This window comes from Onychomys torridus, chromosome 20, assembly GCF_903995425.1.
Source record: "Onychomys torridus chromosome 20, mOncTor1.1, whole genome shotgun sequence".
Taxonomy (NCBI): Eukaryota; Metazoa; Chordata; class Mammalia; order Rodentia; family Cricetidae; genus Onychomys; species Onychomys torridus.
In genome coordinates, this window is record NC_050462.1 from 13012550 (window position 1) to 13084638 (window position 72089).

Consider the following 72089-nt stretch of genomic DNA (forward strand, 5'->3'; position numbering starts at 1 on the left):
TATGTGTATTGATGTGAGAATATACTTCTGGACTTTATGGTACCATATTGATTTTATTATATTTATACTTAACTGTTATCTTGGGTAGTTGTGCCTTTTAACAAGAAATTATTAAATGTAAACACTAATGTGCTATTTTCCCAAGGTTATTTGGTTACCCAAATATTTTGTACTTCAAAATTTTGAAGGTAGTTTCACAAATGCTATCTAAAAAAACTGTTAACATTCTCATTGTCATTCTGTTGAATACAAGTCAATGTGAAAACTGACATTTCACAGTACTGAGGTTTTCAACCCCTGATGTGCATACCACACTACTAAAGTTTACCTTTTCACTGGAGAATGCAGTGTACAAGTCTTTTATCAAATCTATCCCTCACAAGCTCACATTTTTATGCTGTTCTAAGTGGCATGTAATTTCCTCATTAATTGCTGCTTACATAGAAATGAGTTTTTGTATATTCATTTGCATCTGAGTTTTAAATCAGGAGTTTTGAATACTGGCTTTGTTAAACATTCCTGCATCTACCAAAAGAATGTTTGCTTTGTGATAGACTGTTAGATTTCCTCATTATCCCAAGTTTGCACTCCTGACAATCTCCTTTGGCCATATCATTTTTTCCTTTTTTTTTTTAACAGACTGCTGGATTTGAACTACTAAACTGTGATGTGGGATTGCCTGTATTTATGTCAGAATGCTACCATCTTTGACTAGCAGAGTGATGCTGGCCTTTGTGAGTTGGGTACCACACCCTGGTCTCAACACTTCGAGCACGTGTTCAGCATGGATGTTTTCTGTAAATGCATGAAAGGATTCATCAGTTTTCAAACTTGGCTTTTTTTGGCATGGAATACTTGTAAAATGGGTGATTTCTTTCGCTTCTGAAATTGATTATTTATGTCTACTTTTCTCAGTAGTATGGCTATTGGCTTATCTGCGAAGAACTAGCTCTTAAATTCACTATTTTCTCCCTAATTGATCTTGTTTCCACTGCATTCTCTCCTTTCTTGTTACTTTGGGGCTCACCTATTTTTCTACTTGCACGTGGAAGCTGAGGTCACTGAATACAGGAGTCTTCCCTTTCCTAAAATAATCTTTTGATGCTATGCATTCCTCTACAAATACTACAGTGTGGTTTCCACAGTTTTTAAGGACTTATCTTTAATTATTTAAAAGGAAGAGGGAGATGAAAATGAGGGAGACAGAGGGGGAGAGAGAGAGGAAGAGGGAGAGAGAATGGTTGCAGAGGCCAAAGGAAGTTATCAAATTGTCTGGAGCTGGAGTTACAGGAAGTTGTGAATCACCAAAGGTGTGTGCAGAGAACCAAATCTGGGTCCTCTGGAAGAGCAGCAGTATGTTCTCTTAACAACTGAGCCTTCTCTCCTGAATCTTATTTTCCTTTGCATTCAACTCAATACACTACTCATTTTATTTTTCACATTTAAACAGTTTATATATTCATGTTTAAACTAAGTTTCTTATGTTCAGTAAAGTTGGGTTGTCTTTAAAAGATTCAATCTGATAATAAAAGTAACTTTGACAATCTATAGGCAATGTAATTCTAGAGGTGTTGAAATCTACCATCTTGCTGTTTTCTATTTGTCCCATAACTTGTTTACCTTTTCAGCTACCTTCTTTTGGATTTGTGTGAGTGTGCAATAGTGTCTATTAGTGCAGGCATGCGTGTGCCACAGTCCACACCCAGAGGTCAGAAGCCCATCAGTAGTGTCAATCTTCCCCTTCCAGAGTGGGTGAGGCCGAGCCTCCTGTTCGTTATGTAGATGTCAGTCCGTCTGGCCGGCCCACAGTCTTCTAGACACCTCACAGTACGCTCAACAGCAGTCCAGATGTGCTGTGGATCCTAGGTCTTCAAACTGCTTCTCTCATGTGTTCTCACCCACTTAGCCATCCCCAGGCCGTCTGGACTTTTGTTGTTGCTGTTTTATGGCGGGAACTGATCACGTTTGCTAGCTTATTACAATTTTTTTCGTTACAGCTGACGTTCTTCCTTATGGCAGTCTACTTCCAAATACTGTCATCCTGCTTCAGAAGTGTGAACAACTCAGGACAGGCTACTTCACTGCATCCTCCCAACCATGATCACAGCCCATATGTCAGCGTTATCTTGGTTAAGAACATAACATCTTACATTTATCTTTGAAACAATGGGAAGTATCTTTAGTATTTAACATTTTGGGTCCTGGTTGTTTTGTGTAGCTATAACTTTCATGGTATCCTTTACCTTCTTGAACATTTCCTGTAGCTCCTTTCTAGGTCTAAAGAAAAAGTTTCATTATTTTCATTTTTGAAAACCACTTCCACTGAGTATAAATCTAAACTGCAGAGCCACCTTCAGAACTCTGAAGACATTCTGCCAAGACATCCGCTTCCCTCTTTTCTTCAGCTTCTATTTTCAATCTCCCTTGCTGGCTTTAAGAAATGTGCTGTCACGTTACCCTGAGAATTCAGAGTGTCTCTCAGAGACAACTGTGTGGTGCCTCATGCTAACATACAGAAACTACTTTGTACACCTTGTCTTTTGTTTTCAAATTTCCAATGGAAGGGTGAGGTAATCCTATTCCATGTCAGCCAGAGACAAAAAGTTCAAGTTCAGATTGTCTGTTCTGAATGCAAAACATTTATTGACTGTACTCAGTGTTTAAGTCATGACAAATGTTTCACCTAGACACAAACAATTACTGACCTGCTTTATCAGACCCCTTCTCATACACAGTATATACACCTATAGAAAAAGGAAAATAGTAATATATTAAAATATAATGTTTAGACAAAGTACTTCTGCATTCTAACCTTGTTTGAGTGACATATAAGGAAACTTGCTACAAGTCATAATGCCGCCATATCCGCCAAAAAAAGACTACAGCATCTGAGTCGCCTGGGAAAAGTCATTCCTGTTTTGTTTTTGGAAATAATTATTCATTGGTTTCTATTTATTAAATATATCCTTACACCTTCCAACACTTTAGAAAACCATAAAGTTGGCAAACTAAGCTGCATTTTGGTAAATATTTTGATCCTAGAAAGCAAAACTGGGCAACAGACCTATATATAAACAAAGTATACAGCTGAAATCTTTGGGCAAGAGGCAACAAGAATGTAAATGGATGAGTAGCTCCTCTCATCGAATTCTATCAAACAGTGGATCACAGCAGGCAGATGAGCATGTGCAGCTGCTGCCAATGTGTAAATTCCTTTCATGATGAACCTATATAAATAATACTATAGTAAGGCTAACAATAGAAAAATACTATTTGTAGCATACTATAAGTATAGAAAGTTAATGGTACAAAACACAGAAAAAAATCTATGCTTTTTATTTGTGAGGAAAAAGTGGCAACAATATTGTGATATTTAGTATCTTACAATAAATTTTCATTGATTATAAGCTGAGCCATAGTGATTCAAACCTTATAGTATGATTTTGCACACTGTTAATTCATTAGACAATCAGATGTGTAGCCCTTGAATTTCCAACCCTTAGGAGTTTTTCCTGTGTAAAGTTAGAGCCCTCAGAACACAGCGACAGAAATGCCAAAGATACCATGTATGTATCTGTACAACCCAAAGCTTCAAGATGTACCATACACACAAGCAATAAATAAGTCATACTTGATGTTATCATGCTAACAAAATAATGACTAATCGATAGCATGAAAAAATCCAATTGCCACTTTAAAGTTATTTCTTCATGAAACAGAAGGTAGACCAATGTTTTAAAAGTTGGCTTCCTAAAAAAAAAAAAAAATACAATCTGTCCATCAAAAATATATCTGTTTTAAAAAGTCACTTACAAAACATAAACCTATCCTTCTACGCACATTTTCTTCTCTTAGGAGAAGGGCACTTAGTGTACAGCTAAGGCGTTCAGAACATAAAGATCCGGCTGACTTCCCTCTCAGGAAGACAGTACTCCGTGCAGTTGTGATATAAAAATATCAATATGTCTGACAGATGGAATCGGGCCTGCGGCAGCATCCATTGTCAAGGCCATGAAAACAATACTGAATGTGTGTCACTCCTAGGTGCCAGAAACTTCCCAACTCATAAAAAATGAGGGTAGTCCGAGTCCTCAGAAGTGGGCCCGGAGTCTTCTGTTCTCTTCTCGAAGCCTTTCGATTTCAGCCACCAAGCCTTCATTCACTGAGTATCTTTCCAGCAAAGAGTGCATTTCATCCTGCAAAAGGGGGGAATGGTTTTTAAATTACTGGCTCTGCACACTACTCCGCAAGCTGTGTTCTACACACACTGAGCTCTCACTTCTTTTATGCTCAATTAACTAGCTACGTGGTAGTTTTTGGACTTCACCACAAAGATTACTAGAGAAATTAAATATCTGGAAGACTTAGAGTCTCACTTTTGGGAATCTTTTTGCTTAGTCATCACAAAAATGTGTGTGTGTGGGGGGGGGAAGCCTTTACTATCACAAATTCAAAAGTAGGTGAGCAGCTAAGTTCTAATTCACTTAGTTAAAATGTCTGAAACTATTTACTTATCTTGGCAATTAGCTCTGACACCTAAGTAAAAATGTATTGGTTCTTCATGGATTGTTTTTCTCAGATCCACCCACTCTACATTCTTAACATACTCTTTGCTATACGTACCAGTTGTATATGAAACTGTTTAATCATCTCCACTTGCAAATTCACAATATCCCTATGGCAAGCTTCCCTGTGAAGAAGAATATAAATATAAATATATTTCCAGTTCAAAATAGCCATTTCTGGGTCAAAACATCTCGAGTGACTAGGACTCCATGGCTTTGCATGGTTGTGTAAAGCGTGCGCAGCCATGTAATCTACACACATGGGTGGAGTAGCCACATGAGTTCCTGTGCGGCCCACCCGTTATAAAGCTGGCGCCATTTTGCACAGGATTCTCTCACCCTTTCTCTTGACCACGTGTGTTTTCCACAGGCCTGTTCACATCTGTCTCTTCCTATCCTATCTCAATAAAAACTCTTCTGTGGATTTGTTGTGTTTCGGGACATTTCCTCGCAGGGTAAGAGCGCCAAATAGCTAACACTAACCATCTGTCAAATACATCACTGATAGAGGATTTCTGATTCTTTAGGCTGCTTTGTTATTCAAATGATATCTTTTGTAGTACAAAAGCTTTTTAGTTTTAACCGTCCCAATTTGTCAATTGTTGGTCTTAATGCCTGTGCTACTGGGTTCCTGTTAAGAAAGTCCTTTCCTATGGCGATGAGTTCAAGCTTATTCCCCACTGTTCCCTGCTATCTACTAGAATATCAGATCTAATATCAAGGTCCCTGGTCCACTTGGAGTACAGCTCTGTGCTAGACAAAACAATGACCTAGTTTCACTCTTCTCCATGCAGCTATCCAAACTGACCAGCACAAAGATGCTGTCTTTTCTCCTATGTATTTGTGGCTCCTCCATCACAAACTCACGTGGTTGTTAAGTGTGTGAAAAGTCTGTGTACTGACCAGCATGAGGATGCTGCCTTTCCTCCTATGTATTTGTGGCTCCTGTCACAAATTCTCGTGGAGTACGTGTGTGAAAAGTCTGCATCCTCAATTCTATGCTATGGAGCAGTGTGTCTGTTCCTGTGTCAGCACGGTGCTACTTTCATTACTCTAATTCTGTAGTATAACACAGTCAGGGACTGTAAGGCCACAGCAGTTCTTTTATTGCTCAAAACTGTTTTGGCTATCCTGGGTATTTTGTGTTTCAAAATGAAATTTACAATTAATTTTCAATTTCTGTAAAGAATCGTGTCTTAATTTTGATGGGACTGCCCTGAACCTGTAAATAATTCTGGTTGGGCAGCCATTTTTAAATTACTAATCCCACTCATTCATGAGCATCAGAAGTCTTTCTTAACCTCTTTGATTCCTTTCTCGGACGGACGGAGGGCAGAGACAGGCACAAACCTACTATCTGAGGAGCCACTAGCACTTGATAGCTGCTGGGAGACAGTCATCTTTCATTAGGAGGTGAGCTTGGGGCATCGGTCACACTCCAGGGCAGGGCCCACTCCAAAAGCAGTTGGGCAACACAAACTGAATCCAATGGGGTGTGCAGTAAAGAAGAAAACTCTCTCTGTAGACCAGGCTGGTCTTGAACTCACGGAGATCTGTTTGCCTCTGCCTCCCAAGTGCTGGAATTAGAGGCATGCACCACCACCAAATTCTCAACAGAAGAATCTTAAAAAGCCAAGAAACATTTAAGGAGATGTTCAACACCCATAGCCATCAAGGAAATGCAAATCAAAACAACTCAGATTCCATCTTACACCTGTCAGAATGGCCAAGATCAAAACCGCAAGCAACAGCTCATGCTGGAGAGGATGTGGAGCAAGGGAGAAACCCCTGCATGGCTGGTGGGAGTGCAGACTTGTACAGCCACTGTGGAAATCAGTGTGGTAGTTTCTCAGAAAACTGGAAACCAATCAATCAATCTACTATAAGACCCAGCTATACCATTCCTGGGCACATACCCAAGGGATACTCAATCATACAAGGACACTTGCTCAACTATGCTCATAGCAGTGTTATTTGTAATGGCCAGAACCTGGAAACAACCTAGATGCCCCTCGACCAAGAACTGGATAAACAAAAGGTGGTACATTTACACAATGGAGTATTACTCAGCTGTTCAAAACATGGACACCAGGAAATCTGAAAGCAACTGGATGGAACTAGAAGAAACCATCCTGAATGAGGTAACCCAGACCAAAAAAGACAAACATGGTATGTACTCACTTATAAGTGGAGTACTCATAGCTGTAAAATAAAGGGTAACTATGCTACCTACAATCCAGAGATGCAGAGAGACTAGGTAACAGGAGGGTTCATGGGGGTTGGGGGGAAGGAATGCCCAGATCTCTCTGGGAAGGGGAAACAAGAGACTTAAGAGGTCTGAGGGTAGATGGGGATGGGAACATAAGCAGTGGGGGTTGGGCGGGGACAGAGGAAGAGAGTACTGAAAGAGAAGATGAGGGTGGGCACATTTCGGGGTAAGGTAAAAACCTGGTGCAAGAAAATCTCCCAGGAATCTAGTACTCCTAGCAGGGGGCCTGCATGGTACGGACCTAGGCACTCTGCATACACACACACACACACACACACACACACACACACACACACACACACAGCAGTTGTGTAGCTTGGTCTTCTTGTGAGTCCTACCAGTGGGAGCAGGGGTTATCTCTGACTCTTTGGGGACCCTACTCCTCATACTGGATTGCCTTAATTTAAGGGGAGGTTCTTAGTCTTACTGCAACTTGATATGCCGTGTGTTTTGATGATACCTATGGGAGGCCTGCCCTTGTCTGAACAGAAATGGAGGAGGAGTGGATGGGGTGGGGACAGAGGTGAGGCAGGGAGACACTAAGAGGGGAGGACGGAGGGGAAATGGTGAATGAGATGTGAAATAAATAAGTAAAATTTTTTTTAAAAGAAAACTCAAATTTGTGGGGGTAGGCAGGGTGGATATGGGAGGAAAATACACTGTATGAAATTCTCCAGAATTAATCAAAATATTATTTTAAGAAGACAACTTCTGGGGCTGGAGAGATGGCTCAGCGGTTAAGAGCACTGCCTACTCTTCCACAGGTTCTGAGTTCAATTCCCAGCAACCAAATGATTGCTCACAGCCACCTGTAATGAGATCTGGTGCCCTCTTCTGGCCTGCAAGGACACATGCAGACAGAATACTGTATATATAATAAATAAATAAACCTTTAAAAAAAAAAAAAAGATAACTTCTTCCTATAAAGACCATCATCTTTGGTTAGACACATTCCCAAGCAACTTAATTTTCTGGTTGTAACTATAACAGATTTAATTTTTTTCTCTTTTATTTTCGGTATGACAAAAGTTGTATTAAAAACAGAAAGTGTTAGGGACATAGCTCAGTGGTACAGCATGTGCCTAAGGTTGTGTCTGTTCTCCAGTACAACAACGGAAAAGAATTTAGAGGTACATATTGAAATAAAGAAGGTACTGGGAAGGTTGGAGGCAGAACCAGCAGAGTGCTTGCCTATCAGGCGCTAGGCCCTTGGTGCAGTTCCCAGGAATAGACAATAAAAAGGGGATCTGACAATCATCAACACAGCCAAGGTCTCAAAACTTACTGTCTTGCACAAAAGGAAAATCAGATCCATACTTATCTCTACTTTTCCATCCTGCTGTGTATTTATTTCAGCATGGCAAACCAGGCTGGGATACGACCGGGGACTGGCACTTGAGATACCCTTTCCCAGTAGGAGAAGACACCTTCCCTGTTAAGGCCACGTGACTACCAGGAAAGTCAAGGTTAGAGGCTAGATATGCTACAGAAGACAGCATGAAGAGAGGTGAGGCTGGTGTATGTGATGTCCCTAGGAGACACCTGTGAGCTCCTCACTAGTGCCTGTACTGGATTGGATGGCAGCACAGCAAAAATAAAGTAGCAGCTGGGGAGCAGAGAGCACCTGGACATTCCTGAGGTGTGGGTAAAACAAGACCAAGATGAAAAGATGGAGTGAATACTCCAGACTTCACCTGCTGTCCCAGAAGGGCAAAGACTGAGCCATGGGAATGAAGGCAAACTAGGGTAAACTGACTTTAAGAAAACCTAAACCAGCCGGGCGGTGGTGCACACGCCTTTGATCCCAGCACTCGGAGGAAGAGCCAGGCGGATCTCTGTGAGTTCCAGGCCAGCCTGGTCTATAGAGCGAGATCCAGGACAGGCACCAAAGCTACACAGGGAAACCCTGTCTTGAAAACAAACAAACAAACAAAGAGAGAACTTCAACCCAATATCTACAGAGTCAAAGAACCTGTCTGATAAATGAAAATCTTGAAAGATAACGTATGATACCACCTCTCAACGCTAATACCAAGAACAAGCGTGGTGACCTATAAAAATGTAACTGTTAAAATTATCCAGAGTTGAAAATACAAAGAAATTTAAACTAGAATCAAAGACAAGACAAGTTCTTGGAAAAAAAAAAAAAAAAAAAAAAAGAGGTTCAGACTCTAGATTGAACATGCGCAGAAGAAACTCACCATGAGAAGAGGAAGAACTAGCTAAATTTCTATAGATTGTCAAGGTCAGCTGCAGACTGGCCACTGCAGAACCTCTGCTGTCAAGTCTGCACTGGCCACTTTTTCCCCTGGACCTTCACTAAATGCTTGTATTAAAAATAAGGGAGAAGCAAAGCCACAGAGTTGAAAGAGAGTCCCTAAGGCTCTACAGAGCATGTGACATCTCGTGGCGGGAACTGCGCATCGGAAGCTGTGTGGCCTCCACTGAGAGGGGCTACCATGAGAGCTAAAGGAATGGCTGAGTCCTCACACTGGCCCCTCTGTGCCCACAACGACAGGGCAGCTGTATATAACCTATTGGGAGCACAGACAGAGCAACCACCCGAGACCCTCGGGCCCAGGAAGCCAGGGGCAGACTCAGTAAAGAAACAAGCCCTGGCAATGCAGAGGTGGCAGCAGCTACAAAGCAGAGAAGGACTCAGATCCTCGTCAGGCTGAAGGGCAGGCTGAGCCCATCCCTTGAGAATCAGCAGACCCCAGTGTGGGCTGACACTCCAATGCCTGTGTAACGCACCTCACTGCTCCTGTTCTTAACCCTCCCAAACACTACTTTCTGCTCTCCTTTCGGCCCGTTCCCTCCCGCTGCAGATAGGCTTAGAATTTACAACCACATCTTTGCTCATGCTGTTCCCACACACTTCAGTGGGAAACAAAAATCTCTTCAGCAATACCTTTCTAAATTCGCCCAAGAAAATTGCTCGCTTTCTGTGTTTCCAACATCATTTTATTTGTGCTAGACTCAGCTGTTATCTAGACAGTTTTGCTATTAGGCCGTAAATATTTATGCAGTGCTCAAAAACCCGTATATATTTTAAAACCATGCCCTGAAAATAGGAGGACTCAGAGAGAAAGGACGAAGGCAGACCACTTATCACCTATACAACTGTCTAAGGAGAGAACCAACAAAAACAAGTCCTAATAAAAATACCAGGACAATCGAAAAGCATGATAAAAGTCTGATACATTAAATATTGAACATGAGCTTACTGAGCAAAACTTCATGGAAGGGAAAGGGGAACAGACTGAGGATGTGAAGTTGAGAGAGCAAAGGAAAACACGCCCAGAGACAGGGAAAAATCACAGAACAAAGGCTTTCAGGACAGACCCACAGCCACAACGAGCTGAGAAAGCAGGAGATGGACAGGGTGCTGCATTTGCTGCATTCATATATCTACTTCAGGCCAGTTGTCACATGACAAAATTTCCTTGTCATACTGTTAGCAGTGCCCTATTTGCCAATCTGTAATGAATTAATTCACATTAAACACGCACTTATCATATTGGGATGCAATATATGTATTCTAAAGAAACTATGGCCACTGTGGGAAGATTCCCACTTTTGTATTCTTTTTTTTTTTTTTTTTTTTTTTTTTTTTTTTTTTTTTTTTTTTTTTTTTTGGTTTTTGGAGACAGGTTTCTCTGTGTAGCTTTGCGCCTTTCTTGGAACTCACTTGGTAGGCCAGGCTGGCCTCGAACTCACAGAGACCTGCTTGGCTCTGCCTCCCGAGTGCTGGGATTAAGGGAGTGCGCCACCACCGCCCGGCTCCCACTTCTGTATTCTTAATATCTGACACATAAACTAAGCACACACATTATCAAAAAGACAATTTTTCAGAAAGAAAATTTCTAATATTTAAAAATGTATTTTAAAAATATTTTAAACATTAAAAAGAATGTGCACCAATTAAAAACTATACAACTCTGATTTTCTTCTCATTTTAATCCAAGCAATTAAAGGTCAGAAAGGAAAACATCACACACACACACACACACACACACACACAAACTCAGTAACTAAAAATAACTTCCAAACTCTGAAATAACAAAGAAAAGGAGGCAGAAACACTCTAGAACATGGAACTTAAAAAAGATTGTTTGATCCCGCAAATTTCAGAGAATATATAGATAATCCCAATATCTTAACATTCTCTGAGTGAAAAAAAAATCAATTTTAATTTATGATGACCTAAAATCCTAGAGCCATACCTAAATGCAGTAGGAGGAACAGTCATCAAAACCTAACTTCATAATGAAAATTCAAATGATGGGAAGAACAGTTAAGTTACAGAGAGATTTCCTATTTCCTTGTAACATTCTGATGTACTCTATCCCAAAACACTCAGAAGTACATTTAAGAGGTATCTGTCAGACCTGGGCGATGGCTCAGTGGCTGCAGACACTTGCTGTCAAGCCTGCAGACTTGGAGTTCCACAGAGCAGAAAGCTGGCCTCTTGACTGCCACATGCGTACAGTGACACATGCCCGCATCCCAGCCCCCCAAACAAGATAAAACAGCGCAGACGTCTACGTCGCACACATCACTTCCCGCAGTGCATCTAAAGGTGGTCCCTGAGTATGGCATGTAAGAACTACATCTGAGTATACGAAAATGTGCCCACATTCTGAGAGGAAGACCGAATCTGCAAGGGCATCCTGCACACTGGACTTCCCATCACCTTATCTTTCTGCTGCTCTGGACAAATGTCCCTTTTTCCATAGCGCGGCACAGAAAGGTAAAGCTTCCTGTTTTCTATGGTTTTGTGGTCATCAGAACCTGGACACAATCACCAATGGCTCTGGTTTCACACAAACAAAAACAAGCGCAGTGACTCCTCGCTACCTGAAGTCATCCAGAGTTTCTTGTATCATGTTCTGAATGAAGCGGATTTGAACCGAGGTCAGTGGTGCATTTGGCCGACTGTTCCCGATGGTATCGACTATTTTTTCTGAGAGGGAACTGGCTACTCCAGCAATGACAGAGGGAGCGACCTTCGGAACTAAACAAATGGAGAAAACAGTAATAGTTTAGCTGGACTAAGAGACATCAAACATTTCTAAGTAAGATTTGGTAAAGGAAGACTTGGGGAACTGCAAAAGAACAACGTTCCTGTGTCATTTAGAAAAACCCAGTGTCTGGAATACAAATTTTAGCAACTTTCTATGTCATTATTTCTAATAATCATTTATCTGTATATATAAACCGCCAACTGTCTAATGTAATAACACATGACAGAGGGATTCATCCTGAAGAGTCCCTGAATCATTCCTCTTATAAAAGATGTATGTGACAAGCTGCACCATAAACCAGATAAGCCAGGACTATTATAAACAAACAGAAGGACCACGGGAGTGGAGCAGTGCCCCAGGCAAAGCCCTAGAGTTTAACAAATGCAGTGGACTTGCTGGCCTCTCTGGAAAGAGATTCTCTCAGGCAGTTCTTACAGAACCCTTAAATGCAACTGGGTCTTAGGAGCCTACGGCATAAATTCTAAGGATAAAACTTGAATACAAATATTTTACAGAATTCAGGTGATTAACCACTTCATTCTATGTACAGTGAATTAAATCAAACCCTTCCATGTTAGAGTGAGGAAGAAGCTCAAACCAGCGTCTCTGGATCTAACGACTCACTCATGCTAGGACCAACTGCACATTTTCAAACACAAGGACCTTCGACGTGCTTACTTGGAGCTGAGGACCCGTTGACGGAGGGCTCATGTATCAACTGGGCTTCAATCTCTTTTTCGGGCTTTTCATATTTTTCAAGATTTCTTGTTTGGTTAGATGATGGAGAGGTATTTAGAATTCCAGGTTCAGCACCAGAGATCAACTTTGTAAACTTTGTATTGAAAACAAACAGACACTTTAATATGCCGTTGCTTAGTTGACCCCATTCCCCATAAATTTTTTTCTAGTTCTCACTTTTTCCCCCCAGAAGGTAGGGGTCGGAGAAATGAGGAACAGAGAAAGACTGAGAAGCTAATACTAGCAGCAAACCAATTTAATAATTAATGAAGATGTGACTATTTACAAAAAGCTAATTTACTAAGCACTTGTTGATTACACTCAAATGCAAACTCTGGGAAGAGGTGGGGAGGGAGGCCATCTCTAGATGCCACCACATCAACTAGACAGAAATATCTGAAAATAAAAGGCATTTTCATATTTCTGACTTGATTATCTTTTAAGTTCTAGTTTTAAATACAAATTAGAAAACACAGACATTTGCATACCTACAGTCTCGACCTTCCTACGACCTTTGACCTCAAGGTGCTAACACTAGCGTTCTTAGCCACCTCAGATTTGCTTTAACACTAAGAACAACTTGACCACCAGCGTGCTCGAGGCTGCAGTGGAAATACTTCTTAAAAGAAGTTTTCCCCTTTTCTACATATCTCTTTCCTTTTATCTCAACTTAAGAAATTAAGCTTTTCATTAAGTATGGGCACTACTCAAGCAGGCACAGTGAACTGAAAACATAAAGACACGTCACCACTATTTCAGCTTTACTTCTTAGAAGTGAGTTAGCTGGAACTTTCTTTTCCTCAATGAGAATGAAGACTGTACACAGATATAGGGTAACAACATACATATTTTAACTTGATTTTCTCTTTTAAACCTGAAGTTGATTCTTTCCCTGGCCTTTATGATAATAAAAATCATTTCTCCCCGAAAAAGGAGAGTTATGAGGTATTTTCTTACCGATGAGTAGTTATCTTCAACACAGACAAGGTTAATTAATAATTAAGACACCCACCGGCGGTCCCTGTTTTGAGTGACAAACACTGAATTCCGGTGGATACCTGCTTCAGGGACTCCTTAGGCTCCTGCTTCCCCGAGTAAGTTTTCTTTGCCTCAGCTGTCAGCTCATGACTTTCATTCTCTTCTTTCGCTGGGGATCCCGTAAAGACACTAAGAGGACTGGAGTGCAGGACCAGAGTGCCGGAAGTGACTGCATTCTTTCTCGGGGGGAACACAGAGTTCAGCTGTGACAGAAAGTCCAGGCCTGACAAAGGGTAAAGAAATGCCATATGTACACAGTGTTCCCAACCTCAAACACTTGGTATAAGCCTTACTTAAAATGACGGCAAATAATTCAGCAAAAAATGGGATTTGGTTTTAGAGGACTGGCGTATTTCTTAGCTACTTCCCAGAGCTGGTATGGATTTGGGAGTATATTCTTCCACAGCCTGAAACTCTACTTCCTATGTGGAAGTGTGGTGAGCCTTTAAAAACACACGTGCCCGGGCACATCGATGCACTTCGGAGGCTTAGGCAGAAGACTAGCGTGTACAAGCCAGCCTGGACTACATGGCAAGAATGTCTTAAAAAGTTTCTTTTCTTGTGACAAGACTTTGAAAACTACAAAGCACAATCAATGTTTTAACAACATTAGCTCTTGATAACTGTTTTAATTTGTATGTGTCTGTGGCAGCCTGTGAGGCGACCCTGATGATTTGTGCCTTTGACCTCCATGCTGTGTACATTCTTCAGTCCGCCTGTGAGCTAGACAAAGGAAAGGAATGTGGGGAAAGTGGTGTGACGTCACTCCCAAGGTCAGGGTACAGCGTGCTTCTCTCTGTCTAGTCTAAAGAAAGCAGCTGCTCTGTTGGCAGCTTGACCAAGGGCATGCCCCAGGGGCAGGAAATGGTCTCTCCAGTCAGAAACCACACAAATGAGCTTGGAAGCAGTGTTGAACGCAGCTCTGGCTGACTCCTCAATGGAAGCATCGAGGAAGGAAGGACCTGTAGCCCAGGCAGCTGGCCAAGTGACACTCAGGCCACAGGAACAGTGAGAGGCCAGCGTCTGCTAGCTAAAGCTAAAGCAGTGGGGAAGTTGGGATGCAGCAGCAGCAGCAGCAGCAGCAGCAGCAGCAGCAGCGTCAGTGTTGCCTCAGATTTTCATGAAAATATGTCCTTAGATTTCTTACCATCGCCTTTGCCTATAGATTCATCACCTCCTTTGTTAACTACACCATCTAGAATAAATTAACAAAATCAAATTATTTATTTATTTATTTATTTGCAACATTTTTAGATAATAAACTTTCAAGTTTTTTAAAATTGCAAAACAAAGAAGCTGCAGCAGCCTAGGTTTCCTATTGGCTCTCCCTAGAGTGCAGAGGCTGACACTCTGGAGTGTGACTGAAGTCAAACATCATCAGGAGACTAACGCATGCATGTTCCCTCTGATTGTTTTAGCTTCCTGCAGAAAAGCAAATCTAAAGGTCCATCCCATGGTCATGGAAGGGGACAGCAGAACATGAACAATCCCTGAAGTAGGTACTAGTGCCCGACAACCCAGTTTTGCTTATTCTACCTGGTGCCTTTCTGATTGGGGCAAGCTTCTAATACAGTAAAACTACAATGTTTGCATATTTACACTAGAGATAATGCCTTGATTACCTGGCAAAATTGTTTGGGTAATTAATTTAAATAAGAATATTTTACAAGTATTACAATGTCATAAAAACATATGGTTTTACTGATATTAACGTCAATCACAGACTATTGCAATATTGTAATTATTCATTTACTAATATATAACAAAAACTGTGAACTCAATGTTAACATACTAACAGAATAATGGGCAAAAGTCACACACGAATTCATCAGAAATACAAATGGTTAGCCAATAGCAAATGATTACCTGATCAGAAATCTTGCTATCTGCGTATGTATGTTTACTTTGAAGCTACATATCACATGCCAACACTCTCACCTCTTACTCTCTCCTCTCCCCCACCACACACATGCATGTGCGTATGCATGCAGACTTTTTAAAGTAAGTTCTTAGATTCTTCCTAATATAAAAATTGTTTTTATTTAACAGATGAAGAAACCGAGGCACAAAGATTAAGCCCTTTTCTTGGAGAACTGCACCCTTGAGATCGACCAATTTCTAGTCAACAAAAGCAAGCATTGCATCTAACCATGTTTTCCTTACCACGAAGATGAAGCCTCAATAAATAGAGACACACACCTCACATTTTACATTTGAAAAACAGTGCAGCAACTGAAAGAATTCATGAACTTAGACATCTGCAAAAAAGCTCTTCAGTCTTAAATAAAAAGTTGCTCTACCCCCCCTCCCCTTTTCCCCTCTGTGTGTGTATTTAAATCCTCTACTATGGGCACTTAGATTTTTTTTTCTGGTTTTTCAATATTATAAATAAAACAGTAAACACACAAATCTTACAGATGTCTCTGAATATTTTCTGAGGTAATTGGTAGAAATGGAATTAACAGAAAGTATGAATAATTAACTATCCAATAACCCTCTAGATATTTGCCTGGATCACTGACACCTGCTATTAGCACTGAACTCATCCCACAAAGGCGTGTGAGCCTCAGGAGAGCTGAGAAGCACAGCCGGACAATGGCATACACTGTGTCTAGGCATCAAGGCAGCAGAGGTGTCTTTTCAATGTGACATCTGCAGGGTGGTGGCAGAGATGATGCGGTATACACACGAAACTATCATGTAGAAGTGAAAAAGAAGAGGCACTCTATTCCCTAGCCAGGAAACACTGACTAAATAGCAGATAAATACCAATAATCTTGACTTTTACATACCAAGCATCCTAGGTTTGAGGGCAGTTTATCTGAAGCAGATATAAGTCAAAGATTGCTGATAACATAGAAACTCCTTTAAGAATTCTGTTGGCCCCTAAGTACAGAGATGGAGCCACTTGCCTAACATACAGAAGACCTAGGGTGATCCCCAGGACAGGGGTGGGGGGAGGATCAACCTTTATGGAAATTAAAATGCTAGCTTAGGAGCCATGTTCAATGGCTAGCATTTGCTTTAGACTGTTAACTTCTCACATAGAGGGTACAGGAAAGATCCCATCAGGAACTGAGAAAGTGAACAAACCATTATATGACTTAGACCCCCATCAAACAGCATCAAGAGTCTACGCCCACTGACCTGAACACTTACCATCTCTGACTGGTGAGAACATGTCCCCTAAACTGCTTTTCCCAGTATCATCAAAGCTGGAGAAATCTTGGCTTTTTCCACCATCTGTTTCCTTAGATAAAATATCTGTATTTATGCTTCGAGGCAGGCCTTGGGAGAATCGGATACAAAAATCAGAGTTATAACATACATCTAAATAGCTGTTACCACCAGAAGCTAGATTGTAAAAATGAATGTTACCCATATTGTGGCAATCTTGTAATTGAGCATCAAGGAAAGCAGAATATGTCAGTGAAGGACTTTTCAAAACAACAAACAGCTCATTTGTTCATAGGGTTCACTTCAGTAGAAAGAAAGTTTCTAATATCATCAATATGCCTTTGCTGCCCTGTCCACCGAACACAATGTATGTCTGTTATGCTTCTGACTACCTATAAATGACTGAGACAAGTCTACTAGGCATAAGCACGAGGCCTGAGGGACAACAGGAGTCAGGTAGCATTTGTTCTCCACCTTGCAGAAAGCAGGCCTCTGATCCCCATCCAAAGCCCTCCTTCACTAATAGTGGGAGCTTAACCTGACTCGGCGGTGGCGGCGGCAGCGGCGTTCTCAAACTGCAGGACTCAGTGACTCCCTTTGTTACTGGCAATAAGGAAAGCAGTAGCAGACTCATAAAGGACAGTGCAGTAGGCAACAGCTAAGGGGTTGCTAGCGCATGGCCTTGGAGCTAAGACTCTGGGAGAAACCACAGATCAAGGACCGTCTTGCTTGTGTTAGGGGTGTGAGTTCTCGGGAGATGCAGCAACTAGGTGAACTCCAGCCCCTGGACTGGCAGCTACTGCTGCATATTTCAGAAGGAGCTTGATTTGGCACCTTGATCTCAAGCTGAAAAGCCTGAGATGGAACAGATGACTGAATTTCCAAAGCTGACCAAGCCTGGCTAAAGAAATGAACTTAAAAAACCAACTGCTAGAAAACCAAAGCTCCTGTCCATCCCAACACTGACAGGTGTCCACAGTAGTGGTTTCAGCTGAGACAGTGATGCACAGCTATAAACCAGCACTGGGAGGCTAAGGAATTCAGGGCTAGCTTGGGCTACATAGTGAGTGGGATGAAAGGGAAGAATGAGGGCAGGGAGGAGTTTGCTTCCTTTTTTCTAGGTTTTTAACATATCTGAATGGATGGATGTCCTGGCCTTTGAAACAGACAGAGGGTTAGTAGAGAAATAGTACTAAAGTCTTAATTTTCATTTCTTAAAAACTGCTACTTCCTACTTAAACTGAGGACCAGCAACAAGTCTACAGAGGTTCTTCACAATAAGTCAGCTGGATAACTCCAGTAAAAACAGGAATTGTTAAAACTTTAGTCTAACTGTCATTGTCATGGTCATGACTGTGACTACAATATCACCAACACTATGGTTCACCAAGTGTCTCGTGTGCCAGGCACTTGGGATACATCTTCTCAGATTGCCATAACCATCTTAAATGTTAAACATTATCTTAGTGTATAAAGGGAAGCCAATGACAGTAGAGCCCAGGATGGCTCAGTCAGAACAGCGCTTGCCCTATAAGCAGTAAAAGCTGAAGATGATCCCCAGACCCCGCAAGAAAAGAATAGCAGGGTGTCTGCAGTCCCAGCATTGGCAATGGGGAGGCAGAGCATGGATCTCTATGACTTGCTGGCCAGCTAGCTTGGCAAGTTCCAAGCCAGAGAGAAACTCTGACTCCAAAATTAAAGTAGACAGTACCTAAGGAATGTGGCACCCAAAGCTGTCTTCAGGCTTCCATGCACATCGGCACACACAGCACACCTGCACCAGAACATGTGCATGTTCTCTCTCTCTCTCTCTCTCTCTCTCTCTCTCTCTCTCTCTCTCTCTCTCTCTCTCTCTCTCTCTCTCTCTCACCACTATGAGTGAAACTTCTCTGTAGGTTGACAGGTATTTCAAACAGACACAAAACTGTTTGCAGAGATGAAGCAAACTCATGCTTTGCCAGAAACTCTAAGACTGTTAGAGCCATCATTGACCAGCAACCCAGCAGACCCAAGCCTTCCACTGCTAAGGCGTGTGGCATCCTTGAAGAACTACTTATTAAAGACCGATACGCTAGTTCACGGCTTACAGACTACTACTGTTTTAATCTTTTAAAGTTAGGAATAAGATAAGAATTGCAGAATCATTTATGAAAATCGTGACAAATTTTCATAATACAGTTAATTCAGCACTTTAGGAGACATTATCCAGTTAATATTTCAAAACTAATTTCTTCTAAGCAGACAGTCTTTGTCCCCAAGTTCTTAAATATGGACCTAGTTATTTTTCTGTGTGTGTGTTGTGACTATGACCCTCACAGGAAACTGATAATGAAAAGTTACCCCCACACTGGAGGTCAACATGTGTGGATCTGCTGCTATTTAGAAGTAGTAAAGCTGAGAAGGGAGAGGCTGTCCTGTGAAGTACAAGACAGGGTATGTGCGCCACTAGGGGGGTTAGGGTGCTTTCTGAGAAGTCACAGGCTGCGGTCCTAGTTTCTGCTCTCACGCAGTGAACCCACTCCTACACTGCACCTTCTCTGACCAGAGGGGATCAACAGGTTATCAGCAGAGATCATCTGCATACTAGACTCTCCATGAACAAACGAACAGGTACATGCGTGCCCGGCACTATTCAGCATTTCCAAATATCCATCCTATCACGTGACTGACTTTCCATTTTATGACATAGAACATCAGGAACCATGAGGTCAAACCAAACACACAGCACTGCCTTCCCCCACCCTCTACTCAGCACACACACTGCCTTCCCCCACCCTCTACTCAGCACACAGCACTGCCTTCCCCCCCACCCTCTACTCAGCACACACACTGCCTTCCCCCCCACCCTCTACTCAGCACACACACTGCCTTCCCCCACCCTCTACTCAGCACACACACTGCCTTCCCCCCCCACCCTGTATTCAGCACACACACTGCCTTCCCCCCCTCACCCTCTACTCAGCACACACACTGCCTTCCCCCACCCTCTACTCAGCACACACACTGCCTTCCCCCCCACCCTGTACTCAGCACACACACTGCCTTCCCCCCCCACCCTCTACTCAGCACACACACTGCCTTCCCCCCCACCCTGTACTCAGCACACACATTGCCTTCCCCCCCCACCCTCTACTCAGCACACACACTGCCTTCCCCCCCACCCTCTACTCAGCACACACACTGCCTTCCCCCCCTCACCCTCTACTCAGCACACACACTGCCTTCCCCCCCTCAACTCAGCACACACACTGCCCCCCCCCCTCTACTCAGCACACACACTGCCTCCCCCCCCTCTACTCAGCACACACACTGCCTTCCCCACGATCTACTCAGCACACACACTGCCTTCCCCCCCTCTACTCAGCACACACACTGCCTTCCCCCCCTCTACTCAGCACACACACTGCCTTCCCCCCCTCTACTCAGCACACACACTGCCTCCCCCCCCTCTACTCAGCACACACACTGCCTTCCCCCACGATCTACTCAGCACACACACTGCCTTCCCCCACCCTGTACTCAGCACACACACTGCCTTCCCCCCCACCCTGTACTCAGCACACACACTGCCTTCCCGCCCCCTACTCAGCACACACACTGCCTCCCCCCCCTCTACTCAGCACACACACTGCCTTCCCCCCCCTCTACTCAGCACACACACTCAGCCAGCCTGAGGGAGTGAGTGAGTGTTCAGGAGGAATGACTTGGAGTCAGCACTCCCGTCTCTAAAAGCATCGCTCCCTCTCAAAACAGGAACTCACCTAAGAGCATAAGTGCTCCCAAGAACTCTTTAACAAGGTAAAGTGAGTAAGCGTCACTTCTTCAACACTATCTACAAGTCAGTTTTACCTAAATACTCAAATGCGTCCAAGGTCCTCCAAAAAAGTGCTAATCGCGTGATATCTGGGGAAAGACAAAGTCCTCAGAACACTGTGACATAAGGGAAATTACCTGCTTTGTCCTGAGCAGCACCGCCCCTGCCCGCTGCTGTCGTCACGGGCTGTGGGAGAACTGTGGCAATGGAAGGGGTGGTTGCTTCTCTGACAGTTCCAGAATTCTGAGCGGCCCCACTGCCGCTGCTCACAGCAACACTCCGTTTGTTCCCTGATGTGGCCTTATTTGAGCAGCCTTTACTTAAACTTGCCTGAATGGAAGAGAATATTTAAAAGCTCAGGTTACTAATGTGGCATACTATACATTAATATTTCATAAACGCCCTGCTAAATTAAAAACTTAATTTTTCTTTTTATATATTTGAAGCTTGCTCTAAACAAAAATGCATTTTAGAATACTTTTGATGAAGATTTACATAAGAATTAAATATTAAATAAATTTAAAATCAAGTCTCAGATGGCTTTATATTAAAACTATGTATAATGTCACCATATAAAATCCCTAGGAAGCAATACAATACTGTGTTTCGTGGACAAGATACAATTTTCATTTTCTGAGCTAGGGGTTTTTTGTAAACCTGAAAATAAGGAAGGGAACATCCCACCTTCATCAGAGACGTGGAGTACTGAAATGCTATACATTGCACAGATGTCTTGTGGGCACTGATGGTTTTCACAGGGGATTTCAGCATCCTCAGGTCATACTGATAGATTTTCCCCCGGGACGACCCAACAGCCAGAGTGGCTCCATCAGGCATAAAGTCTACTGCAGTCAGAGGGGCGTCAGCCACTAGAGTCTTCACCAGCCTTCAGACGGGGGAGATGTGCAATCGTATTAGTATACACAGAGTATGAGCCTGGAGGGCACAACTACTGATCAAAAACACTCATCAGTCAGAACTGGGCAAGCAATGCATACCCCAGACAGCTGCTTACAGCAGTCTGGAGTCTGTCTCGACACATGTAACAGAATGACCTGTAAAGGACTGGACACTGCACCCTACTTTTCTACTCACATCAAAGGCACAGCCGACATGTTCCAGGTAGACCACATATGCCTTCCAGTCAGTACTCTATGGCAGGGAGTGTGACAAGTCCCCAGTGTCACTGTACAAACAGCCAGCAGCAGCCTCAGGGCTGAGTGGGCACCACATATCCAGTTTCCACTTAGTGGCCTGCTTGTCTCGGGGTGGGGGGGGGGGATGTGACCTTTCACAGGAGCAGATGCTCTCTGCTCTGAGTTGTGCATCTCCTGACCAAAGGCTAAAAACAACACAGTTCATGTGGCCAATGGAGACTGACTTGCTCGTTCTTTGCTGGTCTATCTGGTCTAGACAAGGAGGAGGACAAAAGGCTTACTGAGCCCAGAGGCTGCCAGTCAGTGAACAAGTCACTGGTGTACTGGCGAAAGGCCCCAGTCTGGAACATTCTACATGGTCTTTAGATACTGCTCATCGTTACAATTCTAGAGCCTTTTCTTTCTTTCTCTTTTTTTTAATAAAGTTCTACCTCAAGCAGCTATCCCAAAAGAAGGGTTTGAACCGTTAGAAGGTCATCTAGCTAAGCAGGGCCAACATTTCTCAGGGATATCTCTGGTGATGTCTGGAGACTATCAGAACTCAGCAAATGCCACTGTGCTTAGTGGGGAGAGACCAAGGGCAGTGTTGGAAGATATTACAGTGCTCAGGACGGCACCCGTAACAGAGAAACAGAAGACCAAAATATAATCAGTTTAGAAACTTTGGTACAGAAATAAATTTTAAAACAAAACTGCTTTAAAAAATAAGTGTGTTGGAGTTGGGGATTTAGCTCAGTGGTAGAGCGCTTGCCTAGCAAGCGCAAGGCCCAGGGTTCTATCCTCAGCTCAAAACAAAACAAAACAAAACAAAACAAAAAAAATAAGTGTGTTTAGTTGTATTTTACAAAAGAATCTTAAGACTAATGAAATAAACACATGAAAAATTTCATATTAGATACATCCAATGTACAATATTAGATCCCGTGGATAGTAACAGAAGCCTGTGTAAGTCACAAACAAGTCTGTTAATGAAGTAACTGTTGTTAAACTAAAGCATGGACACCTTAGGCTAGGGTGCAGGTTGGTGGATAGTGCTTGCCTAACATACACAACACTCTAGGTTGATCCTAAGTACCACATAAGCTGGGTGTGGTGACACATTTGAAATTCAAGCATTAACACCAAAGGATCTCCAGTTCAAGGTCATGTTTAGCTAACTAGCAAGTTTGAGGCCTGCCTTGGCTAGGTGAGACCCAAATCCAAACAAATACTCATGATCATATCACACTTACTTCTTACTTGAAGTGTCATACAGGATGATTCTTTTATCCAAGCCTATGGTGACAAACAGCAATTCATTGACAGGTGAGAAGCAGATGCCTGATGCTGGAGCCTTGTGTGTAGTGTCAAAGCAGTGGTATGAATTCTGACTGTTCACATCCCAGAGGGTCACTACTCCGTTATCCGAAACACTGCCCAGGAGAGACTTCCTAAATAAGGAGTACTTCATGTGCCGGACAGGCTGTGATGTAAAGACAAATGGATGTGATGGCTGACATTCATTAACATCCATAAACATGACTGAACTCTACCAATTCTGTCCACACCGTGTTAGGTATTGCCAGACTTTAAGACAGACATGTTTTGGCCACAAACCCCACCACATTATTTAATGTGGCTGTAAGGTGACGCTGCAACATTTCAATGTTCTATTAGTTGAGTATCTGTCATTTTATTATCTTGGAGAACACAGCTTTTTCAATCTCCTCCATTTCAGAGGAAAATTGTTAATATAACTGTATGGTAAAAAGGCCAGTGGAAAAAACCCACCCTGACCCTGAACCCAAAAGCCAGTGAAAGAACACTAAAACCCTAAAACCAGAAACACACTTTGGCCCTGGAACCAGAGCCAGTGAAGAAACACACCTTGTCCCTGAAATCAGAGCCAAACCTGCCTCTGTCCCACTGAACATGAAACCAACCAGTCCCTGAGCAGGAAATCAACCAGTCCCTTAGCAGGAAACCAACCAGTCCCTGAGCAGGAAAACCAACCAGTCCCTGAGCAGAAAACCAACCAGTCCCTGAGCAGGAAAACCAACCAATCCCTGAGCACAAAATCTAGCCAGTCTGAGCTTGTCCAAGATCCAGGGATCAAAATCTGACCATTTCCTTCCCTGACAATCTTCTCCCTGAAAACATTGCCCGTAGGAAGTCCTATATAAGCCCTGTGCCTGTTCAGTTAGTAGCTGTCCTTCTCCACCCTGGCAGAGGCAACCACTCCGCTGGACTCCTTCCCAAATCAATCGCTTTCTTAAAAGAGTTTTGGGTGACAATGTTCTTTGGCCAGCGTGGAGCAGAATCTCTGCTGGGAAGCTCCCTTAGGGGGGCAGAGCAGAAGATGAAAGGGACACCTCTGCTGGGAAACTCCCTTTTCGGGGCAGAGCAGAGGTCAGCTGTAACAGCCCTTGGAGAGGAGCAGGATTGGAGCAGGATTGCCAGATCCTGTGGGGAGACCATCCCCCACCAGACCCCAGCTTCAGGGATAGCCTGACTTCCTGACAAGTCAGGATCCTTTTCTTAATCCCCATAAACTCATTTAGCACCCCAAGAAGTACTTTCAGCTCTCCTTCTTCCTTGTCTGCTTTGCAGCATATATATGATGCTCAATCTCATTGGGTTACTAGGTAAACCCATAAACACACACACTCAATTATTTAAGGAGTTTTTAATCAAATCAAGAATTTTATAATGAAAATTATGCTCCCTTGCTCATTATCGATTCTGTTAAACAGAACTGTCATCCTAAGTTAGTCCACAGTCAAAAATTACAAAATTAAAGAAAGGAATGCTTTAAATGATAGTTCTTTGCTGATTTCCCCCTCCCAGAGATTATAAAACATTATTTTTATATTTTACTATTTTTATCTTTGATGTTTTTAAATCAAAGACAGAAGACTATCATAGTTTGCTAGGTCTGGCATTTGCTGGATACATAAGGTTCAATGTTTCTATTTGCCATTTTTATGTAACACTTAATTTTCCAATGTTTAAACACTTTCCTTGTGAAGCACATCTCCAGCTCCCTGCGAATTCTAAGTAGCTGAACGCCAGCAGCACTACTGCCTTGCTTTCTGGGTGGCACACTTGTAGGCTGTGGTTCAGCTTCAGGTTCGTCAGCCTTAGGAAGGGCAGAGCCTAGACTCAAGCACATGGGGCAGTTCTGAGTCACTAAGAGCAGGGTGCATGCCTAAATAAGGGCCACTGACAACTCCGTAACTGCTTTTGCTTGTGTGCGCGCACAGGGGGTGGTGTGGGGGGGGGGGGGTGGCAATATGGAGCAGTTAAAGGTTCCTGATCATGAAGATGAATAAACAGGCTGCTGCATGGGCACTCATGGCTATCCATTAAGACATTGCTGGGAACTGGGGACTACCAGAGCTCGGGTATTGGTTCACCTTTCACCCCTGCAACATGCCCTCATACTTGCTTGTAATAAGCCTGCATACCTTCCCTCTCGTTAATCTGGTGTCAGTTCTTTCTGGCAGATCCAATTACTAACCACAGAGAACAGACAGTGAAGCTGTCTGCTGGGTTAATTTGTCCTTTGCAAACTTACTTTTTGTTTTCTTTCCCTGTGCCAGGCATCTTACATTCTACAGGAAAGATGCACATAACTGATTAAGATAGGAGCTGGAGAAATATCACTCATTAGAACTCCTACTCACTGATCTTTATTTAGATTCTCAGAACCCAGAACATCTGCTGCCTATCAGTGCCATCAGAGCACAAGTCACAGAAGCAGATACCTCAGGATTAATGACTGCTCTGGTGCCCACTGTCTATGACTAAACAGTAGCTCCTCAGTGAACCTGTTCCTACATTTTATTGAAAAAGGTCAAAATCAGAAGGGACTTTTCAGAACAATATTAAAATGCAGTGCTTGTGATTAGAAACATTTGGAAACTATCTCGAACAGGAGAATCGTTTGACAAATAGTGGCATTAAGTACTACTAAAAAGCACACAATCATTGACCACTCCTTAGGATCCGTGAGGACATACCTGGGACAAAACAGTGACCAAAGAAAAGCAGGAAACAAGATTAGACAAAGAAAATGATTATGTAAGAAAGACAAGCTATATATAGAAACACACAAAGTTTTTCAAATAATTTCCATTAATGTTAGAGAAAAACACAAGAAAAAAATCTTTGAAAATAGGTACAAAGTATCAATTTATTTTATGCTCACATAATAATAAGACTGCTTAAGAACACAAAACAGGGAGGGTCTAGGCAAGAACATAACAAGTGCTAAGAACACCCAGATCAGTAGGGACGTGTTATTGTGCCAAACTTTCCCCAGTATAATTATACTAATGCGCCTATACACTTAAGGATCACTAGTCTAGAAATAAGGCTCTGTAGTCAAGGGTTTTTTTTTTTAGCATAAACCCATGTAAAACATAAAGTAAATTATAAATTAAAAGTTTTCTGTAGTGTCAGAAACAGAACTCAGGACTTCTTGGGGTCTCTACAGCTGAGCTGTATTCCAGGCCTAAACGTATTCTTTACAAACTAATTATCATTTTAGAAGGTAACAGTAATCACTTACAGTTACCAGATCTCTGTACTCAAGCATGCTTATTAACACAAAATCTACACACAAAACAAAATATTCCCTTAAGGAAAACAAGTGGGTTTGAATGTGTACTGTGGTATACGTTAAAAATCTCACCTGCTTTGCCTAAAATTCCCTTTTAATCTAAGGCTTCAATAATACGGATCCCCAATTTGAACTGCCTGGGAGAAGGCAGCAGGGTTCAACTCTCATTGAGCCCAGCCTGCTGACCTTGCCCAGTGCTGACATGCAGTTTCAGGAGGCGGTGGACAGCAGCTCCGCAGAAGCAATGCCTTCTTCCTTTTCCCCTGGAGAAAGACACTGCTCCACGGAAAACTAGTAGCTTCAACTCAGCTCCGACATTTCAAAGTCAGACTCTAAACATGCTCAGGCCATCTCGTTTCTGATGGATCTCAGTCTGGTGTAGACTGAACGAGACGCCAAGGGTTTCTCACTCTCCCTAAGCCATCTGCTGATTATTACAACTCCAATTCCTTGACTGTTCATAGAAACAAAAATAAAGTGTTTTTAATTTAGTCATGGCTATGTCCTGTGTCTGTCTACTATTTTTTTCTCAATAACCAAGACCCTAGGTACAATAAAATCAACCAAAACTGAACTGAACAATAGTATATTTGAATTTTAAAATGTCAACTTCTGACACACTTGAGATCTTATGAACTGTTTAAATTTTTTAAATGTGTATTTATTTGAAATCTAAAATGAATTTTAAGAAATCTTATGATAGAATTTTTTAATGAATGTTCAAGTGCCAACTCTATGCTTCTGGTAATAATAGATAAACTGCAATTAAGTTGTAGGAAAAGAACTAATGTAAAAATGCCTTCAAATAATTCAACCATGTTAAGTAAAAACTTGGGTGTGCAGAATCATTACAATGACTTTCCCTAAAGCTCTAGAACTGATCTTTATAAAGCCAACTTCTATTTTTTTTGCCTATATATTTTTCTCTTAATGGTATAGCTTATCAAAGAATATGAGATAATACAGTACACACACACACACACACACACACACACACACACACACACCACTGAGTCTAGTTAGTGTTTCCTATATATACATACATTTAAGGCTGACCACTTAAGTATTGGGAAAGCTACAAGAGGTCTTCTTGAAGCAAACAGCAGTCACTGACAACCTGTAGCTCTGCCTCTGGAGGTGGGGCCTTGTCAGAAAAAGAGTCTTCAATGCAGAACACAATTCCAGAGGACAAATTCTAGCTGGTAAATTAGCAGGGGATTGAAAGGAGCACATAAACTACACACACTCAAGCCAGGTCAAGGAAGTAATCACCAAGGTGATTCTAATGTCTTCATAATGATTCTTTAAAGGCTCCCAACGCAGCTAACACTCACTGATCTTAGCCTAGTGTTGCCAAGCAGACATAAAGCCTCCAAGGTTCCTGAAGAGGTACACACATTCTGCCCAAGGAGGAGGCAGCAGGCTCAGGAAGAGCCCAGGTTCTGACTGATCTGGACTCACCCTGCAGATGAGCTTTATGCATTTCTGTTTCCCTAAACTACAAGATAAACTTAATTTGGTTTTCTGATAAAAACTAATCAATTAAAAATCTTTGAAAATTAACATCACAGCAATCGATCACCTAAGATTTAAGGGTTTTTCTTTTCATGTGAGAGAGGGATAAGAATAAACATTCGATCACTACACACCTGAAGACATCTAGTTGTGACCAGGGGGGAGGGGGGAAAAAAGCTGGGGGGGGGGAGGAAATAGTAGGACCCCGGAGCTTTGAAGAGGTAGGAGGGAAATGGAGTGGAGGGCCTTAACTGGGAGGAAGGATAATACAGAGGAAGGAGGAGGCAGGGAGTTAAATAACATTAAAGATGTTTGAAAAAGCCATAGCAAGTCATATTATTTTATGTTTACCTAAAATTGCATATATGTGTGTAGATGTACACACACACACACACACACACACACACACACACACACACACTAAATGAAGTTATACCATGTGAGGTGATGATGCTTCCCCCAAGAACCATAGCCTAGTGGTTCTCAACCTGTGGATCGCAACTCCTTTGGGAATGAATGACCCTTTCACCTGAGACCATCAGAAACCACTATTTCCATTATGATTCATAACAGTAGCAAAATTAGTTTGCACTAGCAGCGAAAATAATGTGATGGTTGGGGTCACCACAACATGAGGAATTGTATTAAAGGATTGCAGCTTAGGAAGACTGAGAACCATTGGTCTAGACTATCTAAACAAAAACATCAGTACTAATACAAGAAACTTCCTGTTGGTCAATGGTCAGGGAAGCCCAAAAGATCTCTAAATCAGTATAGGCTTGCACCACAGCCCTTGATTGCCTTCTACAACTTGAAGATAAGGCCCTATTTCTGAAGACACCACAGACTTTTGATTGGGACTTGAGTCAAGCTGGTCCTGGCAGGAGCTGGAAGGCTCCTCCCTGAGGACTAGTTCTCACAGCACTGGAAGGTGCCAGGCAGGCTGCCAAGGGAGAAAAGTGACCAACAGTCCCACCAGCTGTAAAGCCTGTGAACCACAGTGACCACTGGCCCGGCAGGACCCCAGCACAGTGCAGCAGAGGCACTTCTGTCGCGGGTGGGTGGGTGAACCAACGGGCGTCTAGTTGGGCTGAAGGCCTAGCCGGTAGGAGGGGCCCCATGCCTAGTACTGTAAACTTGGCTAAGAACCCACAGCTGGAGAGATCATAGATACCCGTGGATAACCTACTACTGCCATTTTCTTAAATTGATACATCTTGCAACTGTACCCAGAAGCTTCAGATACTCTGCCTTAAATAGTCACTCACAACTTCCACCAAGCTACAAAGTGGGCCAGGAGGAAATGAGGCTCTAGAAGCAGGGGCCCTCCAGTCAGTCTCTGAACCGACAGCCCAGGAATCACATATTCACTCGTACCAATGCCTAAATGAGGCGAAGGCAATGGAACTCAGTGGCCACTGGGTGTGAAATGGTAAACAGCGGCAAGTCCTCTATGCTGGCAATAAGACTCCAGCAAAATACAGGAAAGCACAAGTGTGAGAGTACACAGGCCAGACCTAGTTTGCACGTAAAAAGCCAGGCTGGAGTTTATGGAAATGCTATGCCCCAATGCAAAACACAACAGAAGAAACCCATTACTCTGGTTCCTCATAAAGGTATAAATTTGATCATGGTATGATTGTTTACATTGGTTCCACAGTCTGCAGGCTTAGGCTTTATATTATCAAAACACAAATAAAGAGAAAACAGTTTGTTTTTACAATATTAATATTCTAAAGAACCTATCTATGAAAACTAAAAGCATTAATTCTCATCCACAGAACCTGGAAAGTGCTGTTATCCCTAAAGGGTTCTGTTGCTGTTCAGCAGTTCTAATTCTCACACTGAATTTATTAAAACCACCCAGTAGTTTAAATGCTGTCGAGAACAGTGCCAAATGTTGCACACGGTAGCTAATCTGCCAACACTGCATTTCCTCACCTCCCAATCTGTTCTCTCTCCTCCCCTCTATCAATCCATTATGTTCCTTCCTTGTGGTGTCTGTCATTTCCTCCACATGAAACACTCTTTTCCCAGAGTTCTAGACCAGCCTCTTAACAGCTCAGTAATTTCTAAACATGTTCGTACAACCACATGTTTATTGGGTCTTTTCTGTGTAAGACACAAAGCTGGAGAATGGCTGAAGACAAAGACGTTACGCTGTGGTCCCCACTCTAATGCATACATGTAGAGAGCTAACCCTAACAATCAGCACGCAGCAACTGGAGAAGGTCTGTCACATTGCCACTGCAAAAACAAGCCCTCTCTCCTGCTCTCGCTCCTTTATTCCAAGTTTTTCCCAACTATTCTAAACACTCCCTCGACTCACAACGTGTGTATATCGCTCCCATATTCCTTATACACACAGACCTCAAAAGGTACTATTTGCCTGTCCAATTAGGCATCCTTTAAATTTTCTTTAAATAGTACATATTATTAAAATAATAATTTAAAAAATTCTCTGCAACAACAAAGATCTCTGGTCTTTTATTTAATACTAGTTCTGGCCAAAGTGACAGGAATAGAAAGCCTGGTACAAAGAATTCACACTGATAACTATCTCATTCCACGGAGACTAAACACCCTATTGAAATCATCTGTAGAAATTTTCAAGGATTGTTAGCCAATGAATAGATTTATTAAGACATTTATCATTCTTTTGAGAAAAAAATTAAACTATGTTTTGACCATGGAAAATATCTAATTGACTAATTTTTCTTTTTAAAAGTTTCCCGCCAGGCGTGGGTGGCGCATGCCTTTAATCCCAGCACTCAGGAGGCAGAGTCAGGCGGATCTCTGAGAGTTCAAGTCCAACCTGGTCTCCAAAGCAAGTTCCAGGAAAGGTGCAAAGCTACACAGAGAAACCCTGTCTCGAAAAACCAAAAAAAAAAAAAAAAAAAAAAAAAAAAAAAAAAGTTTACTAATCTGAAACATATGAGTAAGCTTTTTCCTATTAACTACCACATGCTTTTAAAAAAAGAAAGAAAAAGGTTTTCTTTTTTTTTTCTTTCAAAATTTACTTGGTTCTATCTAAATAAAATAATGCCCTGTTCAGAGAACAGCATGAATATATGTATCTGTCTTATGGCCCATACTCTGAATTATGCAACATTTATGTAATAGAAATGCCATGGAATGGTTAAAATCCTAGTTTTAGGATTATATTATTAGCAAATAGTTGCATTTTGTTAAAAATACAGTTAAAGCATAAAAAGATCAAATACTTACTATATAAATGAATTCATACAAGCATTCTAGTATGTATCAGCTTACTTTATCATTTTCAAACACTATCATTAAACATTAGCTAGACATTTCCAATCAAGCTAAATAAAAATTTTAAATGTCAAAAAAATAAACTATGGGGAACCCCCACCCAACTCTGTCCCAGTTGCTGGCCAGCAGGCAAAACTCCTGTGGGAGGCCCCCCTCACCAAAACTCCCACTGGACCCTGAAATCTACACGACCTGCCCCAATACCCATCCCCCTCAGAGCCCAGAAACTTCCCGAGGCACAGAAACCAAACAGCCAGCTCTCACTGGACCAAGAGTGACCTCCTGAGACAGGGAAACCGCCAGCCCTCATTAGACCAAGAGTGGCTTTCTAAGACAGAATCTGCCACCTCTCATTGAACCAAGAAAGGCTCCCTGACACACAGAATCCGTCAGCTCTGACTGGACCAAGAGCCCTGATAAGACCAAGAGCGGCTCCATGAGTCACAGAACCAACGAGCTTGGGTTGACCCAAGAGCAGCTCCCTGAGACAGATTAGACCAAGAGCTAAGACTGGACCCAGAGGAACCCCCTGAGACACAGACACAACAAGCACAGAGTGGACCAACAGCAACTCACTCAGACACAGGCACCTCTTATACCTATTAAAGGAGGAGATGGGCAGACGTTAAGGCAAAAATACATACAACAACATAAAGACCAATAGAGCATCACCAGAACCTAGCCCTCTTCCAACAACAAGACCTGAACATCACAATGTAGAAGAAGCAGAAGAAAGCGACCTTAAGAACAGCATCATGAAGATGCTTGGAGGCCTTTCAAGAAAAGATGATATTAAGGAAAAGACAAACAAAAAATTGAAAGAAATCAATAAAGAAATAGAGGAAAAGACAAATAAAAAATTGGAAGAAACCAATAAATCCCTTAAAGAAAGCCCAAAAAATAAAAATAAAAATAAAAAAGCAATTAAACATGTGAGAGAAACAGTTCAAGACCTGAAAAGGGAAATAGAAACAATGAAGAAGACACAAACAGAGGGAATGTCAGAAATAGGAAATCTGAGTAAACGAACAGGAAACACAGTTGCACGCATAAACAGAATACAAGAGATGGAAGAGAGAATCTTGGTGTAGAGGATACAATACAGGAAATAGATTCTTCATTCAAAGAAAATACCAAAGCCAAAAACGTTATAGCACAAAATGTCCAAGAAATCTGGGACACCATAAAAAGGCCAAACCTAAGAATAAGAGGGATAGAAAGAGGAGAATACCAACTCAAAAGCACAGAAAATATATTCAACAAGATCATAGAAGAAAACTTTCCCAACTTAAAGAAGGAAATGCCTATGAAGATACAAGAAGCCTATAGAACACCAAACTGACTAGATCCCCCCACAAAAAGTCCCCTTGCCACTAATAATTAAACAACTAAACCTACAGAATAAAGAAAGAATATTAAGAGCAGCAAAGGAATAAGGCCAAGTTACTTATAAAGGCAAACCCATCAGAATAAAACCAGATTTCTCAATGGAGACTTTGAAAGGCAGAAGGACCTAGACAGATATAATGCAGACACTAAGAGACCATGGATGCCAGCCTTGACTAATATACCCAGCAAAACTTTCAATCATCATAGACTGAGTGAACAAGATATTCCAAGACAAAACAAGATTTAAACAGTACCTATCTACAAGTCCAGCCCTACAGAAAGCACTAGAAGGAAAATTCCAACCTAAGGAAGTCAGATACACCCATGAAAACACAGGCAATAGATAACACCACAGCAGTAAACCCCAAAGAAGAGAAATACACACACACTACCACCAAAAGATAACAGGAAAGAACAATCACTGGTCATTAATATCCCTTAATTACCATGGACTTAATTCACCTAGAAAAAGTCACAGGCTAGCAGAATGGATATGAAAGCAGAACCCATCTTTCTGCTACATACAAGAAACACACCTCAAATTCAAAGATAGATACTACCTCAGAATAAAAGGCTAGGAAAAGTTTTTTCCAATCAAATGGTCTTAAGAAGCAAGCTGGTGTAGCCATCCTAATATCCAACAATATAGACTTCAAACTAAAATCAATCAAAAGAGATCAAGAAGGGCATTGCATACTCATCCCAGGAAAGATCCACCAAGATGAAGTTTCAATTCTGAACATTTATGCCCCAAATACAAGGGCACCCACATATGTAAAAGAAACATTAACTAAAGCTTAAATCACACATTAATAGTGGGAGACTTCAATACCCCACTCTCACCATTGGACAAATCTGCCAAATCAAAACTTAACAGAGAAATAAGGGGCTTAACTGATGTTATGACTCAAATGGATTTAATCAATATCTACAGAACATTCCATCCTAACAAAAAAGAATATACCTTCTTCTCAGCACCCCATGGAACCTTCTCTAAAATCAACCACATACTCAGTCACAAAGCAAATCTCAACAGATACAAAAAAACTAGAATAACCTCCTATATTCTATCAGACCACCATGGTTTAAAGTTAGATTTCAACAACAAAAATCACAGAAAGCCTACAATCTCATGGAAACTGAATAATGCTCAACCGAATCACCAATAGGTCAAGGAAGAAATAAAGAAATTAAAGACTTCCTAGAGATCAATGGAAATGAATATACTACATACCCAAACTTATGGGCACTATGAAAGCAGTGCTAAGAGGAAAATTCATAGCACTGAATGCCCATATAAAGAAGCTGGAGAAATCTCACATTAGTGACTTAGCACACCTGAAAGCTCTAGAACAAGAAGCAAAATCTCCCAGGAGGAATAGACGCCAGGAAATAATCAAATTGAGAGCTGAAATGAATAAAATAGAAACAAAGAGAATAATACAAAGAATAAATGAAACAAAGAGTTGGTTCTTTGAGAAAATCAACAAGAAAGACAAGCCCTTATCCAGACTAACCAAAAGGAAGAGAGAGAGCATCCAAATTAGCAAAATCAGGAATGAAAAGGGAAACTTAACAACAGACAATGAGGAAATCCAGAATATCATCAGGTCATACTTCAAAAACCTGTACTCTACAATGCTGTGGATGATTGATTGATAAATAAAACACTGATTAGCCTGATTATACCAGGCAGGAAGTATATAGGCGGGACTAGCAGAGAAGAGGAATTCGGGGAACAGAAAAGCCGAGAGGGAGGAGATGCTGACAGCCACCACAATAAGGAACAGGATCAAAAGTACCCGTAAGCCACGAGCCATGTGGCAAAGTATAGATTAATAGAAATGGGTTGATTTAAAATAGAAGAACTAGATAACAAGAAGCCTGCCATGGCCATACAGTTTGCAAGCAATACAAGTCTCTGTATGATTACTCTGTTTTGGTCTAAGCGGCTGCGGGACTGGCAGGTGAGAGAGATTCGTCCTGACCGTGGGCCAGGCAGGACTGGAGAAAACTTCAGCAACACCACAAAATTGGAAAATCTAAAAGAAATGGATAGTTTTCTGGATAGGTACCACATATCTAAGTTAAATGAAGACCAGATAAACTATTTAAATAGACCAATAGCCCCGAAGGAAATAGAAACAGTGATTAAAAGTCTCCCAACCAAAAAAAGCCCAGGACAAGATGGTTTCAATGCAGAATTCTACCAGATCTTCAAAGAAGACTTAATACCAATACTCTTTAAATTGTTCCACTCAATAGAAACAGAAGGAACGTTACCAAACTCCTTCTATGAGGCTACAATTACCCTGATTCCTAAACCAAACAAAGATGCAACAAAGAAAGAGAACTACAGACTGATCTCCCTCATGAACATTGATGCAAAAATACTTAATAAAATATTGGCAGTCAGGCGGTGGTGGCGCATGCCTTTAATCCCAGCACTCGGAAGGCAGAGCCAGGTGGAACTCTGTGAGTTCAAGGCCAGCCTGGGCTACCAAGTGAGTTCCAGGAAAGGCACAAAGCTACACAGAAAAACCCTGTCTCAAAAAACAAAAACAAAAAATTTTTGGCAAACAGACTCGAAGAACATATCAAAACAATTATCCACCATGATCAAGTACACTTCATCCCAGAGATGCAAGGTTGGTTCAACATACAAAAGTCTCTCAATGTAAAACACCATATAAACAAACTGAAAGAAAAAAAAAAAAACCACATGATCATTTCAGTAGATGCTGAAAAGGCCTTTGACAAAATCCAACACCCCTTCATGATAAAGTTCTTGGAATCAGGAATACAGGGAACATAACTAAACATAATAAAGGCAATTTGCAGCAAGCCAACAGCCAACATGAAAGTAAAGGGAGAGAAACTCAAAGCAATTCCACTAAAATCAGCAACAAGACAAGGCTGTCTGCTCTCCCCACATTTATTCAATATAGTACTTGAAGTTCTAGCTAAAGCAATAAGACAACAAAAGGAGATCAAAGGGATATAAATTGGAAAGGAAGAAGTCAAATTTTCACTATTTGCAGATGACATGATAGTATACATAGTGACCCCAAAATTTCAACGAAGAAACTCTTACAGCTGATAAACACCTTCAGTAATGTGGCAGGATACAAGATTAACTCAAAAAAAAAAAAAAATCAGTAGTCCTTCTATATACAAATGACAAATGGGCTGAGAAAGAAATCAGAGAAACATCACCCTTCACAATAGCCACAAATAATATAAAATACCTTGGGGAACTCTAACTAAGCAAGTGGAGTACCTGTATGACAAAAACTTTAAGTACCTGAAGAAAGAAATTGAAGAAGATATCAGAAAATGGAAAGATCTCCCATGCTTTTGGTTAGTTAGAATTAACATAGTAAAACTGGCAATCTTACCAAAAGCAATCCATAGATTCAATGCAATCCCCATCAAAATCCCAACACAATTCTTCACAGACCTGGAAAGAACAATACTCAACTTCATATGGAAAAACAAAAAAACCAGGATAGCCAAAAGAATCCTGTATAATAAAACAACCTCTGGAGGCATCACGATCCCTGACTTCAAGCTCTACTATATAGCTACAGTAATAAAAACAGATTGGTACTGGCATAAAAACCAACATGTAGACCAATGGAACCAAACTGAAGACCCTGACATTAATCCACACATGTATGAACACCTAACTTTTGACAAAGAAGCCAAAACTCTACCATGGAAAAAAGAAAGCATCTTCAACAAATGGTGCTGGCATGGATGTCAACATGTAGAAGATTGGAAATAGATCCATATCTGTCATTGTGCACAAAACTTAAATCCAAGTGGATCAAAGACCTCAACATAAATCCAGTTACACTGAACCTGATGGAAAAGAAAGTAGGCAGTAGTCTTGAACACATTGGCACAGGAGATCACTTCCTAAATATAACACCAATAGCACAACACTGAGAGAAACAATCAATCAATGGGACCTCTTGAAACTGAGCTTTTGTAGGGGAAAGGACATGGTCATTAAGACAAAATGACAGTCTACAGAATAGGAAAAGATCTTCACCAACCCCACATCTGACAGAGGGCTGATATACAGAATATATAAAGAACTCAAGAAACTAGACATCAAAATACTTAACAGTCCAATTAAAAATAGGCTATAGAACTAAACAGAGAATTCTAAACAAAGGAAGTTCAAATGGCTAATAGACATTTAAGGAATTGTTCAACATCCTTAGTCATCAGGGAAATGCAAATAAAAAATGACTCTGAGATACCATCTTATACCTGTCAGAATGGCTATGATCAAAACACTGAAGAATCAAAAACACTAAAGACAGCTTATGTTGGAGAGGATGTGGAGCAAGGGAAACACTCCTACACTGTTGATGGGAATGCAAACTTGTACAGCCACTTTGGAAATCAGTATGGCGCTTTCTCAGAAAATTGGGACTCAATCTCCCTCAAGAGCTATACCACTCTTGGGCATATACCCAAGGAATGCTCAATCATACCACAAGGACACATGCTCAACTATGTTCATATCAACATCATTTGTAATTGCCAGAACCTGGAAACAACTTATATGCCCTTCAACTGAAGAATGGATAAAATGTGGTACATATACACAATGGAGTACTACTCAGCAGAGAAAAACAATGACATCATGAGGTTTGCAGGCAAATGGATGGAACTAGAAAATATCATCCTGAGTGAGGTAACCCAGTGTAGCTGGAGTTATCTCCAGTCCCGCCTGGGCTGACAGCCACCAGACTCAAATAAACACACAGATGCTTACATTATTTAAACTGTTTGGCCTAATGGCTCAGGCTTCTTGCTATCTAGTTCTTGTATATTAAATTAACCCATTTCTATTAATCTATACCTTGCCATGTGGCTCGTGGCTTAGTGGTACTTTACATCCTGCTCCTCATGGTAGCCCTGCCTCAGCCTTCAACCTCCCAGCATTCTCCTCCTCTTTGTCCCACCTACATTACCCTTCTTGCCTGGCTACTGGCCAATCAGTGTTTTATTTATGAATCAACCATAGCAACATATATTTACAGCATACAGGACAGCCCATAGCAATCCAGACTCAGAAAGACAAACATGGTATGTACTCACTCATAAGTGGATACTAGATGTAAAGCAAAAGATAACCAGACTGCAACCCACAGCTCTAGGGAGGCCACCTAGTAAAGAGGACCCTAAGAAAGACAGAGGGATCACCCAGCGACAGAGAAATGGATGAGACCTACATGAGCACACTGGGGGTGAGGGGAGGTAATGGGGAGCAAGGGTCAGGAGAAAGAGAGCTTAGGAAAGCGGGAGGTCCCAGCTGGATCAGGAACAGAATGGGAGAACAAGGAAAGAGATACCAAGATAAATGAGGACACTATGGGAATAGGAAGAAACAGAGTGCTAGAGGTCCCCAGGAATCCACAAAGATGACTCCACTATAGACTACTCGCAATGGTCAAGAGGGTGCCTGAGCTAACCTACTCTGGTGATCGGATGGCCGAACACCATAAATGACATGATAGAACCCTCATCCAGTGACTGATGGAAGCAGATGCACAGATCCACGGCCAAGCCCCAGGCAAAGCTCCTTGAGTCCAATCAGCAAGAGAGAGGAGGGATTATATGAGCAAGAGATATTGAGACCATGATTGGAAAAAGCACAGGGACAAATAGCCAAACTAGTGGAAACACATGAATTGTAAACCAATAGCTGAGGAGCCCCCATGGAACTGGATCAGCCCCTCTGGATAAGTGAGACAGTTGTTTAGCTTGAACTGTTTAGGGGGCCCCCAGACAGTGAGACCAGCAGTGAGACCAGGACCTGCCCTTAGTGCATGAGCTGGCTTTTTGGAACCTAGTGCCTATGCTGAGACACTTTGCTCAGTCTTGGTGCAGGGAGGAGAGGATTGGGCCTGCCACAACTGAATGTACCAGGCTCTGCTGACTCACCAGGGGAGGGAGAACTTACCTTGGAGGAGGTGGGAATGGGAAGGTGGGCTGGGGGAAAGGCTGGGGGGGGGGGGGTGGAGGGAGGATAGGGAAATCTGTGGTTGATATGTAAAACTAATAGAAAATCTCTTAATAAAAAATTTTTTTAAAGAAAAAAATAAATTTATTTTCTTATGTAAAGTAATTCAAAATATAACTTATCAGCTTTATTTTTTAAAAAAACCATACTGTACCTGGCTACTCCCATGGCCAAAAGGTGTACTGGATATATTAGTGGTTACGCTGTGCAAAATGATCTCACCACTGAGAGACCCAGAAGCAATGTAGCAATCATTCCAATTGTATGCCACACAAGTTACTTCACCTTTATGATCCTGAAAGAAATGAACACAAGAATTAACCCCCATATTGTGATGAATGGAAAGAGCACAGCTGTCAGTTAATCCTCAGAAGTCAGGTTTTCAGAGCCATATTACATGTCCACGAACTCTGAAACAATAACCATTTTCAAAGGGTAACTGACTTAACGTTCACCTTAGAGAACTGACTTCCACTGATAGACAACGTTTATTTCACGTTAAATGTTTGCTCTTGAATATTATTGCACAACTGAATATAGACAACGTTTATTTCACGTTAAATGTTTGCTCTTGAATATTATTGCACAACTGAATATTATGAGGCCACTGAAATTAGCACCAAAATGACAGAATAAATGCTAAATAAACAGTGACGTCAAGGGGTCAGAAGAAGAAGAAAGGTATCACTGTCACCTGAACTGACAGAGAGAGAGAGAAAACTGAGTCCAACCTTAGAGACAGGATGAGAGTGGCAAGTGGCAGTATACACTTGTAATCAGGAGCTCAAGACTAGCCTGTACTACACAGAGTTCTAGGCTACCCTGAGCTATATGGCAAGTCTTACCTCAAATGGCAAACGAGCAAATAAACAAAAGAAGAGCTAAGTTAAGGGGAAAGGAAGGACAGCAGACGTGACAAAGTGGGAGAAAAGCAAAGACACATCCGAGCCATGGGACAGCTAACTAGTCAATCCTTCAAAGTCATTCCCCGCTTACAGATGAGGCACTCGACACACTACAGCTTAGGAGGCTGGGGCCACCTCACAGACGTGCTCAGAGACAGACTAGCACTCAACTCCAAGTCAAACTCCAAAGCCCTCCCAACACAGCAGACCGCCTCTTAAATGTGAACAGCATCTACTCTGAGGGAGTGAAAAGTCCAAGACTTTGAAGAAACTGAGTCACAGGATTGCTTCCAAACATCGAGTCAGAGGTGTTTAGCAGGAACATTTAACACTGATCTGAGTTAGGAGGGTGGGTTTTTTGTTTTGCTTTTTTAACAATATAGTGCTCTGTCATTCACTAAGATAAATATACTAAACTTGATACAAAATAACTAACAGACTATCAAGACCAGTGTGGCTAGGACATTACACTTACATTGCAACTTTATCAAACAATCTTCAAACATTCCCTCTCTTCCACCAAAGACCAAGTGTTCATGGGGGGGGGGGGGGGTTGTAGTTAATGCAAAGAAATAAGCATCACTGTGTGCAATGTTATCACAGGGAACTAAGAGCATGTCATCCAACAGAATTTCTGCCACTTAGAAAAGGAGCAGGTATCTTCCTAATCCCAGCTGTGGAAAATACATCATCAGGAAACATCTACTATGTACCAATCAAATGTCAAAAAACTGACCAACGGATCAAAGGCTCACCTCTTCTCAGCTCTGTAAGACAACCCCTATTCAGAAAGAAACACCCCACTAAGCAATGTGAACTCAAATAGTGCACAATCAAAATACTACAGGAAGAGCAGGGTCTGCACTTGCAAGGACCTCTGTGAAGCTGACAAAGAACCAGATCTTTAGCATCTGACTCGGTTTCTCCATCTGCACATGAGAATACTGCTTGCTGCTCTGCAGTTGCTGAAATAAACAGCAGCAGCATGTGCAAGCACAACAGCTAGCTCATTAAGGGATGTGACAAAAGCTAACTATTTCATTAGCGACAACTCTTCAGTTACCTGTCTTTTTCCGTAGCCGAGTTTAAAGAGGCTTCAAGTTTAGCCACACTTAAACAATAACCTTCCAAAAAGAACACAAAAGCAATTATGGGATCACTTTTCTGTTTAGTTATGAGAGAGAAAGAGAGAAAGTACCACTCTCCAAATAGCACCTTTAGAATTAACTCAATGATGCTAAGATGTACAGCAAAATGTCTGGTATTTACTACAAAACAGACTGCTGGAGATGGGATGACGGGAGAGCAGGTCAAACAGTACTGGCCACAATGTAACAGTTAAAGGAAGTTCTTTTCTGTGTACTCCCTGCAGGAGAGTACAAATATACAATTATTTATATTTTTCATATTAAATCTTTTTAAATGACAAACTCAAAAATAACTTTGTAGTTCCCCTTCTAAATATTAAAAAAGCAAAAAGTAGAGTGACGAAAGTCTTAACCACAGACCTTACTGAGATGAATGTTTATTTTCTGAACCTACAAAGAACTGCCCAAGGGAACATGAATTTTAAATAGTAAATTATTTTAAGAACTATTTCATTACCAAGTTTAAAGATATACAAGCAAAAATACCATCAACAGTGGCGGCCACACACACCCCAGAACTAACAGGCTGAATCCTCAACTCTGGTTACTGAACTCTAGAACCACACACTTTTCCAAAACCAAAACAAAAACAAAAACCTGATGACAAAACTACACCTCCGAAAAAGAAAAGCCCAGGGAAGTAGTTCATTCAAAACAGGAGAATTTTATGAACGCATGAAAAAAGTAGTAAGGGAAAGGCAACATGCATCAACAATTCTATGAGGAAAACATTTCAGCTAGACAGCACCCATGTTTTCCCTAAGTAAGTCTCACTTTATAAAGCACTTCAATTCTGAGGGCAAAGTTTGGTAACCATTCTAAACAGAGTGTGAGCTGCTCATTCTATAAATATTTAAAATATATTCACTTACCTTAAGAGAACGATGAACTCGTTTTGACTTTAAATCCCAAATATTAACAGTGTTATTTAGGCCTCCACTTGCCAAATACATTGATGTGGAATTTAAATCGACACATGTCTGCTTTTGCTAGTTAAACAAAAGAAACAAACAAACAAACAAAATTAGTTTACCAGGGCCCAGAGATGATATAGTCTCATCTCACCCAACACGGTAAGCAGGACAATGAATCTGCTGAATTACAAGGCAAAAAGACACTAATACTTGCAACTAAAAATTTCCGCAACTAAAAATTCGCCTCTCCTCATCCTTTATAGGGATCCAACAGCTTATTCATCTTCAGATGTTAAGAAAATCAAAAACTGGTGGTGTTCTTTACTGAAGGGTAGCCTGAGAGTAAGCCTGAGAAACACCAGTGAGCCTTGGCCTCCCATTAAGCATGAGCTCACTATCTCCCCTTGCTAAGACCTGCTCTAGGATCTCTATACAACATCTTAAAATTACTCTCTGCTCAGAAAATGCTAAACATACGACCTTTAAATAATTTCTAAGCCATGCAGTGGTGGCGCATGCTTTTAATCTCAGCAGTTTAGAAACAGAGGCAAGCAACTGAGGCCAGCCTGATCTACAGAGTGAGTTCCAGGACAGCTAGGGCTACACAGAGAAACCCTACCTTGAAAACCCAAATTAATTAATTAATTCTAGCACAGACCCCCATTTTACAGATGAGAAAAGGTTTTAAACATATCAGGACACATGCCCCAAGTCTCCTAGCCAATCTCACCCCAAGGAGTCTTAAGCATCTCAGCAAATCCAGTCTTCGGGGCTAGTGGAATGACTCAGTAGTTGAGCATTTTCTGAGTGACTGTGAGGTCGCTGAGAAATCTACCACCATATACAAACACATGCATAAACATGTAAACAAAACAACCCGGCCGCATTTCCCTCCTCAACTTAGCTAGGGCACAAATTATCAAGGTGAAGGTGCAGAATAGCCCTCCATTCCTCGTCACCCAGGTCCCAACTGATCAACCAGGTCTATAAACTCCAATCCTACAATAAACTCCACATGCCTCCCTGCATCCAAATCTATTACTAGCACTAACCCAAACTTTACTTCCCAGCTAGTTTTCCTGCTTCCTGAAAGCCCATGCCCCCAAATACAGTGGACAAAAAAATGTAAAAAGCAAGCCAGAGCTGGGTATAATGGTTTTCAGTGACTCACAAGCACACCTACAAGAAGCCCCAAACCCATCAACCTGCTGTCAGAGCCAATATTTGTCTGGGCTATCAAACACAGAATGAAGTCCAAAGGAAAGACTCCATGACTTAGCCAAACGACAAATTGTGCAGGCTTAGGCAAGCGACCTCACATTTTTGAGATGAGTACTAGATCAACGGTTCCTACCCTGAGAGTCAGGCATCCCCAGAACAGTCTGTGCTCCAAAGACGCTTACAGACGGTACCCTTTCCACAACCCCACTGGATGTTAACCAACAGCATCAAGTAACACATATAAAAAAGAACAACACACACACACACACACACACACACACGCACACGCACACGCACACGCACACACACACACACACACACACACACACACACACACACACGCACGCACGCACATCAGTGTTTTAACTCTAGTAAAAATGTTCTTGCAGGCACCATCCTAGGAAAGAACAAGTCTGAAGGAGTAAGATTTACTTTAGAATCTACTGCATTGCAAATCAAAAATTTCTAATAACCATTAAAATAACTTTTAAAAGAAATAGATAAAATGTTGTCCACAATAGATTGATATAGTGGATGCCAGCTGTCATAGTACAATTATTGTTAAGGTATCAAAACAAAATCTATACTTAAAACTGGCTTACCTTGTTGACAGAAAGAAGTCCTTTTTATGTTAATATATTATTAATGCGTCTAATGAACTTAAATAATTAATAGAAATTGTATGCTATATAGGAATCCTGTACCCATAGGACAAAATAAAAAATCAACAGACATCATTTTTTAAACCTTACATTTAAAAGTTATTTTGTAGCCCACCAAAGCCATTATAATACTGCTAACACCAATCTGTCCACTTCGAAGAGGAAATACGCAGAATTAAAAACAAAGTCAAGAAGTTAAATTTCATTCTAAAAATAATTTTAAAGTAAGTAGGGTGGAAATTTCTTTCCCCAAGTAGAAGGGGCCTGAGAGCTTAAGTGGCATGAGTGTTAACAGGGCTGGGACCCCACCAAAATAATGGCCAGATGTGTTATAAGAAATTCCTCATAAAGAGTTCGAAACCACTGTTTGCAAAGAGCTTTCAGAAGTATTTGTGTACCTGCTTCACAATGTCATGTGTTGAAGTGGGGAGGGCTAAACTACACAAATAACGGAATATCCACCACGTCCTCAGAACCATGACTCACATTTGCATACGTCCTCTGTTAAAGCAGTAGAGCATAGACTAGAACCTGAAGTGTGCAAGTACAAAGTATACGTTTTTCCAAAGGAGAAGTAGGGCGTCATAGTAATCCAAACACTGAGGCAGCAAGGGCAGGCATCTCTCTATGATTTCAAGGTCAGCCTGGTCTAAACAGCAAGTTCCAGACAGCCAGGACTACATGGAGAGACTCTGTCTAAAATAAACAAATTAATAAATGAACAGATCCAGAGGGGGGAAAGAGGGCAGAGGTGTTAACACTGATTTGAAAACACAATGCATGAAAGAGCATCCAGTTATGAAGGTCGGAGGAACTGAATTGCCTTCAGCGTTAAATTCAATGGCAGCCTGCTGGCCACTTTTGAAGGACCCAAACATCCCAAGATTGCTGTACCTCCTGTCTTGAAGAATGCAGTCTGTCTACTGACCAGGGACAGTCTCTTCTTCAACTTTACTTAGCCCCATCTGCCTCAAACTCCCAGTCTACCCTTAGACATGTCTAAGCTTCCTCGCCTGGGCTGGAAGTGAGATTTAAGCTGGAGAGAGAGAGAGAAGCAAGACTAGAGTAAGGCACACCTTTCTGTTTAGGTGGCATTCTCTTTGAAGAATAGCTTTTGTGAATGTGTGAATGAAAAGGAAGAAACCAGTATTATACTGAATGAACTTAAAAAACAAAAGGATAAAGGCACAGTGTTCATTGTGTGCCATGGGCCCAGGACTCACTGGAAAGCTGATCTGTTCCAGGTGCTTAAGGCCCCAGCAGGTCCCTGTGTCCTAAGTGCTCAGCATCTAAAGTGGAAGGATACCTTGAGAACTAGGCTTCTGTTGATGATCATGCACCCAGTCAGCAGGACAGCTCCATCATGAGAGTTCATATGGCCAAGTCAACCTAGTGACCTAAGTCACACATCAACAGGAGGGGACACAGAAGCTAGGGACTCAATATAACCTTAGTTCACAGCCTTTCAAGTAAGCATACACATGCCACCTGGTACTGTAGTATTCGGGGTTGAGGAGAAAAATGTTTTTAAACACAAAGAACCAACACAAGTAAGTCATTGTCATTTAAGCAAAACTGAGATTTTAAATGGTTTAAAAAGCAAACTTACCCCTTCAGCAAGCTCCAAAAGTGGAACCGGTTTACATTTGCAACTTGACACCACTATTTTGTCACCACTGGAAGAGGCTGTCACTAGGAAGTTATCTAAATGAAGAGTTAAGAAGCATCAAACAGTCCATGGACACCCACAGCGCCCAACTATGGTCACAGAGCACAGTCAAGTATGCCAACACCAAGACAGGTCATACACAGCTTTCAAAATGGTTCCGTCGCTAATTACGAATTCTCTTTTTCTGGATGGCAGGGAGAACCATCCCTTCTGGCTACACTATCATTTGAAAGCCACTTAGCCCTTGTGAAACACTCCTTTCCCAGGGTGGGCCAGAAGGTCTAATTTTATCCTTCAGAGTTAAGAACAGGATACAAGCAGCACATGAAAATAATAACCAGCTTTGTCGTGGACAAAGTCTGCCCAGGGGACTGACTGACTAAGCCAGTGCTCAGTACCAACTTCAGTTAGAAAGCCAGTATGCACACCACTCTTCTCCTTCCAGCAGAAAACGAAGGTGATGTCTTCTTGGGACTAGATCGCAGTCACAAGTGCGTCAACCATGGATATATTAAGAACAAGTATAGTAAACACAAATGGGTGTGGTTAAATAGAAACTGCTTATGTTATACAAATTTAGCTTTAAGTTAATTACCTTAGTCTATATAAATTACACATGAGTAATAAGTGAACACAAAACAATGTAAGTATTTTAAACCAGAATGATTAAGAAGGATCCTCACCCTCTGGGCCATCTTCTTGTCTCCAGAATACGGGAATTTTAAACTTTCAACTTTCAGGAAGCAAAGTCTATGCATGGAAGCAATGGAAACGTCTAGATGATCCTTGCTCTATTATTTTGGTCAGTGAGCATAATACTAAGATATTTTATGAATAGACCATGGATTGGAACAATTTTTTGTTCTTGTTTTTGAGACAGTTTCAAATATCTTAGGCTGCCTTCAAAACTCACTTTTTAGCCCAGAATGACCTTGAGATTCTGACTCTCCTATCTCTACCTCCCAAATGCTAAGATTACAAGCACTTACCACCACGCCTGATTTAACATGATTCTTATAATCAAACCTAGGGCTTCATTCATGCTAGGCAAGCCTCTAACAACTGAGCTACACCCTATTCATCTATTCTGAATTCCACTGGACTCAGGATAGAATGTCACCTTCTACCCTAAAATGAAGTCTCCACTGGACTCAGGATAGAGTGTCACCTTCTACCCTGAGAATTAAGTCTCCACTGGACTCAGGATAGAGTGTCACCTTCTACCCTGAGAATTAAGTCTCCACTGGAGTCAGGATAGAGTATCACCTTCGACCCTAAGAATGAAGTCTCCACTGGAGTCAAGAATAGAGTGTCACCTTCTACCCTAAGAATGAAGTCTCCACTGGAGTCAAGAATAGAGTGTCACCTTCTACCCTGAGAATGAAGTCTCCATGGACTCAGGATAGACTGTCACCTTCTAGCCTGAGAATGAAGTCTCCATTGGAGTCAAGGATAGAGTGTCACCTTCTACACTAAGAATGAAGTCTCCACTGGACTCAGGATAGAGTGTCACCTTCTACCCTAAGAATGAAGTCTCCACTGGACTCAAGGATACAGTTGTCACCTTCTAGCTAAGAAAAGAAGTCCCCGTCTGAGTCAAGGATGGAGTGTCACCTTCTACCCTAAGAATGAAGAGTCCAGGTTAACAGGTAAGCTGCCATTGACACAAACTGCTCATCATAAAAACACAGAGTCCAAGTTTCTCTGGTTTGTGGATTATCAAATGAATCAGCACAGGGCCAAAATCCACAGAGCTAGTCGCCAATGCTCTTCCCTTCAAACTCAACTATAACCTTGCTTTTACAGGCCAAGTATTTGCAACATCTCTGAAATGAGCAAGCCCTGGTAAGTGTTGAGTGGAAGTTCCCCTACCAATTACAGGGCAATATGCACACATCACTTCTGGGTAAAATAAAATAAGTTCTACCAACATCAGCTTCTTCCTTTGTTTACCACATTTCATCCCTTAGGGCACAGAAAAAGAACCACAGGAAGAGGGGAAACTAGATTCTAAGTTGTTCTTGTAGTTTTAGAAGTCATGAGAGGAGCGTGGAGCATCAGCTAAAGAAACCAAAAGAATAAAGAACTCCCCTGGCATCTCATCCTGAAGCTGCTCTTGAATCTTACATACTGGAACCCTAAGTCGCTGCGTCTAGAACTCTGTTCTTCAGTAACAACTGACATGGAAGAACCACAGCTTCATGAATGGAGTGTGGCTAACATGAAGCCCTCCGCACTGAACTAGGACCAGCTTCTGAAAGTCACACGGCACTCCCTCACTGCCACACCAGCCATCAATGCCAGCTCCTGGTGACACTCCCTGAAACCAAGCTGAGCAGAAAAAAACACAGCCTATTAAGAATTGTTTCTTTTCTTAAACAGTCCCCCCTTCCCCCCCAAAAGAAACTGTTAACACAATTAAAAACTAAAAATAAGCCGGGCGGTGGTGGCGCACACCTTTAATCCCAGCACACAGGACACAGAGCCAGGCAGATCTCTATGAGTTTGAGGCCAGCCTAGGCTACAGAGCAAGATCCAGGACAGGCACCAAAACTACAGAGAAACCCTGTCTCAAAAAAACAAAACAAAAAACCCAAAACTAGGGGTTGGGGATTTAGCTCAGTGATAGAGCGCTTGCCTAGCAAGTGCAAGGCCCTGGGTTCGGTCCTCAGCTCTGGCAAAAAAAAAACTAAAATCAGAGAGGATCAGCTTCCTGCACTTGCCACTCTCCTTAAAACAGTTTCCACACGACAGGCTGGAGAGTTCTTCACACAAGTTTGATTAATAGAGCATCAAAGTAATTGGTTTCACTGCTCCAATGCAGAAATCAAGGGATGATCAAGAGGGAAATTTAATTCAATAAGAAAAGTTGTCATTTGTTATGTATGTGCAAGAACAGGCATTGGAGATTAAAAAATCCTAATACGTTTGTTCATAAATCAGTCATATTTTAAAGCTTTGTCGTTTCCCTTTCATCAGGAAGAATATTAATACTTTGATACTGGTAAAAACCAGACAATTCTTAACACTTAATGGTTGTTTCAAAACAGTATGTGTTTCACAGAAGATTAATTTCTAGCATGCCAATGACATGGAGTATTTTCACATCAAGAAAACGAAGAGCACTTCATCTACAGCAGAGGTTCTCAACCGAGAGTGAGTCCAGCAACTTCAGGCACTTTGGACCATCACAACTGGGAGTTAAAAGCATCCAGAGGTTGGGTAGTAGAGGCCAGGAACATTTCCTAGCATCTTACGACACCCAGGGAAGTCCCCATAACAAAGAACTGTCAGACCAAATTGCCAGTGATGTGGGGATCATAAACCCAGCTCACAGGCTCCCCCATACCCATTTGGAAGCTCACCAATACAGGGAGGATAGCAATCAGGAAGCACGGGAAACCTCAACCCACTTCGTCTGCTGGGAAATGGTGCTGTTTTTCTTCACGGACAGTAAAGAGAAATCCAAGCATGGCATCAGGAAGATGCGAAAGATGGACAGTTGTTTTTATGTTAATCTCCTTGTCATCAGGAAGATGTGAACACTGGACAGTTGTTTTAATCTCCTCCCCATCTTGCTTCTGCCCCCAAGCTCTCACTGAATCCTACATCCGATTCACAAATACCCAAATGGAGATACAGAAAATCATTCTCAAATCTCCCCCTGCTCTATTACCCTCCTTATTCTGTGCATTCAATAATAACTGTAGACAACAGAGCTCTACCACCTGTAGCTGAAGACTAATATACAGCAAGCTTGAATGAAGGAGGTTACAACCAATTTGTTTAAAATAAAATCAACAGAGAAAATAAGAGCACATGCACATGTAATATTTTTATCTGAATTTTTTTTTTTTAATCTATGGCAGCAACATAAAACACTTTTCTTTTTATGGGCCCACACAGTTTTACTGATTACTGAAGACTAATAAAAAGTGGTTACTATTTTTTAAAAGGATACTATTGCTGCTCCAACATATTGAACTGATTCCATGTGGTGACGTGTGGGGGTTGAATTTGTCCACCAATGTCATAGACGAAGCATCCCATATTTTAATATCATCTCCTGATGAAGCAAATCTGAGGTTTTCCTGCATGACTGAGCCTAGAAAAAGTTTAGAACATACACATTACAGAAAAGCAACTTTGAAAAGCTTAAATGTCCCTAATGTAAAGGCAGTGGTTTTACTTGCCCATTTCTGTCCATTTTTATTCCAAACAGCACACACTAGAAGGTAGTTCCAGTGATCTAATCCAGTGACGAGCCAAATCACATACTCCAACCAACCCAACCTCCTCAGCCCACCTTACAGGACAGGTATGCCCGTGAAGATCTCCTACCTCTCTTGTCTGGGACCACTAGACCTGAACACTGGCCTTCCTTGTGTCTATGTATCAAGCCAAGGTCAGCCTCATCTTAGTGTCTCTTCACTTCCTGGCCCTCTAACTGAAAAGTTCCCCGAAGATTCCCCTAAACATCTCCTTATCACTCAGGTCTCAGCTCAAATATCTCTGCCTCTAATAGCTGTTGGAGGTTTCCTAGTGGTTGTACCCAGCAGGACTGCATGGGAAGTTGATTGGACCACAGGCCTGGGTACCAGGTGCCTAACTAGCAAGGGGGAGGTCTTTTGCTCCACTCCTCAGCATTGTTATAAATAGCCCATTGGAATAAAGTTCTGGACCAGTGGATAAGGACCTAGGCCCACCCGAGTCTATCCTGTGTTTTCTCCCCACTGTCTATTTCTAACTAAGTCATTCCTCAAGAGTTCCTGGGGTAAATAAGTATGTGGGCTGATCTCCTACAAAAACGTGGGTTCCCTATCTACTGTAGCAAAAGTAGCCCTTTTATCAATTACCCTATATTCCACCACCCAATTCAATTTTTTTCATCAAACTTTTGTTGTCTTATTTGTTCCCATAACAATGTCTGCTTCCTCATATAGATTTGAAACATCTGATCCAGAAGTACAACACACACACACACACACACACACAATGTACTCATGTTCTCATCTTTTAAAAAATGTACCATAATCTAGTATTCCTGGAAGTCTCAATCCCAGTATCCCAAATTTTCCAAACTCTACAATTAGCAACATGATTACAGAAGTTGCCACCTTGTCCCAATACCAAATCTTGGTCCACCGCCTCTCACTTTTTATTCAGTGTGATACTGAAACACATAATTCTAACGAAGTGATGTCACAAGCCAAAGCCAAAGTGATCTAGAAAGATATCCAAGGGGCTGCAGGGGCTGCTCCAGGCACTCTGAAGAGCAACAGGTGGTGTGGAAGACAGTATATGCAGAAATACACAGGAAATAACAAAACAAAGAAATACACTCCCACACTCAGTCAGTATAGGTGGTACAAGAAAAAGGACTGTTATTATAGCTGGGCATGGTGGTTCACACCTTTGGTCCCAGCACTCTGGAGGCAGAAGCAGTTGGATCTCTGAGTTCAAGGCCAGCCTGGTCTACAGAGTGAGTTCCAAGGGCAGTCAGGGCTACACAGAGAAAACCTTTCTCGAAAAACAAAACAAAACAAACAAACAAAGAGTACTGTATTATTATCCAATAATAAACTGTCAACAATACAACTAATTCTACTGCCTCTATCTAAAAACTAATATACAGCAATAAATTTGGATGAAGTGGGCTGCAACAAGTTTGTTTTTTGTTTGTTTTTTTTTTTTAATAAAGTCAATAGACAAAAACCAGGGCACAAGCATATATACTATTTTTAAATTGGTGATTTTTTTTTTTTTAATCTATGGTAGCCACACAAAATATATCTCTCTTTATAGGTCAACACAGTTTGATTGATACTTGAAGTCTAATAAAAAGTGGTTACATCTTTTTTTTTTAAGGCTACTCCAACATACTAAACTGATTCCACATGTTGACGTGCGGGGGCCGAATTTATCCACCAATGCCACTGACCAACAGTGGTCACAGACGGGACCCCACACACACAAATCATCAACAAAGCCCCACACTAATGGGCTCCAGAGGACAAGATAAAATGCTTAAGGCAGAAAGCGTTCATTCCCAAGAGAAAAAAAAAAATACTTTTGTTTGTTTTTTCGAGACAGGGTTTCTCCGTATAGCTTTGGTGCCTGTCCTACTCTCTCTGTAGCCCAGGCTGGCCTCGAACTCACAGAGATCCATCTGGCTCTGCCTCCCGAGTGCTGGGATTAAAGGTGTGCGCCACCACCGCCCGGCAAGAAAAAATGTTTTAAGCTGACAAAAATATTTAATGTTTAGGGAAAGGATAAAACTTTTAGCCAGACACTCCCGCGATGGCTGTGCTTTCGAGATACAGAAGTGTATGGGCGGTTCAGGTGTAGGAGGGCGCGAGCCAGGGGCTGCTAAAAAGCGTCACCTGTTGAACTGCAGACACTGTTTCTAGTTGGTGACTGAAGCCCCCTGTTCCCCTGCTCGAGGACAAACAAAGCGTAGGAAAGCAGAACTCTTGAGTGCAGTCAGCACAAGTGCAACAAGTCGCTTCCACGACCAAACGTAAGGTGCCTCCTGGGCAGTGTGGTGCAACGGGGATCAAGGTCCCCCAAAGCTGAGTTAAGCGACCCTCGCTGGACTTGGGGGACCTGTGGCATCAGTCGCTCAGAGAGGGTCCCGCGGAAGTCGAGTGACAGCGACCAACTGCACCTCTTCTGAAGAAGAAGAGTTCTCCGGGGTCGCTTTCCTCGGGACGCACCCCAGGCCCAGGGCGGCTGCGGACCCGAAAGAGAGCGAGCCGCCCGGGACAGCCAGGACAGCCGGGCCCGCGACCCCGTCCCGTCCCGTCCCGGGCCACTCTCGGCCGGGGGCGCGCGGCTGACCCCGGGGCCCCCGCCGCCGCCCTCCGCGGCCCTGAGCCGGGTGCTCACGGCCACCCCTCGTCCGGCGGAACCTCACCTCTCAGGCGTGGGGACCACACGGGGGGCCCCGGCTCCACCCGCTCCTCGCTGCGCTTCCGGCTCCCGCCTGGACTGTTAAACTTGGGCGGCCGGAAGTCCCGCCTCGCGTGACGTCACGGGAGAGGCCGAACTCTGAGCGTCCCGCCCAGCGCCTGCTGGGTGGGAGCCCAGACTGGGAGGGTGCAAAGGAAGTTTAGCCTTTCCTGTAGCTGGTTTTTGGGTTTGTTTTGTTTTGTGTTGTGTTGTGTTGTGTTGTGTTGTGTTGTGTTGTGTTGTGTTGTGTTTTGTCGCTTATTTTGTGGGCTGGCTGCTGTATGCCAGGCACTGTGTTAGGCTGTGGGTGTGCCCTGGAGGAACTAGCCTAGAAGAACAAGAGATCTTTTGGACATGCAGAGGTCCCTGGCCTGGTGGAGCTCACAGTCCAGTGTAGTATTAACAAGTCTGTATATAAACGTAAAGGGCAAAGGATAACAGAGTAAAAGGTGGGAAATTCGAGCCAATGTGGGCAGCTGTCAGCTACCACAAAAAGGTATCACCGTTAAAACAAAGAAGATGTGACGAAGTCCCTAATAAAGGAAATTAACATGGATGCTGGTTTAGGAGAGGTCTCCATAAAGAGGAATCCATGGGAAGCAGGTAATTACGAAACACCTAACCCAAACCAAACCCGAACCCTGAAGGTTGAGAACACACTCAGAGGTGGCCTAAGCCTCTGAGCTAACTATCTTCAAATGCCAAGCCTCACGTGCTGCTGGGTCACTTCCATGAACATTGTCTTGGTGGGTATTCTTTTGAAGGAAATTTATCTTGGGGTGAAAAGGGGTGAGTGAACTGAGTTTTCCAAGGTCCTTGCTGAAAGACTGCTCTAGGGACAATCTCCACTTACATTACTGAGAGGGTATTTCTAATGGAAAGTTCCCTCGTTTGTCCCAGATGCACACAGGATGTTTTTCAGAACTGGATACATATTATCCCAGTTATCTACACCCCTATGCCCAACTGGAAACCTACGAGGTCTCAATCCCTACCTCCCCCAGAGGGGAAGATGAAGTCCTGCTCAGCTTCTGGAGAGGGATGGGGAGCAAGCAATATATGAAGAAAGTAAGTAGTATCTGCCCCGTGTAACCGGCAGCTTTGGGTTTTATTATCTGATGTTTGCTGGGGATTTGGCCTAAAACGTTGAGATCTGAGAAAATAGAGTAAGGAAGAACTGGAGCCAATGAAGAGAAGGATGCTTCAAACAGAAAAGACAAGTTTCAGACAGTGAAACCACCAAGAATACTTAATACTGTTTTATATGGTGGGGGGAAATGTTGACATCAAAACTACCCCTCTATTAAAAGTGAGAGATTCCATAGCAATAAAAGTAAATAAGCTGAGCACAGTAGCTCTCACTAGTAACCCCAACACCCAAGAGACAGAGGCAGAAGAATTGCCATGAGTTCAAGGCCAGCCTGAGCTACACTGCAAGACGTTATCTGAAAAGAAAACAGGAGTAAATATGATTCTCTAGAGGAACGAAACTGATAGCATGAATATGTGCTTTATTAGAGTGGCTTGCTGCCTGTGGTCCAGCTAGTCCAACAACAGAAAGTCCTAGAATCCAGTAGCTCTTTAGTTCACGGGACTGGACGTCTCCTCTGGTCTTGAGTATATGTCAGAGTCCTGAAGAAGAAGTGAGTAATCCCAGCGAAGGAATGAACTCGCCATAGAGTAAGGGTGAGCCTCTCTCTCCCTTGCTCCTTGCATGGGCCCCAGGAGAAGGTGTACCCCATACTTAGGGTGTGTCCTCTGAGATCTAATGACCCGAATTTAAGGTGGGTCTTGTGACCTCATGATCTGGATTGAAGATGAGTCTTACTAGTTCAAATGATCCAGTTCAGTGAAAGTGCCTCATAGGTGCACCCAGCGGCTTGGGGTTTTAGTTCTTTCCAGATGTAGTCAAGTGGACAACCAAGAGTAGCCATCACAGGAGCAAGCATATTCCATGATCGTAGTTGAAAATTTGAGCGAAATTCTCTCCTATCAGGCAGGGAGAAATCGCTAATGATGTAGCGATTGGGATGTAGTCAACTATCTACATGCACAGAGGACTTTACCCCCTTGCCCCAACTATCACAAGATTAGCATCCTCTTCAACTACATATTTGTAAAAATAAAAGAATTTTATTTAAGAATTTAAGAATGCAAACAGGAACTCCAGAGGCAAGCTTCATCAACAAAACACAAGAGACAGGGATGGTTCAACATATGAAAATCAATAAATGTAACCCACCATATAGTAAACTGAAAGGAACATAATCATCTCATTAGATACCTAAAAGGCTTTGACAAAAGCCAACACCCCTTCGTGATAAAAGTCCTGAAGTGATTAGGGATACAAGGGAGATACCTAAACATGATAAAGGCAATTTATGGCAAGCCAATAGCCAACATCAAATTAAATAGAGATAAATTCAAGCAATTCCACTGAAATCAGGAACAATATAAGGCTGTCCACTCTCTCCATATCTATTCAATATAGTGCTTAAAGTTCTAGCTAGAGCAATAAGACAACTGAAGGAGATCAAGGGGATACAAATTAGTAAGGAAGAAGTCAAAGAACTGCTATTTGAAGATGACATGATAGTATACATAAGCAACCCTAAAAATTCCACTAGGGAACTACTCTAACTGATAAACACTTTCAGCAAAGTGGCAATATATAAGATCAACTAAAAAAAAAAGTAGTCTAAAATAGTAGTCTTCCTATACACAAATGACAAATAGACTTAAGAAAGAAATCAGGGAAACAACAGTCTTCACAATATCCTCAAAAATATAAAATATCTTGGGGTAACTCTAACCAAGACTTGTACGATAAAAACTTCAAATCTTTGAAGAAAGAAATTGAAGAAGATATCAGAAGATGTAATGATTCCCCATGATCATGGATCAGTAGGATTAAAGTAAAATGGCCATGCTACCAAAAGCAATCTACAGATTCAACACAATCCCCATCAAAATTCCAACACAATTCTTTACAGACCTTGAAAAGACAATCCTCAACTTCATATGGAAAGACAACAACAACAACAAAAAAAAAAAAAACAGGATAACTAAAACACTCCTAAATAGTAAAAGAACTGCTAGATATGCTTCAAGTTGTACTACAGAGCTACAGTAATGAAGAGCCACATGGTATTGGCATAAAAACATGACATGTTAATCAATGGAATCTAACTGAAGACCAGACATAAATTCACATGTCTATGGACACCTGATTTTTGATAAAGAAGCCAGAAATACACACTGGAAAAAAAGATAGCATCTTCAACAAATGGTATTGGTCAAATTGGATGTATCACCCTGCACAAAACTCAAGTCCAAGTGGATCAAAGACCTCAACACAAAACCAGGTACACTGAAACTGATAGAAAAGAATGTGTGGAGCAGCCTTGAACTCATTGGCACAGGAGACAACTTTCTGAACAGAACACTGATAGCACAGGCACTAAGATCAACAATTAATAAATGGGACCTCATGAAACTGAAAAGCTACTATAAGGCAAAGGACACCATCAATAAGACAAAGAGGCAGCCTACAGAATGGGAAAAACATTTTACCAACTCTACATTCCATACAGGGCTAGTATCCAAAATATATAAAGTGTGTAAGAAACTAGATATTAAAAAACCAAATAATCCAATTAAAAATGGGGTATATATCTAAACAGAGAATTTTCAATAGAAGAATCTCAGATGGCTGAGAAAAACTTAAAGAAATTTTCAACATCCTTAGCCATTGGGGAAATACAAATCAAACCTACTTTGAGATTCCATCAGAATGGCTAAGATCAATAGCATAAGTGACAGCTCATGCTGGTGAAGATGTGGAGCAAGGGGAACACTCCTTCGTTGTTGGTGGTAGTGCAAACTTGTACAGCCACTATGGAAATCACTATGGCAGTTCCTCAGAAAACTGAGAATTGATCTACATCAGGACTCAACTACACCACTCTTGGGCATATACTCAAAGGATGCTCCATCATACCACAAGGACACTTGCTCAATTATGTTCATTGTGGCTTTATTCATAATAGTCAGAAACTGAAAACAGCTTAGATGTTCTTCAACTGAAGAATGGATAAAGAAAATGTGGTACATTTACACAATGGAGTGTTAATCAGCTGTTTAAAGTGACATCATCAAATTTGCAGGCAAATGGATGCAACTAGAAAAAGATCATCCTGAGTGAGGTAACCCAGACCCAAGACAAATCACTTATAAGTGGATATTAGCTTTTAAGTAAATGATAATCAAGCTACAATCCACAGACCCAGAGGGTTTAGGTAAAGAGGAGGATTCTGGGGGAATGCATGGACCTCCACAGGATGGGAAAATAGAATAGATTTTGCAAGTAGACTAGGGATGGGTGGGGACAGGAGTGGGAGAGATCAGGGGGTGGGGAAATGGAGGGAGAATTGGGGGAAACTTGAGAGGTGATGTGGAAACCTAGTGTTGTGGAAACTTCCTGGAATCTATGAGGTTGATCCTAGTGAGCACCCCTAGTAATAGAGAAGATACAGAGTCTGAACTGGCTGTCTTTTGTAGCCCACAAGGCTTCCAGTGGTGGGACTGGGTTTCATTTGGTTGAGTTGTTGGCCAAGGAGGTCCTGTGAAGATCCCTAAGACTGATGCTAGGACAGAAGGTGGCGCTCTAAAAACTGACCGCAGGGCCCCACTGCCAAGGCCAACATCCACACAGCTCACTGAATGTAGAGAGGTCGTGTTGGTGTCTGCATGGAAGACTTCACTCCTGTGATCTAGTCTCTTTGGTGCAAGAAAATACTCTGCAGGCTACAGAAAGAGAAGCCTGGAAACCAACCCAGCCACAAAACCCTCGAGCTACAATCTGTCCTGCCTGCAAGATGTGCTGGGGTAATGGTGGCACTGAACTTGTGGGAGTGGCCAACCGATGTTTGATTTAACTTGAGGCCCATACAATGAGAGGGAGCCCATGCATGACACTGCCTGGATGGCCAGGAACCAGAGAGTGGATAGATATCCCAGAGACCTAGGGTAGAACCAAATGTGACAGGCAAAGAAAAAAACAAAGCAAGCAAACAAACAAAAACAATGAAATGATTCCTAATGATATCCTGCTGTACTCATAGCTCAGTGCCTTGTCCAGTCATCACCAGAGAGACTGTCTCCGCCAGCAGATGGGAGCGGGTGCACAGACCCACAGCCAGATGTTTTGCTAGAGAGAGTCAGAATTGGAAGTCTCTTTGGCAGTGGGGCCCTGCTGTCAGTTTTTAGAGTGCCACCTTCTGTCCAACCTCAGCCTGGGTTGTTTAGGGATCTCCACAGGACCTCCTTGGCCAACAACTCAACCAAATGAAACCTGGTTCCACCACTGGAAGCCTTGTGGGCTACAAAGTCTCTCTCCCCTTGGAGACTGGGGAACCCAGCAGAAGAAGGGAAGGAAAGACTGTAGGGAGTCAGAGGGCATGAAGGACATCTGGAGAACATGGCCCAAGACATCACCTAAGCAGGGCTCACCTGGGTTCACAGAGACTGACACTGGAGGCACAGGGCCTGTATGGGTCTGTGCGAGGTCTTCTACATACATGTTGTGGTTGTTAACTTGGTGGTTTTGTGGGACTCCTAACAGTGGGAACAGGTATGTCTCTGACCTGTCTGCTCTTGGGACTCTTCCTCCTAGACAAGATTCCCTTGTCCAGCCCCTATATGAGGGCTTTTGCTTTGTCTTATTGTATCTTGTTCTGTCATGTTTTGCTGTCATCTTGAAGAGGAAACGGAGGGGGGATGGATCTGGGGAAGAAAGGAAGTAGGGAGGAGCTGGGAAGAATGTGGGGGGGGGGGGGGGGGGGGGACTGAGGTCCAGACCTATTGTATGAGAGAAGAATCTATTTTCAATTTTTAAAAAAAGGAAAAAAATCCACATAATTAATTGCATTTAAAAATTAGAGAATGCTTACAATTGCGTAACTACATGTAGCAAAAGCATTTGAAATGGGCAATATCCCTGCACAATTAAAAGTACTCAGAAGGCTAGGAAAGAAGGGAGGAAAAACTCAATTGGTTCCAAGTTCATGGAAGTCCACACAGAGGCTGCAAAGTACTTCAGATACTTCAGCCAGTAAAGTTCTGGGTGTTCGAGCATGAAGACCTGAGCTTGGTCCTCAGTTCCCATGAAAAAGCCAGGCCTCCTGACCTTAATTCTTGACAGAGCTGTAGCAAACTAGAAAACAAAACAACTTACCAAAAACTAAAGGATACTGACTGGAAAGATTGTGCAAACAAGTGTAGTGGGAGGTGGGGGTGGAGGGAGATCACTGCTGGAAAATATAGCATACCAAATATTCTACTATGAATAGTATCTATGTAGTATTAAAATGTGCATATGAAATGTGAATTTAACCAAAATTTAACCAAATAAGTCACTGACGTTGGTCTGATACTGGGATAGGAAGTGTGTGTGTGTGTATGTGTGTGTGTGTGTGTGTGTGTGTGTGTGTGTGTGTGTGTGTGTATTTGGGATAGAAGAGGATACTCAGAAAATTGATTCCTAATCTTCTATGGTGGAAAGTCAATGAGCAAAGCCTAAAATTGAAAGAAAAAAAAAGGGGGGGAGTTATCTGGAACTGAAACACTAAAGGGCATTAAAAGGAAATGCATCTAACAACGGGGCTTCACAATGTGTAATTCTGTCTTATAAAAAATCAGTTCCTCATGCGTATTTATCACCATCTACTTCCCGGAAGGAAACTGGATTTTTGCTGTGCCACACTGTCATTGTTTTGTCAACACAAATTTACAGACACTCTCAAGTTCCTAGCAAACATAGCGGGTACCACAATTACCTGGGGGATTAGCCAAGGGCCTAATCATTCTTCCAAGGGTGAGGCTAGAAAGCACCCAGTCCCTTGATTGCCCAAGAGGCAGAAGGGAAAAGGCACTCACCAGGATGAATAACATTCTTAACTTGGAGATGTTCAGCTCACATTTAAGTGATGTAAACTTCTGTGACATTCAACAGAAAACACACCAGACAGTGGAGGAAGAGATTAGCATTGCCCCTGAAGTTAAGGGGAGCTTCAAGGGGAAGCAAGGTGGTGAGCACTCAAGATGTACAGCAGCTCCCCCTTATCTGCAAGGGTACAATACAAGACCCCTGTGAATGGATGACTGCAGTTAGTATCAAGCATCATACATTTTTTTCCTCCTACACACACATGCCTATAATTGAGGTTTATAATTAGGCCCCATAAGAGCTCCATGTTGGTGATAATAAAATAGAACAATTACAACAGCCATAAGAATGATACACGAGCTTACCTTCTATCTCCACAAATACCTCATTATACTGTGCTTATCCTTCCTCTCAAGAAAGGAAGAACTTTGTGTATGGCTTCTCTTCTGCATATGTGAACTGTCAGCGTCATGTCCCTTGTGTTCTCAGAACATTTTTGATAACATAAAGGTTGTTTAAGTACAAATACTGAGATGTGGCAACAGTGCATCTAGTAACCAATTTATGTCCACCAAGTGTCTACCAAGTGGGGTAGCACACACAATGAGTATAGTGTATACTCTTGAAAAGGGGATGATTTACCCCTAGGGTGAGACGAAGCAGAACAAAACAAGGTTCTGTCATGCTACTCAGAATGATACACAACTTTAAATGTATAGATTGCTTATTTCTGGAATGTTCCATTTAACATTTTCAAGCCATAGTCGATCACGGGCAACAAAACTGTGGAAAATGGTTAGTGAAGGGTATTGAAAGGGTTTTATTAGAGGTACTACTAGAGGTCCTATTACACAAACACTTTTCTCCTCTTCTCTACAGCTTCTCCAACCCATTTTAGGGAGCTGGTTGCCCCTCTCGGTTCTTCCTTGTATGCTATTCCTTGAACTCTTGCCTCTAGCTCCCTAGGGGACTTCATTCAGATGCATGCTCACATATGATTTCTTCAAAGACACTCTTGCCAGACAGCCTTACATAAACATTGCCCACACTGTGTCTTCTTGTTCTACCTGCTTTGTCTTCAAAGTATATACCTGATTGATCTTCCACACTCATTTACTTGTTTAAAAGTGCCGTGGGAACAGATACTTTGTCCTGGTTGATTTTCACTGTACCCCAAGTACTTATAGTACTGCCGATCATACAATGTACACACAATACCTATTTGTTGAATGAATAAATGCTTCAATGAAAATCCCTCAGATGATAGCCAACTCATATACTCAAGTGCTACCATACTCTCTCTGCCCAAACAGTCTCCTTTCCATTGTTCCTCATAACATCCCATTGGCTCGAATCAAGTATGTGCATATCAATATCTAAATTTTCCTCTCCCACAAACTTCCAAAAGGACAATTTGATCTTCAGACCCAATCAAATTCTTTGCTAACTATCTCCCCACTGTCCATTTCTCCCCATTGCTACCAGGACTATATTGATTTGGATTATCCACCACTCTTAGCTGGATGGTTGAAATAATACCTTCCTAGTTTTCTTCCTAGACGCCAGGCTTTTACCCTTCTACTATCCTCCAGAAGTCCTAATAATCATCTTCACAAAAATGCAAATGGACCACATGTCTGTTCCTCTTAAAAACTGCGCTAAACTCCTTTGCATGGACACTTAGGAACACCTCCACTGCCTCATGCTGACTTTCCCACATCTGTGGCTACTGGCCAGCCTTAGAGACCAGATACACCATCGCACTGTGCAACCACTGCCTTTTCTGTTCGTTCCTATACAGCATGGTCTCGTGACTCTTCACTTGGCTCTTTCCAGCTAGCTCTTACAGCAAGGAATCCTGAAACTTGCCTTCCCTCTTGGGTGCTATCAGAACCTCCTGTGTCCATGGCCATGGGCTATGGATACAGGACTCCTTACCTGCCTTCTTCTCTAAACTTGAGACTCAAGGAATGTGCTTGACTATTAAAAATTAGGGTGTGTGTTCCCATTTCCTAGCATGATGCCCGAAACAAAGGAGATACTTAGTGAATGATTGAAGAATAGATGAATGCATGTACATGTGCATGAATCTGGTTTTTAAAATCTGTTTTTAGAATCCTGCAATAAAGTAGAAAATGAACTACCAGTGGGGATTAGTTAAGAGCTGACCGACATATTGCAGGCAAGACAAAGAAGGTCTGGACTCAAACAGAGGCAACAGGAATGGAAATGAGTCAGAATCAAGAAACTTTTGTTCCAAAAAAACAAAAGCTATTTTATGAGCACACACAACTGACTGACACTGGAATGTTTTCTGAAGGAGGGCTCCGATGTTTTAAATTTAGACAAAGGGCTGGAAAGCCAGACAACCCGGTAAGAAGTAATCAATCAACAAGCTTCATAAAAGTAAGAAGAGGTGATTGAAGCCAACAAAGAGGTTAGGGGGGCTCAGAGACTTCCTGATATCGAAATTAAAGAGTGTTTCAACTGCTCAAGAGGCTGACGGGAGAGTGAAGAGTTTAGTGCAAAGAATATAAGAAGTAGAAGAGGTTGCTTTTGTCTTTTATACTGTAATAAAATTTACAGACAGTCTAAGATATTACATTGACTCAGAAGCTTTACAGTAGGCGAGCTTCCTTCCATCTGGATAAAGGAGTTATAAAAATAAAAAGTTTCTGGGATTTATTCAAGGGAAATAACCTCTAGGATATGCTATAGGATCAGTATGTATTGCCCTATTTACATTTGACATCGCTAGACTCATAGCATGATAATGCCTCTTAAGACATACCTGAGATATGGAAAGATTCCATTATGCAGTCTGGGATGCTGGCTAAAATGGGAGACAAAAGTCATGAACATTCCCTAGGAAACTATGGGGTGTAGGGTACTAGTGTTTACACATATCTGTACCCTACCCTCATTTAATCAAAAAAGTGTGAATTATTGGGTTGTCATCACTGACTTTGAAACTTTTCATTTTGAGGAAAAGCTATCAGCATTTTTTTCCTGAGTAGGTAATAAATGTGTGTTATAAAACTTTTAATTAATACCAAATGGTTAAACTAAAAAGAAATCATTGCTTATCCCTGATAGCGGAGCACAATTGCTTGGCTTTAAGAAAGTAACTCAGCATAATTTCTTGAGCATACTTCAGTAATATTATAGACATGCTCAATTTTATGTACTACAAAGTCTGTTTATTTTAGTTGACCCTTATACTGAGATTCTGTTTTCTCTTGTATCAAGATAGAGTCAGTAGTGAATCATTTTCTGGCTGGGGAGATTGCTGAGTGGTTAAACACTTGCCATTTAAGTGTGAGGATCAGATTTCAGATCCTCAGCATCTGTGTAAAAGCCAAGTAGGCACAGTGGCCTGCCTGTAGGTCTAGCCCCAGAAGGTAGAGATAGGATTTCTAGGATAAGACTAGCCATATCACTGATCTCTGAGTTTGACTGGGAAACCATGACTCTATGCAATTGAAGATAATTTCTGACATCACTTTGAGCCTCTATATGCATCTGTATACATATGTACCCACACACTTGTGCTCACAGACATGCAATCTGTATACACACACATAGCACACATACACATGAAAATGGAAAAAGGAAACAATGTATTTTAGTACATTCTGGCCATATTCCTTCTGTCCATACAATATTCTTCTCTGTGGACAATTTTTATTTTGCAAGACCTCTACTGGTGCATGCTCAACATTTTATCCAGATGTCCTTTGCACATAAGAAATTTTCATATATGCAAGAACTGTATGGCTTACACTGTCATTATTAATGTGCTGTTAACAGCAAGTGTGGTTTTAAAGATCCCAGCAACTACATGTGAAAAAATAAAAGATATAGAAGAAATGTGATTCAAATAGACATTTAACCCATTATGCCTAAATGTTGTCATTTCAACACTTGTTACTCAAATTAAAAAATATAATGAGTGAATCATTGTTAATGCGAAAAATCATTCATCGTTTTTCACCAAATGAAAGCTTGTATTGTTTTCAAAACTCAAAAAGAAAATTAAAATGAGTGGAAGTTTAGCCTCTCAAGCCCAGAGGCAAATTCAGAAGAAAAAAAAATGTCTTATGTCATAACATCTCTGCTAGAATAAATGCAAGCCTCCCAAAGCTGATACCCTGAAAACATCCTCCTGTTTGTGTGTTAACCTATTTTCTTCACAATTCTACCTCATACCAAAGTAACAGTTACATTGCCATAAAGAAAAAGAAAGCTAACCTTACACGTTGCTTGCTATATCACCTAAGCCAGGTGCTTAGGTGTTAAGGATGCGCTAGCTATTCTGTATATGAAGAGCTCAAAGTCTATCGCTCCTTTAGTTCACCCTATCGAACAAGCTAAAGCTTGATTTTATGACTTCTTCTTCGAGCCAGAGTGCTTGCACCCTGATATTAGTGAGCTTGGTGTTTAGATAGTCTAGAATAAATACCAAGAGCCACTGGGGCCGGGAGGGGCAATTCTGTTCATTGGATTAACATTTCCTCCATTTCTACATAGTGCTTCCCGGAGCTTCTGTCTTCAGCCTTCCTGGTGTTCATGCTAACCATCTTCTTGTGAGGAAACCGAACCTGTGGCTTTACTTTCTAAACCAGAAAGCCCACAGCAGCTCAAGCCCGTACAGGTGACAGGGATCACCATTCCTGACACCAAGTGTGTTCTTTCTACTGCCTCTTTTGGTATTCTGTACCTCAGCCAGCTGGCTCATCAGACTCTGAAAGGACCAACCTCTTTTGTTGCCTTTCCTCCCACCTCCCAGCCATCACTAGAGCATACAGGTTTGCTTTGTTGTGCTGTTTCCTTCATCCCAGGTACCACTTTTGCCTCATCACATCTCCCTCCATGGAAGTGATAATGTATGAATCATCTGGCCCTTAGGTCTGTCCTTTTCTACCATGTGTTCCTTGCTACTGCCAGACAGACCTCCCTACAAAACACACCTAGTCACATCCATCCTGCCTTGAACAAGCCCCTCACCACGTTTAGTATAGACTTCCACACAGCCATTTATTCGATCGTTAAATTCATTAGACACGTCCCGTGCCCCAAGAGTTTGTAGCAGCTGTCATGGTCGCTGAAAACAAAACAAAACCAAAACCAAAAATGGTTGAGGGTTTTCTTTTTTTTTTTTTTTTCCAAAAGAAGTTTCTCGTTTCTCTTGGGTGAACATAGATTTCAAGGTTCTTGGACAACGTTATGAAACAATAGAATATACTGAATTTGTGGGGCAGAAACCATGACGATAGGAGCTTCTTCCAGCCTTTCAAATCCCATGGAAGAATAGCATCGAATGTACGACCTGACAGGTCCCGACCTGAGATTTTGCCTACTGCAGACTACTCACTCTCACTCTTGTTTGTTGGATTTGAACAGAGATGAAGCTCTTCAGAAGACTAAAGGAAGAGTCCACCCGAAAAGTGACTTCTTTGCATTTCTTGTAGCTATTGATTGATATTAACTCTCAAGGAGGTTGCTCACAGTAGCTCTGCACTCCTACACCTTGATGGAGAATGCTGTGTCTGCCTGTACTGGAGAGGTTCACCCCAGGGTCAGAAAGCAATCTGATTTGGTGTTCCTGAAAACAAACTAAAGATGTTTTATGCCGCTTATCAAATAACATCCCAAAGCTTTGATGCCATCTTATGAAGTTATAGTATTTCTTTGGTTTCATGCATGCTTCCCCCCCACACACACTTCTGTAATAAAGGGCGCATTAGGCATGGTTTATGTGCATGGCTTGGTTTTGAATAAAAACAACTCATTTTAAACTTGAGGAAAACCTCACAAACTCTAAAGACATTATCCTTCACCTGATGACCAAAAGGATTGTTTTGTTTTGTGTTTTTTTCTTCTAATTTCTATGAATCTAGGCACATCTTTTGTGAAGGGAGAGAAACGCTCTCCGAGGTGTTATTTTGACAGCTGGAAGTTTTTGCCTGGTTCTCACCTGAGCTTTCATCAAGGATTTCGTCTGGAGGGGAGGGGGAGGGAACTCAGCTAAAACACTTTTTAAGGCTGGCTGTGATGGTCCAAAGGTCTACATTAGCAGATTATTCAAATAGACAAAGCAAGTTGCTTGATAGAGTTACTCCTCTGCCCCGCCCAATTTTAGGCCACAAAGGACTTTTTGGGTGCTTGTAAGAATGCTGCTGTTTCTTTATGTGAATGCTGTTGAGTAAGTAGATCCAATTTTAGTAACCTCAGTGGGATGTATGCTGGGAATTCGTATAGTATGTGTATTATGCTTCAATGCATTAGAAAACAATAAAAATGGAAACATCCCCTCCCAACTTAAATAAACACACATGTTCGTTCACAAAAGCATTTATGCACAGGTAAATGCACAAATCAAAGGAGTTGTTTTTTTCTTTTTTAAGGCTGTTTCCTATTATACAATGAGTTCTATTTCTTTAATTCAAACTCTTATTGGTGAAAGGCTTCGAGAATTGCTGAAGAAGACCCCAGACCCAAATAGTATGTAAAAGCAAAGAGCGTTTATTCCAGCATATGGGGGTGGGGGTCCTACCATTTGTACAAAATGGCGACCCTGAAAGGAACATGCAGGCCCCTTTTAAGTTCAGCTGGGGAAATTGTAAGAACAGTTAGGTCACTTCAAACACAATTGGTTAGGCAGACTGTAGTTACATGAGTACAATTTTAATTGGCTGTGGTTATAGTTTTACCATTTGGGGGCATACTTGGGCAAAGCAGGGTATGTTTTAGGGAGATGACAGGAGCTGTCCCTTTTGGTCACTGCCTTGAGGTACTGTCGGGGCTGGCTCAAGCCGGGCACTTGCTATCTCCCTCGTCCTTTTAGGAAACTGAAACTCAGGCCCAGTTGTAAAATGGGAATAGTTCAGACCCTTCAGTTGGCAGGACTGATGTCTTTTTCAGCATGCACTTTATCAGAGCTGGCACATAGAAGGTACTTAAAAAACATGTATTGAATAAATGAGTGAGCTAGTGCATGAATAAATGATTCAACTAAAGAAACTAGCAACAGATGGCTCCAAGTAGGACGATGATAAATCATGATCCTCTACATTGTAAACATAATTATGTGCATGATTACCCAATGGCCAGGATCTATAGGCAATTTGTACCTCATAATCACAATAAGGGCTAAATATAATGTTTGGCCAACCAAACCAGGCTACTTCTTGGTATTACCCAGTATGTCCCAGAAAGAACAAGATCTCTGTTACTTGGAGATAGTCTTTAAAATGTTATGATTAAAATGTTGTAGAGTAAGAAAGGAGGTGTCTTACTCTCTTGGCCTTTTTTGTTGGTTGGTTGTTGTTAAAGATTGAACTGTAGCTGGAGAGCTTCTCTCCAGGTCCCTCCAAGCTCCCGCAGTTCCACAACTCATGTATAAAATAATCTCTCAGACGCTTATATTACTTATAAACTGCATGGCCGTGGCAGGCTTCTGGTTATCTACTTCTTCTACCTTAAATGAACCCATTTCTATTAGTCCATAAGTTGCCACGTGGCTCGTGGCTTACTGGCACCTTACATCTCGCTTGTCATGGTGGCGGCTGGCAGGTCTCTCTGCCTCAGCGTTCCACTTCCCCCAATTCTCTTCTCTTTGTCCTGCCTATACTTCCTGCCTGGTTACTGACCAATTAGTGTTTTATTTATTACCCAATCAGAGCAACACACATAACAAACAGAACATCCCACAGCACTGAATAGTAGATATTGAATAATTTTTAGATAGTAGAGTAATAATTAGCTTCATGGTTCCAGAGGCTTGGAAGTCTATAGTTCGGGTGTCTTGCAGAGCATCTGGGATTCTAGATGCATCATGACATAGCAGAAACATCTCATGGTAGGACAGAGCAAGTGAGCCAGAGAGAGTTCATCATTATTAAAAATATAAAACAACAATCCTGGGATATCCCACTAATAATCAAACTACTCTTGAAGGCCGAGCACCCATGATTACCTCCAATTACCTCCCAAAGTCTTTATCTTCAAATACTATTAAAGCATGACTTTGGAGAATTCATTGTCAACACATGAGATCTGGGAGACACCCAAACCACAACAGTAAACTTAGGTCTGCACTGGGGGTGTAATGAAGCTCTGACCTCCATGCTGTAAACCAGTAGTTCTCAACATGTGGGTCGCGACCCCTGTGGGGTCGAGTGGACCTTTCATAGAGGTCACCTAAGACCATCTGCGATTCATAACAACAGCAAATTACAGCGATGAAATGGCAATGAAAACATCTTATGGTTGGTAGTCGCCCCAACAAGAGGAACTGCAGTAAGGGGTTGCAGCATTAGGAAGGTTGAGAACCACTGTTGTAAACCTTCATGGTCTCGTGAGAAAAGTCAGACAGAGTGGAGAACATGCGCAGTTTGATCGGTTTAAGTTTTCCTCCTATTTTAACTGTAATAAAAATTCCATGCTTAGATTCTTGAAGAATAAATAGAAGACAAGGAAAATATTTCAAAAATGATTCCACTTAAAATGTCACCATTATTTTTATATTTTATTAATTTTTACATGTACTCTGTGTGTGTGTGTGTGTGTGTGTGTATGTGTCCACGTCTGTGTGCCACAGTGTATGTACAGAGATTGGAGAACAGCTTATAGGGGTTGATGCAGTGTGTGGGCACCAGGGATCGAACTCGGGTCGTCAGGCTTGCCAGCCGTTCCTTATCCGCTGAGCCGTTTCACCAATCTACACTGATCTCACTCTTAAGATTTGAAAAATGCTGTTTGGAACACTCTTGCTGTTTTATAACATCCTCTAGTTCTTCCCTCTGACCCCGTTTTATTCCTCAGTGCGTCCTTATGTCAGTACCAAGACAATCGTTCACACACCATTGTGGATGTTGCCGTGGAAGTGCTTTATAAAAAAGATTAACATTCCTATCAGGAAGGACCTTCTGAATAATGCCGATTACCTTGTGCCATCAGCTGACAGCCTCAAGAGAAAAAAACTAAGGAGGTGATGCGATGGCTCCTTGGTGATTTAAAGAGCACTTGCTGCTAGCCTGCTAGCGCGAGGACCCAAGGAAATACCAGGTCTGCATGACAGCCTGCCTGTAATTCCATCACTCCAGAGGCTGACACAGAGGAGCCAAGGAGCACGCTGGCTGTCCTTCCAGTCACACAGAGTTGGAGGGAGAGGCCTGCGTCTGTGAATAAGGTGAGTAGTAGTTGGAGAAGACTCATGACATAAACCGCAGGGGATCACATACATGCGCACAAATGTGCATACACACTTACACATACATGGAGAGAGAGAGAGAGAGAGAGAGAGAGAGAGAGAGAGAGAGAGAGAGAGAGAGAGAGAGAGAGAGAGAGAGAGAGAGAGAGAGAACGAGAACGAACTCGGGTCCTGAAAAGCAGGAACTCTACCTCCTGACTGCCTGTGTCTAGAGAGAGCTGCGCCATCCCTGCCTCTGCAGAGTGCAAGCTTCACAGCGGGCTGAGCTAGTTTATTCTCATCCACTACCCCCCTATATTCTATGCGTTCTGTTGTTCTGGAGAACTCTGACTCAGACACCCTTGGCTTAGACCTGAGCTTCTGAAAATGTGGGTCACAACCGCGTCTGGAGTCAAGTCACAGAGTGTGGGGGCCCCAAGTATTTTCAGGCAGCAGTGGAAGGTTCTAGAGGGCCAATAAACAAAAGTTAATTCAAAATCACACTCGCAGAACCTGAGGTGTTTCTGGCAGTGCCTGTCCATGTTGCACTGCACAACCTCACTGGAGCCTGGGTCCCGAACGCACAGCACAGACTTTGCACAGCGCATGCCATCACATGACCACCTCACTGAAGCCTCGGTCCCAAACGCACAGCACAGACTTTGCACTGTGCATGCTATCACACCACGTAGTGTCAACCAGTGCTGCCTGAAACCCCTTGGCTCATGTTTGAAAGTATTGCATGTTCTAAGTTGTTGTGTTTTTATTGCACATACAAAGATTTCTGCTCTGACAGAAATATAGTGGTTTAATTACACAAAACACAGACAGTATTTTCTTCCCATCATCCCTCAGCATGTAAGTCTCAAATTAGTATATTTTTTAATTGTACTGTGTTAGAATGGATGGGTTTTTGTTTTTGTTTTTTTTTGGGGGGGGGGTTTCTTTTTGTTTTTTGGGTTTTTTTTTTTTTTTTTGTGTGTGTGTGTGTGTGTGTGTGTGTGTGTGTGTGTATGTGTGTTTTATTTTTGGAGCTGAGGATCCAACCCAGGGCCTTGCGCTTGCTAGGCAAGCACTCTACCACTGAGCTAAATCCCCAACCAGAATGGATGGTTTTTAAAATGGCTGTTTGAAGGCTGACTTGAGCTTCATTAAAAAAAAAAAAAAAAAACAAAAAACAAAAACTGTTAAATAAATTTTGGTTTGGGATTAGGACAGAATTTCCATCAATGTCAGAAACAGGCCTAAAATTGTTTCTGCTATCCTGTACTACATCTATATGGCAAGAGACAGTCTCAGTATTCATGATTAATATATCAAAACTTCAACCAACTCTGAAAAATGTTGACAATGCTCTACACTCTATCATTCAGCTAGAATTTAAAATTTTATGTAACAATAAACAAGGACATTCATCTCATTAGTATGCAAATGCTTTCATCTTCAATAAATGGTACAATTATATATAGGTACATCTATAGCAAATAAGTATTTTAAAGTAAGTCTTTATATGATTTATTATCAATGAATGTTGACTTTACATGCCAACTACATATACATATGTACGTTCCTGTATGAATGTCTTGGGTAGAAATGAGTAAAGTAGCTTAAGAAGCCTTGACATGACACCACCCAGCACCAAACTGAAAACTGGAAGAATATCAAGTAATTCATTTTGTCTATTTTCATTATTTAGGTCTTTTTTTTATACTAAATACTCCATACAGTTAGATATATTTCTAACAAATTCTATTTAATTATTTATTAACACCTGTCAAAAAATAACAATTCCAACATTTTGAAGTTCTTTTTTTAAAGTTTTGGTTAGAACCAGTCAATAAAATAAAATAAAATTTCAGAGGGAAGGAGGGGAGCTGGGTTTTAAAGCTAGAAAGCAGCAAGGAGGAAAAAGCAGAACCAAAGAACAAAAAGCTAATGGGTCATTTCAAAGTTACTTCCCTTACAAGGCACAGTCAGAGACAAAGAGGAGAAAAGTGATTGGTTCAAATTCCACCATGTCTTTTATATCCATATTAAAACACAGGGACTCCATAACTCTGCTGACTGAAACCAGCTTATATGGGGAAAACAGATCTCCTCACCCCCTTGTTTTGGTTCCTTAACAGGTCAAATAACCCAGGTGGGTTTAGTTTGTCAGCACGGAACTTCCATCCCTGACTCACCTTGACTTTTAGTCTGGTTCACTAGGGTCCTGTGGAAGAGCTTACTCCCAAACCCTTTTCTGCTGTTTTTACCTAGCAACCCAGCATTAGCCTCCAACTCTGTTTCTTGAGCCCTGTCCATAGTACTACAGAAAGAATTAGTATACGTGAGTTAATAGAAAACAGTATGATTGGAGTGCTTTACTAAAAATGACATCGCTAATGTATGAGAGACTACTTGTATTTTATAATACAAACCCGCAGGAAGGTCACAATCCTAGCGAGCATTTGCAAAGATGACTCCATCTTCCTGGTCCACTTTCAGCTCAGCCTCCATAGTACAGTGAGTGATCTAAGTGCAAATCTCCCTTCAGCCTCCTATCACAGCCCATTCCATAACTTCTGAGCAGATGGAATTCTCCATCTGCCTATTTTTTTTTAATACAATCCATGCACCATCATTCCAACTGAGCAGAACTATTCTTTACCCCATGCAGTTCTTGAAAGTCCAGTGCAAAAAGAGACAGGATTTGCCTAGGCCCTTCCAATTTGCACATATCGAAATTCTGCCCCCAAAGATGATGGGACTAGGAAGTGGGACTTTGGAGACTAATTAGGTGATGATGACAGAGCCCATGTAATCAGAATCAATGTCTTGGCATCTAGCCAGACACTCCTTTAATCCCAGCACTTGGGAGGCAGAGGCAGGTGGATCCCTGTGAGTTTGAGGCCAGTCTGGTCTACAGAGTGAGTTCCAGGACAGGCACAAAGCTACACTGAGAAACTCTGTCTCAAAAAACAAACAAAAAACCAAAACAACAACAACAACAAAGCGCATCTGGAATAAAGACTGAAGGGAAAGGCAATCCCTTCCAGGTGTGTAAGGACAGAGGTCAAAGTCACCATCCATGAAACAGGTGTAGTCCTTCAGCAGGTGCCGAACTTCCCAGCATCTTGATCCTGGACATCCGGGCCTTCTCAGCTGTGAAAGATAAATGTCTGTTGTTTATAAGCCACACAGTTGAGGCAATCTCTTATAACACTCCAGAGTAAGATAAGAAATAAGAGCACACTCCAATTTGCCTTGAGACCTCCAAATATGTAATTCCCGGAGTTTACACTATTAACTTCCATCTTCATCAGGCTATTTCTTACCTCAAGACATGGTTTTAGTTTAAAAGTTGTCTTAAGCTGGGTTTCCTAGACAACAGAGCATAAAGGAAGAGATCAATGCTGATTATTTCTGGAGAGGGCAGGCATGTGAAAGCAAAAAACTGTGAAAAAAAATTGAATGTAACAAGAAGGAAGTTAAATGTGTTATGGAACTGACCACCATCACTTCACAATGACCCTTTAAAAAACACTTTTTTTTTCAGCACATTAGTTAGGTACATCAGACTTCCCAGGGTGACTGAACAAAGGATGCTTCAGAGAATCGAGTAGTATCTCTTCACCCCCAGCTCTCTGACTCTTGGTTCCCATTGGTTGGTATCTGGGAGTATGGTGTCAGCCAGGTACAAGGGTGCCTAAGGAATCCACATTTGGGGGCCTGCCACTCCAAGGACACAGGCAAATTACAGGAACAGAAATCACATGAGATATTCACTCTTACTTCATCAGCCTCCTGCCAGGGCTCCACAAACAAGAGGTGTCAGAAACATCTAGAAACAGTAAGATGAAATGATAGAAGAACTGAGAAAGTAAGCT

The 72089-nt window shown here is 41.8% G+C and overlaps 1 protein-coding gene and 1 non-coding gene across 3 annotated transcripts; both read right to left on the reverse strand.

Moving 5' to 3' along the window:
- Positions 1-3319: 3319 nt before the first annotated feature.
- On the reverse strand, positions 3320-52141 carry Nedd1 (NEDD1 gamma-tubulin ring complex targeting factor). 2 transcript variants are annotated; one of them, XM_036169395.1, is made up of 15 exons: positions 52047-52141; positions 49092-49235; positions 45071-45165; positions 41537-41653; positions 38766-38906; positions 23018-23247; positions 21313-21514; positions 20766-20958; positions 16797-16925; positions 14785-14832; positions 13658-13860; positions 12540-12693; positions 11695-11851; positions 4624-4690; positions 3320-4196 (listed from the first exon to the last, which is right to left on the reverse strand). In XM_036169395.1, exons 2-15 carry the CDS (start codon positions 49225-49227, stop codon positions 4092-4094), a joined length of 1977 nt encoding a protein of 658 aa, XP_036025288.1. In that variant the 5' UTR covers positions 49228-49235; positions 52047-52141; the 3' UTR covers positions 3320-4091. The 2 variants fall into 2 exon arrangements, with proteins under 2 accessions (XP_036025288.1, XP_036025287.1); XM_036169394.1 differs by lacking the exon at positions 52047-52141 and adding an exon at positions 51514-51565.
- LOC118571314 lies at positions 10944-11088 on the reverse strand. Its single transcript, XR_004943348.1, has one exon. It is a non-coding gene; the product is annotated as a small nucleolar RNA SNORA79 (small nucleolar RNA).
- Positions 52142-72089: the final 19948 nt, after the last annotated feature.

Bases quoted from the DNA above. Each gene is read 5' to 3' on its own strand.
- Nedd1 (XM_036169395.1), bottom strand. From the start codon at position 49,227: ATGCAGGAAAACCTCAGATTTGCTTCATCAGGAGATGATATTAAAATA. The intron at 41,654-45,070 runs GTAAGTTTGCTT...TTGTTTAACTAG, and splicing joins TTTTGGAGCTTGCTGAAGGG to CAAAAGCAGACATGTGTCGA. The intron at 11,852-12,539 runs GTAAGCACGTCG...CCATTTGTTTAG, and splicing joins CAACGGGTCCTCAGCTCCAA to TTCCGAAGGTCGCTCCCTCT.